Source organism: Labeo rohita, chromosome 9 (assembly GCF_022985175.1).
Source record: "Labeo rohita strain BAU-BD-2019 chromosome 9, IGBB_LRoh.1.0, whole genome shotgun sequence".
NCBI lineage: Eukaryota > Metazoa > Chordata > Actinopteri > Cypriniformes > Cyprinidae > Labeo > Labeo rohita.
The window spans coordinates 24994750-25066838 of NC_066877.1; the positions used below are offsets into that span (position 1 = coordinate 24994750).

General features: G+C 35.8%; 3 protein-coding genes and 1 long non-coding RNA gene across 5 annotated transcripts; 2 read left to right on the top strand and 2 right to left on the bottom strand.

Annotated features, from left to right (window-relative positions):
* Window positions 1-23311: 23311 nt before the first annotated feature.
* Window positions 23312-41885, bottom strand: ralba (v-ral simian leukemia viral oncogene homolog Ba (ras related)). Its single transcript, XM_051119348.1, has 5 exons — window positions 41722-41885; window positions 27184-27353; window positions 26860-27068; window positions 26548-26725; window positions 23312-24401 (listed from the first exon to the last, which is right to left on the bottom strand). Exons 2-5 carry the CDS (start codon window positions 27295-27297, stop codon window positions 24279-24281), a joined length of 624 nt encoding a protein of 207 aa, XP_050975305.1. The 5' UTR covers window positions 27298-27353; window positions 41722-41885; the 3' UTR covers window positions 23312-24278.
* A 1129-nt stretch (window positions 41886-43014) lies between these two features.
* LOC127171011 (uncharacterized) lies at window positions 43015-45204 on the bottom strand. Its single transcript, XR_007828442.1, has 3 exons — window positions 45072-45204; window positions 43772-43852; window positions 43015-43246 (listed from the first exon to the last, which is right to left on the bottom strand). It is a non-coding gene; the product is annotated as an uncharacterized LOC127171011 (long non-coding RNA).
* Window positions 44699-51934, top strand: si:dkey-3d4.3 (actin-fragmin kinase). Of its 2 annotated transcripts, none has more exons than XM_051119407.1 (8): window positions 44699-44983; window positions 48186-48380; window positions 48504-48586; window positions 48936-49014; window positions 49243-49289; window positions 49358-49478; window positions 49647-49827; window positions 51030-51934. In XM_051119407.1, exons 2-8 carry the CDS (start codon window positions 48218-48220, stop codon window positions 51619-51621), a joined length of 1266 nt encoding a protein of 421 aa, XP_050975364.1. In that variant the 5' UTR covers window positions 44699-44983; window positions 48186-48217; the 3' UTR covers window positions 51622-51934. The 2 variants fall into 2 exon arrangements, with proteins under 2 accessions (XP_050975364.1, XP_050975365.1); XM_051119408.1 differs by lacking the exon at window positions 44699-44983 and adding an exon at window positions 45093-45229.
* Window positions 51935-54042: 2108 nt separating this feature from the next.
* Window positions 54043-61774, top strand: inhbb (inhibin subunit beta B). Its single transcript, XM_051119409.1, has 3 exons — window positions 54043-55061; window positions 57753-57755; window positions 59581-61774. The coding sequence occupies exons 1-3, from the start codon at window positions 54665-54667 to the stop codon at window positions 60357-60359; spliced, it is 1179 nt and encodes a 392-aa protein (XP_050975366.1). The 5' UTR covers window positions 54043-54664; the 3' UTR covers window positions 60360-61774.
* Window positions 61775-72089: the final 10315 nt, after the last annotated feature.

Consider the following 72089-nt stretch of genomic DNA (forward strand, 5'->3'; position numbering starts at 1 on the left):
GAATTTTATTTTTGTGTGACCTAATCTTTAAACCAGTCAACCTATTTGTTGATAGCCTTGTTGACCCATTTTCCCTGAACCCATTCTCTTCTCTCTTCCCACTCTCATCTAAAGGCAAAAAGGCCAAAAATATAATCTGCATCTGAGTTTAGCACTGCGTTTATCAGTATGAAATCAAGTTAGGCTCTGTTTCATATCAGTGTTGCTTCATTAACACAACTGGCTGAATGTTTCACAAGGAGTGCACTTCCTAACTTTGAGGACATCTGCCATGCAGACTAGGACAAAAACTAAGAAAATTATTAAAGCTGGCCAGACAATGGTCTCTTACTGCTACTGTAGCAAGGAAAACACTACACCACAGCTTGAGGGCCAGCTTGGAGAGGCTCAGGAGGAATTACTAGCCTCAAGCCATCCGGATCTTAAATAATGATGCATACTGCTCACTGACCTCAGCAGAGCAACATAGGCTACTTTCTTTCTTTTGCTGTTTATTACTATTTCTACTATTCTTCGCAATAACCTTAAGGCACTTCAGTAAAGCTTCACTGCTATTGCAATTCTGCATGTGACACATTAAACCTTGAACTTGTCCTTTAGCATTTTATACATCCATAACTACACACTAGTGTGCAGCAAAATCACTCAAGTATGTGAGCCAATAATAAACACTCTACTATACATAAGAATATTAATAAAGCAATAATCCACTAGAGGCTGTGCATTACAATTACAATTCAATGATATATATTGTATAATTTGATTATGATATTGATTATTATATTATACTGAGATAAGTTTATTATATTTAGTTGAATTTATTCATTATAATTTAACAACTCTTTATCAAGTGATACAGTAGCCGGCTTGTAAGCTGTATATGGTTGCCAGGCAATGTAGTATCATTGGCATAGAATAACAAATTTGCATTTTTCTGCCATTTTACAATGATTCATCCTAATTTATCCAGTCAGAATACAGATTATATATATATTTCCACAAGTGCAATATTCTGCTGATTATAGAGCTCAGAACCATAGAACCATTTCACCATTTGTATCACTCGGGTTGCAGTATTTCTTACATCAAGTGTCATGGCAGACTGTAACTTTATACTAATGTTTTTGTGTCACAGAATGTAAGAGTTTTTTAGGCCAGAATGTACTTGACTTCAAATATGCGGTTTATCAATAAATGTAATGTCTATTTGAAAATTTGCTTCAACGTTTTCAGACATTTTAGCTTCAAGGTGAGCTCAATATTGGTTGAAGGAGAACTCCACTTCCAGAACAACAATTTACAAATAATTTACTCACCCCCTTGTCATTCAAGATGTTCATGTCTTTCTGTCTTCAGTCGTAAAGAAATTATGGTTTTTGAGGAAAGCATTTCAGGATTTTTCTGCATATTATGGACTTCACTGGTGCCCCAAATTTGCACTTCCAAAATGCAGTTTAAATGCAGCTTCAAAGGGCTCTAAATGATCCCAGCTGAGGAAGAAGGGTCTTACCTAAGCGAAACGATCCGTCATTGTTTTTCGAAAAATAAAAATTTGTATATTTTTCAAGCATAAAAGCTCGTGTAGCACATGCTCTGGGATGCACGTCCACTGGTTGTTCTTGAATGATTCATTCATTTTGAACAAATCTTTAATGTGACTCAGGAAGAACGAGTTGTCTCGGGGAGTGATTCGTTCAGCCGTGCATGCGCAACATCCTATTAGGTTCTGTACTGGAATTAGCTCATCTGCTTCGAGTCTTCGTGTTTTTCGAGTCATTCATTTATCTTATGGGGCTGTCACGTGACACTGATTTTGCTAAAATGAATGAAAAAAGATTCGTTCATTTTGCTGAACAAGACTCAAAGGTCTGAGTTGGTAAAATGATCCGAACTTACCATCACTACTACGAATCACGTCTTCGAATCACCACAAGTTCATCGTCTGTGTACTCCGGGTCAAAAAGGTAGAATATGTCAAAAAACTCCATGTTATTTTCTCCTACAACTTCAGAATCGTCCGACATTGTTCCACCTTTTTGTTTGTAAACAGCGTTTGACTTACTTGCACTTTCTTAGTCTTTGCGTGTTCACATTGTAAACACTGGCTCTGTGGTTCCGCCTACGTTCCACATGACCTTTCGACTTGATTCAATAGTATGTGAACACGCATCCCAGACCAATTGTTTTGCTAGGTAAGACACTTCTTCCTCAGCTGGGATCGTTTAGAGCCCTTTGAAGCTGCATTTAAACTACATTTTGGAAGTTCAAAATTGGGGCACTAATTTAGTCCATTATATGGAGAAAAATCCTGAAATGCTTTCCTCAAAAAACATAATTTCTTCATGAAAGAGGACAGAAAGACATGAACATCTTGGATGACAAGGGGGTGAGTAAATTATTTGTGAATTGTTGTTCTGGAAGTGGAGTTCTCCTTTAATCATGGTATAATTCATTTTGGGAAATTCTCATTTTTGACTCTCAACTTTTAAGATGGCTGTTGTTGTTTATTAAATATTATTTTTCATTAAATAATATTTTAAATAAATAATAGTAGTATTTAATAATAGTATTTAGTATCAGTGTGTTCATGATGGTAATTTTAATTACATTGTTCTGCCATTAGATGACGACAAGAGACTGTTTTTATGAGTGAGTCAGCAATAAAGAATTTTATATTGAAAGAGACTGAAACAGGGTTGTAAACAAGGAAGTTATTTTTACTTTTAACAACACCTTGTACCACACAGCTAACAAATGCACTAAGCAGCACTGTCATTGGAAATCACCGTTAACAGATGAAAGGATAGTACAACAAAGATATTGCTTTCCTCAGCGGACATTTAAATTAGTGTTTTATGCTGAATGTGAGATTGAGCTAAAGAATGAATGCTGTATCAGATGCAGATAATCACACTCGCTCAGTCCATCTCTCTCAGAATGCTTTACATAGCACAGTAAGCTTTTAATTCAGCAGTACATTAAGCTTTCAATGAAGCAACTCAGTGTTCCTTCGTTACTATTTCTAAAGTGAAGTTTTCAAATTAATACAGAGGCTTGGGCTCAGCTGTTAAACTCTCAAATTGAGATCTGAATCCAAGAAAGGAAGTAGTTTTGCACAAAAGAGGGTTTTTAAAGACACTCCATTGTTGTCATATGTATTTGCATACTTGTGCCGTCAAACTGTTGTATAAACGCAATATTACATTTGTAGATGTGCAATAAATATATGTATATCGCCATATACATGTATATCAGATATACAGTCATATCGCACTGCGATATGGCTCATATATATCTCATATATCACTTGTGTCAAAATAATTAATCCTAAAATTATCCTAGAAAAAAAAGTAATGTGATCTCCTTTTGGGCATAAGTTGACATAAGGAGATTGTCTTTACGAGATTTGGAGAAACTCACATGACTATTTTTTACTTATTTTTTCTAGGATAATTTTTTTAGGATTAATTAGTTCAACACAAGTGATATAAATAAAATCATTTATTTAAATGATTACTTTTTTATTTTACACACAAAAAGTAAACTACTACTAATATTACCAGAGCTATTTTATGATTTATGTATTAGGTCAAGTTGATTTATTGCAGTGGCTTTCTGGCATAGATTCAGATTGGTTGGTCAATGGCGGCATGCAGCAGCCAAATATTTCTGAATAATGACCACTGCCCAGGGCAACACTGTATAACTGACCACTCATATGTATAACTGAACAATTTCTATTTATTTTGCGATAATGATCACCGACTGTACATTATCCCACATATTTCATACTACAAAAATACAGTCTGTCTAGTTTTTCTACTGTGTTGACTGCACATCTTCAACTGAGCTGTATCTATTGTTGTTTGCAGTACACGGGCGCACCCTTTTGGACATCTCAGGAATAAAAAAAGAGAGAAAGAGAGAGAGATGCCATGTAGCAAGTGAGCAAATCAGGCAGTTATTCTTCATGCAAATACTTCCAGCACAAATTCAAAGTGCTCTGAATGTGTCAGTAAAGCCAGTTTGATGTCCCTAATTACATTTGAATGCATGTACAGATAGCTCCCAGGACACATTCATAAACCCACTTTCAGATATCAAGAAATCGTATTATTGGATTTAAAAAAAAAAAAAGAGGGGACAAGGGTGGATGTTGAGACACTTGATGTAGTGATACATTTTTAAAATTTCTACAGGGAAAAGATCATGTTGGAGAGAAATATTCCCACCAGGGTCAGATTTCACAACTGCTCACTTTGGTGTTAGTCATTGGTATGGAAATCACGATTTGCACATATGCAAATGACTCTGCCTTCTATGAAATTGTGAAGGGCATGGCGACACGGAGAGAAATGCCAGAGAACTGGGTCCCTCATGATTAAGATCTGCATCCTTCCCCAGGTGAGTTAGTCTCCAGAGACTTTTCATCTTACTGATGCTTTCCTGGACGCTCATCGCCGGCAAATGACAAAAAGCATCCTGAAGTGGCTCTATGAGCAGACCGCATTTATTTATTTCAGGGACGTGTTTATTACCACAGCCTTGGCTACTGCAGGTGTTCAGATTTCCTCTTTGTCCTCTAATGGATCTCCTCTCAATGATTTACTGACAAACAATTCCTACCGAGGGGCATCTATGATTTATTCTAAGATACTCCCTTGCACATCACAAACGCAGAAGAAGAACCGGCCATTCATTGTGTATTTTTCAAGACAGGAAAGCAACGAGAATGTCCGACGGATTACTGGTGAGTTTGCCAATTAGTTTGTTAATTCAGACCTAAAGCAGAAACCACTCATGCTATGTGCCGACATAATTAGTATCTCTCTCTTTCAGAGTATAATTGTTTCCTAGCACCCCAGAGGATTTCTTTATCCCAATACTGAGTGACCTTTACGCAAATGCAAGTCATGTGTGAGACAAGGCCCGGCTCAGAGCTGTGCATTAGAAGACTCACAAAGCCTTTGTGCGAATTCGCCCATGCAGCAAATAGAACAACGGCTGGTTTTTCCTTATAGCGCACTGTTAGAAGAACCGTGTCAGCGTCAACCACACGCATGGTGAGCTTTCTGTGATCACAAACACTAGGAATGTCTAATTAGCAGCAAAGAGAATAATTCAAGCAGAGCACATGACAGCTGATGAGTCCATTATGGATTCTTGGCTTTTATACTCAAATATGAAAAAATTCCTGGTGAGAGCTTGTAGAAATGTGTTGAGAGCTGTAGAATGCTTAGTAAATTCCAATTAAATGCCTGAATTTGAATTGAGGTAGCAAACAGCATACAAAATTGTAATTTGAATTTAAGAAAATAATTAAAATGGTGGGTTTTTACAAACAGATTTGTAAAATCCTAGAAATTATTTTGAATTGATGCACATATTTTTATACAATAATTAGATTTACAAAAAGCACATTAAATTCACATTTTACCTCATTTATTATCACATAATGCCATTATGCAATAGCTCTGCAACTTCATACAACTTAACTCCCATTAGAGTATTAGTAGACTGTTAGGTAAGGGTAAAATAATTTGACATGTACTTGCAAAGTTACTTATAATCAACAGAATATCTAAAGGGGACCACTTAAAAATAAAATGTTAACCTAATTAGGGCCTGAGCACCAATGGTGCGAGGACCCTATAGGAATTGTTCAGATTTGCATTTTTGAGGGCCTAACCATGCTTGAAAACTCATGAAACTCTGTGGTAAAACTTTACATCTGAAATGGGTTTTAGAAGTGGTTGTGGCAAAATGGCTCGATAGCACCACTAATAAAAATTTCAACGAAGCTATGTTTCACATACATGTACAAAATTAGGTAGACACATGTAACACACCAATACCTACAAAAAGTCCCGTGGTACAAAGTCCGATATTCAACAGGAAGTCTGTTATTTAGAATTTTCTTGGCAAGTTTTGTGCCATTTTCGCCATTTTCAGGCATTGTATTTAAACAAACTTCTAGAGATTTAAACAGATCAACACCAAATTTTCTCTATGTAATCTAAAGCCCTTTGTGATGTTAAATTGTGAAGATCTTGACTTTTCGTTGAAGGGCATGTCCGTGGCGACCTGACAAACTTTGATGTTTCGCCATGAAAAAGGAATTTGTTATAATTCAGGCCTACAATGTCTGATCTGCCCCAAACTTCAAACTTTCTATCCTGAACACATGCACATGACCATATTCAGTTACAGACATAGCGCCACCTGCTGGCAACAGGAAGTGACATGTTTTATGCTCTAACAAACCATCACCCAAATCATGGAGATTTAATGACATCAATATTAAATTTGGTCAGTCTACTCTATAGGTGTTTGCAGTGTTAAGTTGCGAAGGATACGTCATGTTTTACACTAACTCAAACATGCCATGTTCAATCTGCACCAAACTTCATATTTTTGATAAAAGTCCAACATGCCAATATTCAGTTATTCTCTGAAGTCTGATGTCACGGGTCACCGCTTCCGTGTCCAAACGCTCTATCAGATGCCATGAGAAAACAAGAAATGGTGCTAATATACACGCGCAATGTGATATAATGCTACCAAAAAATTATAATCCTCCCCTTTAACTCTATACTAAAATCCCAGATAGCCAGACAATGAAAATATACATATAAATAAATAAATATAAAAATGATTTGTGTTTGGGACGCTGTGAGCACAGAGACTGTAGTGTACACCTTAAGTTTGAAAACATTTAGCTTAAATGTTTAATATAAATAAACAGTGCTCATAAATGGGAAATGTGAAATTAGTTGAGGCTTAGACCCAGAAACAGCATTCTTTTTTTTTTTTTTTCATGGATGCATTACATCATCACTTAACAAGTGAGCAGTCACAGCTCTGCCAGCTGCCAGCAGAACGTTTGGCACATATAAATGACTTTGACATATTCCTCCTATTTTTACCACTGTAAATGCATATGGCTCACCGTTCGCTGTTTTCTTAAAGCCACCAGATGGCGGTGAGCCTGTGTGTGAGGGCCCTTTCAATGCTGATTGCAGCATTAATTTCAATTAAACTTTCACTGTAAATTCAAATGTTGTCTTTACTTAAACACTTAAGTAATCTTGACTAAACATTATGTAATATTTTGCATTTTGGGCCCATAAATCAAAAATCTATGTTTGCGTAACTTGTTTATCTACACTGAAAACACTAATAAGTTGACTCAACTCAATTGATTGAGTAAATTCATTCCTTCAATTGAATTGAGTAATGGGTGTCCTAAAACTTTTGTTTAAGTTTACTCAACTTAGTGCGCTTGTACACTCTACTTAATTTTTTAAGTTCACTTATTTTGTTGTTCATGTATTGTACTTAAATAATTAAGTTTACTTAACTAGTTTATTTCATGCTACATACACTGTAGCTGCATTTGTGCTTTAGAAAGACAAAGTTAAAGCAACACAGACTTTACTTTTCACTAAACATTAACACCTAAACTTCTGTTAAACCTTAATAAAAACCTTTGTATGAAATGAAGTCAAACTGAAAAGTAAAGATGATGACCTTTTGTAATTATCTACCAATTAAAGCATCAGTTCTCTTGCTGCCAGGCAGAACTGCTTGGACGGGCAATCAGTTAAATAGGACCAGAGTGATCTGTTTTAATAAATTAGGATTTTGAGTTCACAACACTTGAAATCTTAAGTTTACATATTAGGGCCAATTAAACAAATTACAACCCAGGAATTACACCTAAAAAAGCAGTTTTTTAATTTTGTCCAACCCTGACAGAAAATAAAAGCAGAATATGAGTATACACATTACATTAAATAGAAATACACCCGTTATATGACAAATATTGAAGGGCAAAGCAAAAACAGGCTGAGCAAACACCCAAACAGACCTCTTTATTTAAGTTAACTTACTGATTGACAGCTCTAGTGTATGAATTATTATCAGTATACAGCACATTACCTGGAGCTCTACCCTTTCCGATTAAGTCAAAGCTGGCGGTAAAATATCAATCACCTCCAAACAAACACTATTAGTAAGCAGCGTAATGGAAAGCTAACACAGCGATGTGTGATGTGTGAGTGTGTATCTGTCTGTCTGTGTATGTTATTACTGGTCATAATTTCTGTGTGTGATAACTCCCTCATCCCCGAGAACGTCGATTTGAGATTGCTTGCCGTTGTTTGCTCGCCTCTAGTGATCTGTTTTTAAATTGACTCAGTTTGCCACGTGACCTGGGCCGACCTTTTGTCTTTCCTAAGTAGGAAATTCCAGAAAAACATCAAATTATCTATAACATTCACTGCTGTTTCTTGAACCCGCGAGAAAATATACAAACCGCGTGACTTATCGACACAGGGGGCTGATTTGTTTGCGAAAACATCCCTGCGTTTCATCACGATTGATTGATGTTGCGGTTTATGCTGACGATTACGAAGCCAACACCCTTAGGACATTCAATTACATGTTTATGTGTGTAATATTGATTTTAATACTAAATCAATTACTCATTTTCCATGACTGACATCTAGTGTGCCTCTATGTGCAGCTGGCGCCGATGAAGTCATCCGTAATCTGAGAGTACAGACAAAATATAGCATGTTGCACCATGCTTTTTTTTCCATTTTATTTCATGCGACAGAGGTGTAGTCTAGGCTATCTTCCCTCGGCACAACCGTCGCCACCTCTATTACCCTGTGCTGTCAGGGTCAACAGTCAAAGGCACCTCTGTTCATTCCTCTGTACCACCGTAGCCCCCCATTATGTGTTGCTGGGACCCAGTTTCGGTCCAGGCCATTTGTCACGTCCAACGAATAACCCACAATCACTTAAAGTCAAAAGAGGCATTGTGCATGGTTGGTTAGCAGTGACCGTCAATGGAACTTTCTGGAATGGTGTTCTGAGGAACAGGGTCTTGAATCCATATCTGTTCGACTTCTTTCTCAAACTCCTTCTCGTTTTATGAAGAAATGAATGCTTCAAGCATGTGCTAATGCGCTTTGTCAGTGCACAGCCTGAGCTCTAAGTAATCATCGCGGTGTTGACCTTGGGTGTATTACTGAATTTTTCAGGTAAACTTGACATATAAGTGCAATCTGTCAACGTGACCTTTTTAAAAGATTTGTTTTTCTGTTTATTTTCAAAAGCATTAGTGTTATACAAAGAAAAACATCAGGAATAAAATCACTATTTTGTATCAGTAAGCCAATAAAATACCCACAGACCAACAAAAATTCATTTTAATTAAAGCACATGCTCCAGTGTTAACATCCAAACCAATGGTGACAGACCAATAATTATTTATTATTTGATTATCATTATATGGCCAATAACTGATAAATCATCAACACTACAATTGTATAAAAATAAATTAAAGCATTAACAAAAATATATAAACAAAAATCAGTCATTTTAAATGCTACAAATGATTTTGAGCATCACAACATTAAAATGTACACTACCAGTCAAAAGTTTTTGGACAGTAAGATTTTTAATGGGGTTTTTTGCTTGTTTGTTTGTTTTTTAAAGAAGTCTCTTCTGCTCACCAAGCCCTCATTTATTTGATCCAAAGTACAGCAAAAGCAGTAAAATTTTAAATAACTGTTTTCTATTTGAATACATTTTAAAATGTAATTTATCCTTGTGATTTAAAGCTGAATTTTTAGCATCATTACTCTAGTCACATGATCCTTCATAATTCTAATATGCTGATTTTTTTTATTAATGTATACAATGTTGCAATGTTACAAAAGCTTTTTATTTCAGATAAATGCTGATCTCTAGATCTTTCTAGTCATCAAAAAATCCTAAAAAATGTACTCAACTGTTTTAAATATTATAATAATAGTAATAATAATAATAAAAATAATCATAATAATAATCATAATAATAAATGTTTCCTGAACAGCAAATCAGCTTATTATAATGATTTCTGAAGGATGATGTGACTGGAGTAATGATGCAAAAAATTTAGCATTGATCACAGAGATTATAAAATATATTCAAATAGAAAACCGTTACTTTAAATAGTAAAAATATTTCACGATTTTACTGTTTTTGCTGTACTTTGGATCAAATTAAAGCTGGCATGGTGAGCAGAAGAGACTTGAAAATCTTACTGTTCAAAAACTTTTGACTGGTACTGTAGAGCTGGGTATCATCAGTATAACAGTGAAAGCTAACACCATGTTTCCTGATGATATCTCCCAAATGTAATATGTGAAGCGTGAAAAGAAACGGTCCTAGTACTGAGCCTTGTGGTACTCCATACTGTACTTAGGATTGATATGAGACCTCTTCATTCACTGCTATAAATGGATGACAGTCAGATAAGTAAGACTGTAGATAAGAAAAATGTAGTGCATGCAAACTTTATTCATTATATTGAAAAATATAACCACTAGTTTCCCATATATGGAAATGTTTTTTAAATATATGTTGCGTTAAATTTTCCTTTATATTCCCATACATTTTTTACTATGTAATGAATGACACCAGTATATATTACATCCCTAATTTTAATTAGAGCCTTTTAATTAAGTTATTTTCACTTAAAATCACAAAAATGAACAGAACCCAAATACTGACGTCTGAATCTGACCGATTGCTCTGAACGCACCAGCATAACAAATAAAATAAATATTTGAGATGCAAGCACACACACAAGGCGAAAGCCAGATTAAGATGCTGGAGACATCAAAGTCTGCATGAAAGGCTGCCTAATTCTTTATCATCACGTTACAACAAGGGGAAGACAGATGCACGCAGAGCTGTTCTATCAGTCAGGTGATTACCTCTCCCTGAGGAATACACCGCTGTCATACACAACCACTGTATGACTGCAAGATGCAATTAAGACCACCACAGGGTTCTCAGACTGTCATGCACTGAAAAGTACACCACATACACGTATATTTTTATACACACAATGAGACGTCTGAAGTCAGTTTGAATTTGATGAGTAATCAGAAACATATACCTGGCAAACCTATTCGACATCTTGCAGCTGGTAAAATATAAAATAGGACACAGGAAAAAGAGATGTAAATGGTAAAATCTATTTATATGTTTAACAACTGCAAATTGAGATGATAAGGACTGAAGCAACTGTGGAGGGATTTGTAGCTGTATGTTTTGTTTAAGGATACAGCAGAAATTGACAGGCTGTCAGTTTCCACACTGTTAAAGGGCTTCAGCAGTCAGTGAAGTGACAGCAAAGAACAGACTGCATTTGTATTCAACCAAAGTTTAAGCTACATAATTGGTTGGCTCTGTAGTGAACTTCTGTATCCCATGGGACATGATATCTCTCCCAGACTCACAAACTACCACTTTACCACAGTGGACATGGGAGAATAAAGACAAATTTGGATTCTTGTTTAGACACCGTATTACCTCTTTCTTTAAGGTCAATTTAAGGCCATATTTAGAGGCCGCTAAAAAGAGGAATATTAAAATGCAGTGTTTGAATTTAAAGAATTATTAGGTTGGCTTAAGAAAGCCAACTTACTTGCTTCTGAGACTAAATTTTAAAATGTATCTCCTCCTAGGGTTTTCAAGCTACAACCACCAAACTCGGGTCAGACCTTCAGACTCAAATCTTTTCTAACTGATCCAACTTAGGGTTTTCATAGACCAGACCATCAAAACCACGTAAAATCCCTTAGACTTTCACTAAGGGTGTCAAAAGTTTTGTACAATGGTTTATTTTAGCTTTTTAGGTAATTGGCTGCTTTGGTTGGTCTCTCAGGCTGGTTTTAAAGTGGTTTTGGTCACTATTTTGCTGGACAGGTTGGTTCTAGCTAAAAACATGCTAATCATGATAAAAAAAAAAAAAACATACTAGCAACATGCTAATTTTGCTAAGAACATGCTAGCAAGATGCTAACCATGCTAAAAGATGCCTGCAACATGCTAACAACATTAATCATGTTAAAAACATGTAAACAACATGCTAGCAACATGCTAATCCTACTAAAACATGGTAGCAACATGATATTCATGTTAGAAACATGTTAAAAACAAGTTGTTCATGCTAAAACCATGCTAGCAATGTGTTAATCATGCTAGAAACATGTTAGCAACATGATAATCATGTTAGTAAAATGCTTGCAACATGCTAGTAAAACATGTTAATCATGCTAACAACATGCTAATCATAGTAAAACATGCTAGTAACATGCTAACAACATGTTAATTGTACTAAAACAAGGTAGCAATATGCTATTCATGTTAAAAACATGTTAATAACATGTTAATCATGCTACAACCATGTTAACAACATGCTAATCATGCTACAACCATGTTAACAACATGCTAATCATGATAGAAACATGTGAGCAACATGCTAATCATGCTAGTAACATGCTAATCATGATCAAAACTTACATGCTAACAACATTGCCCTGCTGAAAAAAACCCCCAGCTAAAACCAGCCAACCAGCCTAGTCTTAGCTGGTCATAGCTGGTCAGCAGGCTGGTTTTAGAAGGGTTTTGGCCACTTCCTTAGCTGGCCAGGCTGGTCTTAGCTGGAACAACCAGCTAAAATCAGTCTGAGCAGCCTGGCCAGTCTGGGAGACCAGCTAAAAGCAGCCACTTCCAGCTTAAACCAGCTAAGACCAGCCAACCAGCCTAGGCTGGTTTTAGCCGTTTTTTCAGCAGGGTAGCAACATGCTATTCAGGTTAGAAACATGTTAATAACATGTTGATCATGCTAAGCATACTAGCATTCATAGAGAATTGGACTTTAAAATAAAGTATGACCAATCTATTTTTCTAAACTTTCAAACTCCAGGCTTTTACAACTGCTTAAATCTTTCTCAAGTCAACTTCAAAGTTTGTTCTCAAACTTTACTCATCTAGTTATTATTTTTAAAACTTTACTTTAAATAGACTGCTTTAGACTGGCTAATTGTGCAAGCCATGTATACTATAATCTTGTTTTACTAAAATAGTGATTATTTAAAACACTTTACTAAACTAAATACATTAAATTACATTAAATTAGGCATTTCAAGATGTAGAGCCTGTTTCTTTATCATAAAAGATTTGGAGAACTTCAGCATTAAATTACTTGCTCACCAATGGATCCTCTGCAGTGAATGGGTCCATCACGTGTTGTCCTCTCACATCATATTGCACTGATATTTGTTTAGAAATGTTGGACTTATGAAATGTGCTTGATCTATGCATATTTCTCCCCTGATTCAAACAAGATAAATCTTTCACTGGAAAAATCAATTGTGTGGATTTTGTATTTTAGCAAACACAGTTTTTCACTTTACAAGACATTACTTGTGGATTGTTGTGATGTTTTTATCAGCTGTTTAGACTCTCATTCTGACAGCACCTATTCAAATCAGAGGATCCATTGGTGATGACTGCCATATATGCCATACCCTTTGAAATACACAATAAATCGTTTCTCATAAGCTACACATAGGACACGTCTTCATCTTTAATAACAGTAAGTTCAACTATTAGCACTCCTGGAGTCTTAAGATGCGTCTCAGTGCGGGAAACAGTCATTTGAGATGTTCTGGGAAGCGATGTGCTTAGACTGGGAAAGAGGTGAATTATGCTGCAGGTGTTTCAAGTCCCACAATATTCCACTGTGGTCTGTCAAATTTCACCATTAGTTGCGGTCATATTCGAATGCCTTAAGGTCAGGACTACTCTGTCAGCTGGATTTATCACATTTCAAACCCATCTAGATATATCATCCGACATTCCTCCAGGAAATTTAGCATCATGGTAATCCATTATTTTTCGGCTCAATCTACATCACTCCAGTTTTTCGTCAGCCACTCGTCTGCTTTTAGAGGAGTGCTGTACACCAAACTTCCTCTACGCGGTAAGTCTAGCTCAGCCAGCGCGTAATGACCCCCTCTGGGAGCAGGGCATCTGTCCGTAATGCCTGGCTGTTTGCTCTAATAGGAGTTTGCCATTCTGTGTGTTAACACTAACAGCCCTGACACCCTATAATGCGCGGTCCACCTCTTCTTTAAACCTTATGATTGGTCTACGGGATCCAGATGAAGAGATGTCATTACATGCAATCTTGCTCCATCAGAGGCTCTCTTTCAACATGCGGATAAGAGAGCAGTGTTTCCAAATTGCAAGGTGGATGAAAAATTAGACAGTGGGGGGAGGGGGTAAAAAAAAAAGAATAAACACTTGAAAACACGGTTGCATTTTTGTTATTCGTGGAAAACATAAAAAGATGCAGTATTCATTTATCTGAACAGATCTCAAAACTAAAACATCACATCTATTGAAAGCTTTCATGGAAGGCTTCCAATTAGTTTAGTCCACTGTCTTATATATCACTCACTGCAAAGACTAATGACTAAAACTTTGACACAACGGTCAAGCACATCTCGGTTGATTAAAGACGAATCCAGCAAAGTAAAAAGCATCATTAGTCTCAAGGCTCTTTTGAAAGTTGCTGTCAGATATCCTTTAAAAGTCTGGAAATACTGAAATGAATGAAGATCCATTAAGATCAACTAATGAGTCTACATCGACCCTTGATAAAAAAAAAAAAAAAAAATTAGAAATCAAGAAAGCATCATGTTTATTATTTTTCTTTTTTCACCAAAATGTAAACTTTACTCTGTGTTAAGAGTTCGCGCTTTAATTATATCTTATCGCACAAGGTTTTCGGCTCGGACGACTTGTGCTTGACCTGATTCTGTGAGTAATTAGCAGTTTCTCTGAACGCTGTTTATGGGGTTGTTGAACAGGGATGTACTCCCAGTGCTATATGCTGTAGCTCATCTCTTAAGTCCTCACAACAATGGTGAACAGCATTATGAATATGCAAAGGAGCAGGTCCCCTCCAGGCCTAATAAACGGAAGCAGTGAGCTCCTATGATTAGATTTCCTCCTCCCTATTGTGGGGGGAGTCAACGGAGGCATGATCTGAGTCTTAAGAACAACAATTAAATGAATAGATGAAATAGTCAATTTGAACTGAAGGACAATATTTTTATCATTTTAATATTGAGATAATGCACAGAGGAAATTATCTAGAGACGCTCCAAAAAGCGCTGTGCATATTTGCTGATGCATCATCATTTAAGGCCATCTATTTAGTGTTTGTCCAATCTACAATTTAAAGTCAACTTCAATTACTGATTTGCAACCAAGTTTACATAGGATAAAAGTGAAACAGGATATTCAGAGTGGGAGTTGATCAAATCAGTTTGCTAAAACAATGACTGTTTGGCTATTGGGTAACCAATGACCGATACGACATCAGTAGAAAAGGGACATAAGGGTTATTATATTTCAATTAAGTTTATAAAAAACATTTTTTAATGATGAATCATTTATAATAAGACCATAAATGTGACTGATTTTAATAATAACTTACCCCCAAAAATTACAATTTATTCAAACTCATGTTGTTGCAAACTTGTATGACTTTCTAACTTCTGTGAAAAACAAAAGCATGTATTTTGGAAAAAATCTTTTGAGTGATACAATAAAAGACTGGTCCCCAGTGTCCTTTAAAAGATTTTATTTTTGTGTTCTACAAATGAAACAATGTCATACAGGTTTGGAATGACATAAAAAGAAAATGATAGCAGGCTAGTCAATCATGTAACGACAGATAGAGATACAAATACCAACATTTACAACAAGAACATCCGCTGGTTTCACAGACCAGGCTTAAGGCTAGTCCCAGTCTAAAATATGTGTTTGAGCTGTCTCTAATGAAAAACATCTTGCCCTATCATGTCTTAAAATATGTCAGTGCCATTGTTTTTAGAAAAGCTGCTTAAATATCTTAAAGTGTTAGTTCACTTCCAGAACAAAAATTTACAGATAATACTCACCCCTTTGTCATCCAACATGTCTTTCTTTCTTCAGTCGTAAAGAAATTATGTTTCTTGAGGAAAACATTTCCGGAATTATCTCTATATAGTGGACTGCAATGGTGCCCACAAGTTTGAATTTCCAAAATGCAGTTTAAATGCAGCTTCAAATCACTCTAAACAATCCCAGCCGAAGAAGAAGGGTCTTATCTAACAAAACGATTGGTCATTTTCCAAACAAATTGACAATTTATATACTTTTTAACCTTAAATGCTCGTCTTGTCTTGTCTTTGCAATGCAGATGCATAGTCTGCGTAATAAGGGTCAATACAGTTAGGGTATATCAAAAAACTCCTGTCTCATTTTCTTCTTCAACTTCAAAATCATCCTACATCGCTGTTTTAACTTTTTTGTAAAGGGCTTTTGATCTTCTTTGCATGTTCACTTTGTAAACACTGGGTCGGTACTTTTTTTTCGCCCTTAAAACAATCTTGTGAGTAGGATTCATTACGCATCTCATCCAACACCGTTGTTAATTCCAAAACTTAATTTTAGACTTAGCAAGGGAATCTTGAGCCCTTGATAGCAGAATTAATTTAGTTAATAAGTTATGAGAGAGAGAAAGAAAGAGATTAAGCGTGTGGTTTACCTGACTGTGTGTCTCTCAACAGAGTTCGGCAGCACCATTTCAGCTAGCGAAAACTCAAGTTTATCATCTTCAAGAGCAGCGCCATTATTGACATTGCATTTATGTTGATAAACAATTTTACTGATAAAATCGTCTGAGCAGTGCTGACAGCTGTGTGAGTATGTGTCTGAACTGTATACGTTTTGATACTTTTGCTGTTGTAATCTGTAAGGACCTTTGAAAATAACTGAATCATTTGGCAAAGTGATTTGGAACTGTAATGCGGTCAAGACCTGCCTGGAACTACTTTTGTCATGTGCTTCCCAGAAAATAATTGAGTTCAGATGCAAAAGCCTCTAAATCTATCTGATGTTTTTCTTTAAAATAAGTAATTTTTATCAGGCTCCTATGTATAGGTTTCTACCCAAGTACCGGTACTTCTGATTGGGCTGGGATTTAGCGAGTTTGAAGTAAAAGTATTTGATAGGCGTATGTGTCAAGAGTATTCACTTAGTATCATTATCTCATTTTTGATCGAGGTGGCTTTTAGAGGGTTTCGCATCTGAACTCTTTAATTGCACACTTTAGAACGTTTGTTAGCCAATCAGATTCAAGCATTCAACAGCCCTGCAGTGATTAATTGAAAGGATAATTTACAAAAAAAAAAAAAAAAAAAAAGACAATTCTGTGTACTCCGGTTTTGCATTGCCGTTGCTTTCTTTGAACTACAGATGTGTTAGAAAAAGAAACAATGAGCTCAAGAAGGTACTTTTACTAGACTAGTAATGAAAAACATGCAGTGCCTTGAGTTAGCTCTGCATCTGACCTAATACCAGAAATCTCATCTAGCAGAAACTCTGAGGTGTTTCATTGTACTTCTGTGAAACTTTTAAAGTGTCAAAGTCTTATCAGTTTTACGTCCCTCTTTGCCATTTCATCCTCCGGAAAGAAGAAGTGGTCAGTGGCAGTAACAACTTACACTATGTCCCAGCAAGACCATGCAGGCCTTCACATCTAACATCCGCAGGGCTCGAGGCTCTGTGTGACAGTCTCCAGGCTGAGCGCTGATTCACTTTTTCCCTGCTGATATTTCCATCTCAGCCGCTATCAGTTAATGAGGCTCAGACTGGTTCTGCACCTGCGGAGAACTGCAAAATCAATCTGAAGGACTGCTGGACTACAAAGAGATCTTCAGCACCATGGACAGAGATTCAATCATCAGCCTAGAGCCTCATCTGTCCTGACTGAGTCAAAGGAGCATATAGCTAAATAACTGACTAAACTCATTTAAATACTGAAATGCCATTTTATACAGGTAACAGATATACAACTGTGATAAAGGATAAAAGCATAGGCTAGGCAAATTATAGAATGAGTGCATAGAATGAGAAACGATATATAGGTAGATAGATAGACAGGACGATAGATAGACAGACAGACATAACGACAGACAGAATGATAGAACGACAGAACGATAGAACGACAGAACGATAGAACGACAGATAGATAGATAGATAGATAGATAGATAGATAGATAGATAGATAGATAGATAGATAGATAGAAGGGGTGTGACGATACATGTGTTTGTACCGAACCGTCATGGTACGGGCATCTCGGTTCGGTGCATAAGGCCTTACAACGAATACAGGCAGTTTACCCTCAAAAGCCGTGAGTTGTGCACTTGAAAACAAAATCACTAGACAGTGACCATGTGCTAATTCTGAACGCATCTCTCACTGACAAAGGAGTTTAACGTTATTTTAAAGGCTTGCGCACTCAACTGTTTGCGAAATGGAGCTTTGTGCTCTTGTATCCTACCTTTCTCATTCGGCACAAATTAAAATATTCCATAATATTTTCATATTGACGATGTATCCAAATGCTAACGCGTTCCTACGGTGACACAGTGAGGTGGGCACACTCATGTATATGTTTTGTGTTTGTGTGCGCTGGCGCGATTACTTCAGCTTTCCTCATACCAGCAAAATCAACTTTAAAAAAAAACAAATAGGATCTCGCTGCCATTTGAGTTTCCTTTCTGTCACAAAACTGAACTGAAACTCAGCAAATATTGGCTACGTTACATGTCGTTACATGTCGCTCTGTTTCCCATAGATAGATAGACAGATAGATAGATAGAACAACATAATAGACAGAACGATAGAAAGAACGATAGAAAGAAGGATGGATAGATAGATAGATAGATAGATAGATAGACAGACGGAACACTAGATAGAATGATGATAGACAGATAGAACGACAGAATTATAGAAAGATATATAGAAAGACAGATAGATAGAACACTAGATAGATAGATAGACAACGACAGAATTTTAGAATGACAGAACAATATATAGAACGATAGAATAATAGAACGATAGAACAGATGATAGAACGACAGAACGATACAAAGATAGACAGATAGAACACTAGATAGAACAATGATAGATAGACAACGATAGAATTTTAAAATAATAGAACGATAGATGGAACAATAGAACGATAGATAGAAACAATAGAATTTTAGAATGATAACAATAGATAGAACTATAGAACAATAGATAGAACTATAGAACAATAGATAGAACTATAGAACGATAGATAGAACGATAGAAAAATAGATAGATAGACAAAAATAGAATTTTAGAACGATAGACAGAACGATAGATAGATAGATGATAGACAGATAGACAGACAGACAGACAGACAGACAGATAGAATGAAAGAACCAGTGTTGGGGGTAACGCATTACAAGTAACGCGAGTTATGTAATATTATTACTTTTTCCAAGTAACTAATAAAGTAACGCATTACTTTTTAATTGACAAGAAAATATCTTGAGTTACTTTTTTCAAATAAGTAACACCAGTTATTTTTCCTCCTATTTATTGATTAAAAGCTCTCCTGTCCCCATGCTGAGAGAAATCGGGAGTAAGATGTTAGTTCTAGAATAAATGTGAACATTTATTAACTGATGTCTTTGCTGCCGACCATCGATGATCCAATTCAACCATACTAAGTATGGTTGCAAAAATTACTAATCAAAAATTACTCAAGATAATCTAACATTTGTTTTCCTTTTTTGTATTACTGAAGAGCTGACATTTTTTTCTTCTGCCATCTACTGTACAAACATGAATGTACTTTTCTCAAAGCCTGAGGCTTTTGTTGTGAAAAGGCTTTTACATTTGCCAAAGACAAAACTTTTTATATTAAAAACAAACAAGCAATCCCTGCCCAGATTTAAAAAGTAACGCAAAAGTAAAGTAACACATTACTTTCCATAAAAAGTAACTAAGTAACATAATTGGTTAGTTTATTAGGGAGTAACTCAATATTGTAATGCATTACTTTTAAAAGTAACTTTCCCCAACACTGGAAAGAATAGAACACCAGACAGATGGACAGATTATGGGTGTTTCGCCATTAACTGCTCAGCATAATTGCATCATTTGCATAATTTCTTTCAAACAATGTAGACATCATGTGCAAATAAACGACACAATCAGCGAGTGCAATTCATTCTTAGTGATTTTCCCCCTTAGACCTCAAAGTACGGCATTTATCAATTCTGTTCTAAGAAGAGCAATTTGCAGCTTGGGAAATAATGGCTTTAAGATTTATTTGAAGTATCATTCCCGAGAAGAAACCAGAGATGGAATATTCAGTCTAGAGATATTAGGATATTAGGGAAGGATATTGCCTTCTTTTATACAAAAATATGGCTGCAATAATGCTCAACACAAATGGCTCAAGTTTTTTAATAAGAGTCTAATACAAACACTCAACTGAGTGAATATTAAGAGCAGCGCTACAGATCCGCACAGTGACGTGTGTGATAGTATCACGGAAAATGTCATGTGCCTTATTAGTGTCTACCCGCAGATAGATGAGAATCGGCGGCTGACCTCTCTGCTTTCCTGCAACTCGAATTTAGTCAGAAATCATTACAGAAAAAAAAAACATGATCAATCACAGAAATGTACTTACAGAAGACAGAGGTAGCAGGATGCTTCTGTGCTGAATATGACGAGGAGGAGGAGGAGAAAAATATCCTCTATTATCTTTTTTTTAAAGGTTCGCTGGCTTTGGGAGTCATAATAATGATATGAGTGCACAAACTCACAGAAAACCATAAAAAAAAAATGCCCAGAGGAAGACTTCTTGAGACATTTGGTTAAAATGGGAGGAGAACTTAAGAAACAAACTCTTCTGCCTCTAAACTGTAACCACAAACACAAATGTTCCCCAAGATGCTCTTAAAATGAAACTAATATCAGTTCAGTTTTCATATCAAACTTTTGTTTTTACAGTTGCTTTAACAGTCATCCCCTGTTGATTAAGTTTGACAACCACAATCATGTACCAGTGCAAGGTTTATGAATACTTATTGCGTAAAGGATGAATGTAAAGAACATTTGAAAGAAGCCATCTTAACAAATCAATGTGAAATATTAAATATTAAATATTTTCAAACTCACCCACTACTTCTTCTATTATTCATAATTTTCTCACATATTTTGTTGTTCTGTATGGGTTTGTACTCATTAATAATTCCACAGCCCAAATAATAGGAAGCAGAGATCTTGTCTAAAGCATAATAAAAGATCTTTCATCAAACAGACAGATAGATAAGTGCAAAATGCTTGGTCTCAAAACTTAATGTTTCTTAATTACAGAAGAAAACTCAAACATACTGTATAATCATGCATAACGTTGTCTAATTGTAGTCACCATTAAAGTACTCATCGGCCAGTGCTACTAAATGTCTTGTATGTGTAACAAATGGCATGCATTAGAAACCACTGATCCTGATCAATATATATATTTAGAAAGAGCACTATGCTGCAGCAAGCAGCACAATTTTGGTCTGTGTATGTGGAAACATCATGACTGCCATCCAGTGGTACACTGAGGTTTATCAGCACTACTTGTTTAACAGAGGTGTCTTTGTTTATCTGAATACATTTGCAAGGAAGATCGATCCAATACCTACTGATGATTTTGAGATCCAACACTAATAGAAACAAAACTAGTCATTTACTTAACAAAATTAAACATTATAATAGTTTTTCCTAAATGTAAATCTGTGTGGTCCACTAGATGTACCATTAAAATAAATAAATAAATAAATAAATAAATAAATAAATAAAATATTATTATTATTTTTATTTGTATTTATTTAACAACAATGATATAAATAAATAAAAACAGACTAATAATAATAATAATAATAATAATAATAATGATGATGATGATGATGATGACAAAATATTAAACTGCGAAAGGTTTTAAATAATTTCTAATAAAAATAACATTTTGTTGATCATAATAAAAAATAAATAAAAATACTGTTATAATAATAATAATAATAATAGCAACAACAACAACAATAACAGAAATGACAATTATTTAATCATTTCTTATTATTATTATTATTACAACAAATAAGTAAAATGTTGTTCTTGTTAATAATTGTATGATAAAACAATAATAAACTTATTAATTTTGACGGTGATGTCAAATTAATACAAATATTAAATTGCAAAATGTTGATAACTACTAATAATAATAGTAATAAAACAACTGATAATTGTTGATAATTATTGATAATAATAATAATAATAATAATAATGATGAAAAAAAAAATTAAACAGCAAAATGTTTTAAATAATTTCTAAAAATAATAAAATAATATTTTGTTGATGATAAAACAAAATCTTGTTGGTATATTAATGACAACAGTGAAAACAGAAATTATTAAATGACAATTTTACAATTTTTGTTATTATTATTATTAATATCATCATCAGTACAATAAATAAATAAAATAGTGTTAGTTAATAGTATAAAACAAAATAAACTTGTAAATAATACTAACATAATAACAACGACAATACAATAATAACTATATACTATAACTATATACTAGTTATAACAATACAAATATTAAGTTACACAATGTTTTAAATACCTTCTATAAATAATAATAATAATAATAATAATAATCATCATCAAATAATAATAAAATTGATCAGTAAATTACTGAAGATTAAACTAACAATAAAAATGATATAAATGTTTAAATAAATTTGAAAATTATAATTAATAATAATAATAATAATAATAATAATACAATATTTTTGTAATAAAACAAACAACAAAAACAGCAACACAACAAATCACAATTATTTAAAAAATTGTTATTAATATAACAAATAAAACGTTGATTGTATAATAGAACAATAAACTGCTGTTTAAGATAGATAGATAGATAGATAGATAGATAGATAGATAATCTAATAATAATAATAATAATAATAATAATAATAATAACGATAATGAAAATAAATCAAATAACTTTCATAAACTTATATAAACAATAACTAGAGACTAATAATAATAATAATAATAATACTATTATTACGATAAAAACATTACATCGCAAAATGATTTAAATAATTTCTAATAACAATAAATTGACTGGATGAAAATGTTACATTAGCACCTTTAAGATGTATTTGTATATGTGAAAAAAAAAAAACAGGAAGTGCTTCTGGACCAGAGTTCATCTAGCGAAATGGTCTATAAACAACAACAATAATAAACGTAATAATAATAAAGACAAAACAAAAAAACTATTATTAAGATTACATAATTTACTAAATTATCTGCCATTAATAACATTTTTACAGTTAAATTTAAATAACTAACTGCTAACTGTAAAACAGTAAAGTTATAATATCTGTACCACAGCTATTACTTCATAAGGATTGTTTGACAAACACTTTATAAAAATTGCTTGGGATTTCCATGTCAGGTATCATGTTAGATTGTTCAAATTCATTCATTCCTAGAAGTGAAAACCAAGTGATACAAAGGAGAAAAAAAAAATGTTTATTTGGCAACATACTTTGAAGTTTTTCTTCTAAAAGCCAGTGGAAAACTACAATACAAATTGCAGTCTAGGTTAGGTGACATTTGTATAAAAGAGCAGTTTTAAATTACTGGTGAAACCGCAGCTCCGAGTTCAGAGTGCTAAACAAACACTGAATAAAACGTGTCTTACGTTCAGTCTGAAAATGCAGCGAAGCGCTTTTAGTTACAGTGCTCGTTGGCACATTTTCACACAGAATACATTCTTCTCATAAGACAGTGGTGGAAATGTAACAAGTCCTACAAAAATATTTTAATAAAACACAAAAGCATAAAGGCAGATAAGTTCACAGAGGTTAGCAACGTGCAGTTAGGCATGAGGACTTCCTGTAAAGATATTTATGAACCACCAGGTGGCACTATTAGTCCATGTTTCAGCACACCGTCCTCAATACCAATGTGCTTTTCAGTTTTCAACCACAGTACATCTCCAAAAACATTTCTTGCTCTCTATGCATTGATGGTCTCAACAGGTGTTGAAATAAAATGGTTAGATTTTAAAAAAACCTAACACAAGAATACTTAAAAGGCGTGCAATACAAAATATGAAGAGAGAACTTTGCCTACTAAAGAGGATTTCTACTTAAAACTGTCAGGGAGAGATAAATTACAGAGCAATAAAGTTAGTGTTGGGCGCATGTTGGCCAACTACATTTTACGAAGTCCTAAAGTGCCACAGCCGTCAACCAGTAGCCATATAGTGGTCGTCTTTCGTTAAAAAGTATGCATACCATTCAATCTTAGTCTAGCTATTTGAAATGAACTAAGGGAATGAAAGATTGTGATGAAGGCTTACCTTGACCAGTACAAAACCTTACTAATCAAGTTTTGATTTGAATAAAGAATAAGGGCTCTGATGGAGTTTCCCACAGAGTTGCAAGTAGATTTGGTGGGGGAAAGTCCAAACGTAGTTCAAAGTAAACAGCATCGCTCTTTGAAGCTCTTCTTATTCTTCTTATTTTTTCCCTTCCCGTTTTTGTCCTTATTTTCTGACATCTTTTTAGCACGGACTTCCCTCATTAGATCAAAAAACACCTTTGGAAACAAAAGGTTCATTATTACTCAGTAAGATTATTCAAATGAATGAATACAGACAAAAATGAGCAGTGCAAAAAATTAAAATGAAAATCATTCAAAATTACTAATCAGAATTAAAGATAAACAGACTATTCTTTTTTTGTTGTTGTTGTTGTTGTTGTTTTCAGTCATTGCAATGCCTTCTTTCTGATCCCAACATTAGTAAAGAGTGGATCAGCTTTATCTTTAATGAAGTTTCAGACCACGTCAGTAAGAACTTGGTCCTTTGTTTACTTCATTTTACCACGGATTCGTTAAACAAGGCATGTTTTGACAGGTTTTTTAGAAAGATCGAAAATAAAAGACGATGCTGTGCCGACTATATTGGATCCGACAGTAATGTCGCAACACAAGTGCGAGTAACTGTTTTTGTTGATTTTATTTGATTTCATCATTTGATATGCATTTATGCATTTTTAACTTAAAACACATCAGCGTGCATCTGTCAAACATGCACAGCTGTTAACTAATAATAGCAGTGGGTATTTACTTTTGAGTCTACAATCTGTCATGCATAATCAAACAGAGCGTTCTAATGAGGAGGGTCGAAACGAGACAGAAAATAGCCTATTACTTCTGAATTATGATTTTTTTTATGTTAAAATCTTGATAACATTGTAAGTGGACCTCAGAGAACAGTACAAAATAATAATAATAAAAAAAAAAAAAAAAAAGAGAGTTCATGACCCCTTTAATGCACATTTTGCTCTATGTTTGCTGAAAAGCCACTATTCCTGTAATTTTATGGTACTAGAATACAAATACTTCCATCAGAAACTGCATTACACAGAAAATATTTCTAAATTGGATTCCGCTACATGTAATAATCCAGACTGATTCTACAGTTGAGGCCAAAAGTTTACATACACCTTGCAGAATCTGCAAAATGTTAATTATTTTACCAAAACAAGAGGCATCATACAAAATGCATGTTATTTCATATTTAGTACTGACCTGAATAAGATATTTCACATAAAAGATGTTTACATATAGTCCACAAGAGAAAATAGTTGAATTTATAAAAATGACCCCGTTCAAAAGTTTACACACACTTTCTTAATACTGTGTTACCTGAACACTCAGATGTTTTTTTTGTTTGTTTTTTTAGTGATACTTGTTCATGAGTCCCTTGTTTGTTCTTCAGAAAATCCTTCAGGTCCTACAAATTCTTTGTTTGTTTTTTTTTCTTTAGCATTTCTGTGTATTTGAAGTCTTTCCAACAATGACTGTATGATTATAAGATCTTTTCACACTGAGGACAACTGAGGGACTCATATGCAACTATTACAGGAAGTGCAAAAGCTCACTGATGCTTCAGAAGGAAAAACAATGCATTCAGAGCTGGAAAACTTTTTAAATTTGAAGATCAGGATAAATTTAACTTATTTTGTTTTCCGGGAAACATCTAAGTATGTTCTGTAGCTTCTGAAGGACTAAATGAAAAAATATGATTTAGGCAAAATAAGAAAAATGTACACATCTTTATTCTGTTCAATAGTTTTCACCCCGGCCCTTAATGCATAGTTTTTCCTTTTGGAGCATCAGTGAGCATTTGAATCTTCTGTAATAGTTGCATATGAGTCCTTCAGTTGTCCTCAGTGTGAAAAAAAATGGACGTCAAAATCATACATTCATTGTTGGAAAGGGTTCAAATACACAAAAATGCTGAAAAACCAAATTTGTGGGACCTAAAAGACTTTTCTGAAGAACAGCAGGTAGTTTAACTGTTCAGGACAAACAAGGGACTCATAAGCAACTATCATTAAAGAAAAAAAAAAGGGATGTGGATAATTCAGGTAAGAATCAAGCATATGTAAACTTCAGAACTGGGTCATTTTTTTTTTTTTTTATAAACTCAGCTATTTTTTTCTCTTGTGGACTATATGTAAACGTCTTTAATTTGCAATATCTTATTCAGGTCAGTACTAAAAAAAATATATATATATATATATATATATATATATAGCGTGCATTTTGTATGATCCTTCTTATTTTGGTAAAATAATTAGCATTTTGCACATTCTGCAATGTGTATGTAAACTTTTGGTCTAAACTGTATCTATCTAGAAACTAAATAAAAAAAAAAACACAGGCACAAAATTACCTTGTCCACATTGGCCCTTGTCTTGGCAGAAGTCTCTACATACTGCACACCCCACTCTTCTGCTTTTCCCCTGGCCTCGTCCACAGAAACCTGTCTCCGATCCTCAAGGTCTGACTTGTTTCCAACCAAAAGCAATGGAATCTTATCCTCCTCAGCTTTAACCCGCAGGATCTGCTCCCTGTAAACACACGCAGACACATTTAATGTTGAGTGATCCAATTTTCCGCCTATACTAGGTCACAACGGGAGATCCAATTTTCCGATTGCACTAGCTTATGCTTAAAGTAGCTAGAATGGTGCAAGTCCACTGACCTGAATTCTGCTGTGGCTGTGAAAGACTCGTGCTCTGTTATGGAGAACACCAACAGGAAACCCTCTCCGCTACGGAAATAGTTGTCTCGGATGGCCGCGTAGTCTTCCTGCCCAGCTGTGTCCAAAATGTCAATCTGCACCTCTTCTCCATCCAACACCACTTTCTTCCTGTAGCTGTCGGCCTTTGTGGGTTCATAATCTTCAACAAACTGAGGGAGAGAAAATAGCAATAATAAGTGTTAAATAAACCAAGGCAATGCATCTTGAAGACTGGCTTATTTTTGACGCTTATGGAGTAAGTAAATCCTCCACCTGTTGACTTACCTCATCATACATAAACTGAAGGGTAAGAGCAGACTTTCCTACGCCTCCACTGCCCACCATAATGACCTTGTGCAGGGCGAGGGAGCTCTGACCCTTACTCTTATTGGCTGCCATATCTAATTGCCTTCTTCAGGTACACCACAAGACGCCCACAGACCAGCTGGCACCACCTGTGGAGAAAAAAAAACTATTATGGAGAGGCTGAACTATCAACACAAGCACATGTGTGCAGTTGAACTTTCATTTGGATCAAGGTTCTTAAAGGACTAGCTCACCAAAAATGAAAATTCTGTCATTATTACAGAATTGCCCTCATGTTGTTCCAAATTGTGCACATTCTTGCAGCTTCATAAAATTACAGCTGAACCACTGATGTCACCTGGACTATTTTAACGATGTCCTTGCTACCTTTATGACCTTTGAACGTGGCAATTACATTGCTGTCTATGCAGGGTCAGAAAGTTCTTGATTTTATACAAAAATCATACAGTAAAATAAATTGCATCCTGCTGGATCCAAACATTTTACTTTTTTTATCCAAGGCATTCATGAATTAACATATACATTTTAGCAGAGACATTCAATTGTAATGGTAGTCCATTTGGCATACGTCTTAATAAATTTACCCTATGTCACCATAAATAGACACAAATTATGCAAATTAAGACATTTATTGTTGTTACCCCCCCCCCAAAAAAAAAACACTGTTAGATAAAAATGGTTTATTGCTCAGCATTATTAAGGGGAAACTAATTATTTTGGAGGCTTCCTCTTGCCACTGACATATTACAAAAAAAACATATTACAAACCCCCCCCCCCACCACCACCACCACCATCATTTACTAGGGTGATCCATACCACAATAACCATAAAAGGAAGACAATTGCCAAGCATTCTTTAAATACAATACCATGATGTACTTGGGAAGCACATCGCAGAACAATATTTATCATGTCATATATAATGATATACTTCATTGTATCAGTATCACATGGAACTGTACATTCGTGTGGGTATTTTTATTTACATTATTTGCATACTCTTTTGGGAAAACACTCATCTGTGAAAGTAAAATCTTGTGGTAAAAATAAAAAATAAAAATCACTACCATACAATGATACCACACATACGACATCTCAAAAAAAGTACTAAACACATCAACAGCTTGCTTGTGAACATTGCATAGTGAAGCTTGCTAATTATGTTGAATTTATGAGTTTCAAATAAAAATTATTGTATATAATGCATAATGTGCACTAATTAGTGGAACTTCCAAATTATTTATTGAGGTGTTATTTGAGTACCATTTTATGTGGTGCATTTTCTTTGGCGAACCATAACTGATTAATGAGGATAATACTTCATTAGGCTTAATTAAGTCTGAAATCCAAACAGCTGGACTAATTCTGCATCTTGTTATGATTCATCCATATGAGAATAACGAGAAGACCACAAAACAACGTTCTAGCCTTCTTAAGCAGAGGAAAGGAGAACATGACCCACTGCTTCCAGCTATTGTTCCTGTTGGTCCCAAAAATGCCTCAATAGGAAACTGGGGCAGTGTGCAGGAAGACAAGAATCCGCTAACAAAGACTTGTTTAAAGATGTCAATTTAAGATGCTTTGTGGCCCTTAATTATACAGTTAGGACCCTATGATTTCCGCGAGGCGGAAAACACAAACTGAATTGTGGAATCCAATCATAAAATTTGGAATGTAATTACGGAATATCTTGGAATGTCAATGTTTGGATGAATTAATCAAAAGTAGGTCAGTACACTTAAATCACACAATCGATAAATTAAATGTTTTATGCCAAAAAAAAAAAAAATCTAATACACAAGACAACTTCTGCCATATAAAAGGTTTTTTAATAAAAAAAAAAAAAAAAAAAAAAAAACTTTTATATGGCTATTGTAAAATAAACTGTAATAGATTAAGTTTTTTTTACAGTCATGTTGGGTGTAGACAGTATGAAGAAAAAAAAAAAAAAAAAAAAAAAAAAAAAAACAAGGGATAATAAGGTAGTTGGTAAAACAATTTTTACCACGCTAAAACCCAGGGTATCATAATAGCAAGATCATTTTTGAAAGACATTGCTTAAATTCCTCACTGTTGCTGCATTTATTTATTCACAAATATAGTACAAACTAATAATGTGAAATATTATTACAAAAACTTATTTTAATTTGATTTTAATATATTTTAAAATGCTATTTATTCCTCATGGCAAAGCTGAATTTTCAGCAGCCACTACGTTTTTTTAGTGCCTTTTTGTTCAAGTAACATTTCTAATTATTATCAATGGTAAAAACAGTTCTGCTGATTAATATTTGAACATTATTTTTCCAGAAAGAACAAAGGAACAACATTTATTTAAATATATAAATGTTTTGTAACAATATAAATCTGCCACTTTTGATCACCTGAATGCAACCTTGCTAAAGTGTTCATTTCTTTCTTCAAAATTTTTTTTTTAATTAAATAAATAAATAACTGACCCCAAAATTTTGAATATAAGTACTTAATTAAAAAATAATAATAAAATAAATAAATAAATAAATAAGGTCAGTGGCTTTCTTTTTTTTTTTTTTTTTTTTTTTTTTTTTTTTGAAGATAGCGGCACCAAGAATATATGGCCCAAGTGGCAAAAGATTTCACTGGTAAAATCCAAATGTGTAACACAGTGAACAGCATCATCGCCATTACAGAAAATGCCAGTTAAACAGGGTTAAACAGGGGCTGAGCATACTACAATGATGGCAGATATGACCTACATATCCACGCTTCTTAAGTACGGAGGGATAGGGACCTGAAATATTAATGACGGCCCTCCTCCTCCCCTGGCTGGTGGAATTCATTAGGATTCCCTCAGTACTGTCCACATTCTGCTACACTCGTTCATCACCAAACCCCTGTGAGGAGGGCCTGTGGAGCTGCCGTGCCACTAAAAGCGATGAGCGCTCTTCAGTTGCCGGCGTGCCTCTCTACAGCTGAGGGAGAAGTGCAGAGATCAGCGATGACTCTATTCCCATGCAGCACAGATTCTCTCATTTTTAGATGTTTAAATGGATGCCAGTTTAGAAGAGTCACTGATTTCATGCACAAGAAAGGGTGATGCCCTCTGCTTGAGTGGAGTGGCAAGCTGACCTATTCAGCTTCACCCTCTCTGATTGCAGGCCTGCTGGGAACAATCATGGCACACGTCAGGAGCTCAGACAAAGATAAAGAAGAGGCCAGAGCAAAGCAGAGCAGGTGACAGTGCCAGCATTAGGTCATATGGCACACTTCATTCACTGATAAAGCATTTGGAGGATAACCAAGAAAACAGAATGTGCAAGCTACAGTTGAAGTCAAAAGTTCACATATACCTTGCAGAATCTGCTAAATGTTAATTTAACCAAAATAAAAAGGATCATACAAAAATGGTTTTTTTTTTTTTTTTTTTTTTTTTATTTAGTACTGACCTGAATAAGATATTTCACAAAAAAAGATGTTTACATAGTCCATAGGAGAAAATAATAGTTGAATTTATAAAAATGACCAGGTTCAAAAGTTTACATATGCTTGATTGTTTGTCCGGAACAGTTAAACTGCCCACTGTTTTTCAGAATAATCCTGTAAATCCCACAAATTCTTTGATTTGTCAGCATTTTTGTATATTTGAACCCTTTCCAACTGTATGATTTTGAGATCCATCTTTTCACACTGAGGACAACTGAGGGACTCATATGCAACTATTACAGAAGGTGCAAACGCTCACTGATGCTCCAGAAGGAAACACTATGCCTTAAGAGCTGGGGGTGTAAACTTTTGAACAAAATGAAGAGGTGTACATTTTTCTTATTTTGCCTAAATGTCTTTTTTTTTTCCCCCTTCTCATTTAGTACTGCCCTTCAGAAGCTACAGAAGACACTCACATGTTTCCCAGAAGACAAAATAAGTTACATTTATGCTGATCTTCAAATTCAAAAGGTTTTCACCACCCGGCCTTAATGCATCGTGTTTTGAGTGAGCGTTTGAACCTTCTGTAATAGTTGCATACGTGAACAGTATTAAGAATCAAGTGTATGCAAACTTTTGAATGGGGTTATTTTTTTTTTAATTCAACTATTATTTTCTCTTGTGGACTATATGTAAACGTCTTTTATGTGAAATATCTTATTCAGGTCAGTACTAAATAAAAAATAACATGCATTTTGTATGATCCCTTATATTTTGGTAAAATAACATTTTGCAGACTCTGCAAGGTGTATGTAAACTTTTGACTTTAACTGTACACCATCACCATTAGGCTTTAACTATTAAGAATGATTGGGATGTGACACACAAGAATAAAAACAAAGTTGTATGTAATACCTAGTACACTAGTAGTTTACACTTGAGTGAATAACATAATAGGCATACAGAAAGCTTTTATCTCATATTTTTTTTCCCCTTCTGTGTAGTTCCTTTTTTAAAGTTGTACAATCCCTTCTAAAAGGAAGTGACTGTTTCACTTAATTGTGTTTGCCACTTTAACGGTTGTTCCTGTAACTCAACTTTTGTTAGTGCTATCAACACTAAATCTTTGGTTAATTTCTCAGGTAACATACTTAATGATAAAATACAGTTTTGCTGCATTAAATATTAAACCCATATGAACTTAACTTAGATTTAACACTCCTGGTGGTATTCTCGTAAACACGTTAAAGACACAGAAGAGAAGAAATTGTTGAATAAAGTCGTTATTAGGGTTGTCAAACGGTACCTGGTTCGCTACTTTCGGTACAGAAATTTTAAAAACGTCCATTTCCTGCTCACATTTGAGAGCTGTTGAGCCGATTTTTAAACATCGCTGATCGGCCATAGTGTTCACATGCTCAACAGGCATGACTGTGATTGGCTACAATGATAAGCGCATCACGCTCCTCACCGAGCACTCACACATAAGCACAATGGGAGCGTTTGAAAGCCGCATCTGTCAGCAGATCCGTCTTTACGCAGATGAATTAGGGATTCGCTGACACACATGGCTTTCAAACGCTCAAACACTATGGCCAATCAGCGATGTTTAAAAATCGGCTCAACAGTGCTCAAATATGAGCGGGAAATGGATGTTTTTAAAATTTCAGTACCGAACCCGGTACCGTTTGACAACCCTAGTCGTTATTTTTGTTAACTTTTATTGCGCATAAAATTCTCGAAGATTTATAAAATTAAGGTGGAACATGGACTGTTTTAACAATGTCCGTACTACCTTTCTGGGCCTTGAACATGGTAGTTGTGTTGCTGTCTATGGCGGATCAGAAAGCTAAAAAAAAAATACCTTAATTTGTGTTCCGAAGATAAATGAAGGTCTTACAGGTTTGGAATGACATGAGGGTGAGTAATTAATGACAGAATTTTAATTTTTGGCTGAATTAAGCCTTTAGGTGTAAGTGTTATAGTACTAAAGGCAAACTGCATAAAGAATATTGCAAAATAAATATTTCAACAACTACAAATGAGTTTAAGTTATCAATCTGAAATGGATTCTATAAACACACACACACAAAGATCCAAATAGACACTCTGACACGCTGTGCGAGAGGAAATATCTGACCCACAGGAAACCAGATGACTTTTTTTTTTTTTTTTTTTGCTAAGATAGGCTTGTTTGGAACTTCCTGCCAGATTGATGGGAAAAACAGCAGGAAAAACTGGGCCAAAGCCTGACAGAACTCCAAACATCCCCTCTCTCCCCTTCCACGTCGTACACTTACTTCCCTGCATACTTTCCCTGTGCGCTCTCATACCCTCGAGACCAGTGCCAGCTGGGAACAGAGAGCAGAGATAAGCTCTCATCTGCAACAGAGACCTAAGCCTGGAGTACTGCAAAAGGAATGTAAAGCGAGGGAACAAATACAGTACAAATAAATACCATGAGCCAGTACAGGCAGGTTATAAGCATTGATTCTGCAACAGTGGGTAAACTAGAGGTCGACCGATTATCGGCCCTACCGATTATTGGCGCTGATATTAAGCATTTTCACGATTATCGGAATCGGTTATTTTCAAAACCGATTTGCCGATAAAAATAATTTATTTTTGAAATGCGCTCTTTGGCTCCGACGCAGCCTGTCAGAGCTCACCACTCTGTGCCCTAGAGCAGTCTCCGCCCACCGCGCATCAGATTTGTTGGAAGTCGCGAGTCCGACCAATCAACTCCAAGGCTGAAGGAAGTGAAGACACAGACAGAACGCGCTTGCTGGAGCTGCGTGCAGCGTGCGGCAGTAATCACTTGTCTCTCAAAGGTAAGTCAGCAGCAGAAGTTGATTGTGTTTTAGTAATTCACAATCCTTTACGGTGAAGTTGCAAAAACACCTCAATGTTATCTTGATTTCCCGGATGCGGAAAACACGGACGGAATCGCGGAATCCAGTCATATAAATGGAATGTACTGTATACTGTTAACACTAAATGCCACGGAATTTTTCAAAGTTTGGATGAGTCATCAAAGTTTGGATGAATTAATCAAAAGTAGGACCGTATACTAGAGGTCTGCATTCCCGCGGGACTCGACCAGATTTTTTGCGACGCGGGAATAAATTTACAAACAAAACGCGGTAGCGGTCGGTAACTCTGGTGTAATTTGGACGGGAGCAGGCGGTGTAATAATCTCCTTTTCCCGACGTCCTTTCTGAACAGCATGTCTGTCCTTTAGTCTTTGGCTTTACTCATTCTTATAGAGCACCTGTACGGCCTGCGCTCATGACTGTTATGCACGCATGGACTGCGGCGCATTTTATTGGCAAGGTCTGTGCACGCAGGATTTGCATAACGGTCATCAGAGCGGGCTGTACAGACAGAGGATGGCACATGGCCGAGCAAAGTGTGGATGCGCTGTCCTTGAAGGACGTTCAGCTTGGACTAGAAAATGGTCAGTTTACTGTTAAGAAACCGACATCTATCATTTAGTCTATTACTACTTGTTGTTGTATTTATATATATTTTCCTTTGTGGGAGAGACGCTGAAATCGACGTCGGGACATTTTTTCGTTAAAAGTTATTTAATTTCGTCATGGCTATAAGCCAACGGATTTGTTCTTTTGCTTATAATTTTAAATGGCAAATGTAATTTTTGTTTTCAGCTTTTCCTAAGCTACTGTGTTGACAAAAAATGTGACATTTGTATTTTGACACATATCGGTTCAAAATATCGTTTATCGGTGCATGTGATCTGTAATAATCGGTATCGGCATCGGCCCTGAAAAACACATATCGGTCGACCCCTAGGGTAAACAAAATATATGTTTTATTTATTCTATACACATGTGAGAGGCAGAAAGCGTTCTCTTCAGATCTTTCCTGAAGCACAGCTCAAAATAAAACAGCTACACCAAAGGTATGATACATTTCAGTAAGTGCAATAGCAGTAAACTGCTATTAACTGCTATTTGAAATGTAAAACTATAATACACTAGCAAAAAAGACAATGACAGACCACTCTGACATAACTATTTACCTCTCATATATTCACGGGACTTTCTTGCCAAACTGCATCATAGGCCTATTTTTTTTAAACTTCATGTAACGCACATGCCCTTACAAAAGGGTGTGATTATGCTACTAGACCAACTCAAGGAAAATGTGATTCTTTTTCTGGTCCTAAAATATATGATGATTAATATATGAAATTAAAAAACTATTTTGATTAGGAAACACCTATAGAAATGTATGACCACCTTTTAAGCAAACACGCCTGAATTTTAGGAAATGCGTATTTATTTTATCTTTGCTTGTTTTTTTTAAACCATCAGCTTTCAGGTTTAGGATAGAATATAGTGTACAGTAGAAGGCACATTATTTTCAAATGTGATAGACCATTAAACTTTTAGCACCACTGACTGGACATTTCATTTCAGTCTAGGGCTGTCAAACGATTAATCGCAAATAATCACATCCAAAAGAAAAGTTTATGTTTACATGTGACCCTGGACCACAAAACCAGTCATAAGGGTCAATTTTTTAAAATTGAGATTTATACATCATCTGATAGCTGAATAAATATGGTTTCCATTGATGTATGGTTTGCTAGGACAATATTTTGCAGAATCTGAGGAATCATTTATTTAATCTTTACTTAACATCCTAATGATCTTCGGCAAAAAAAAACAAAAACATAATTTTGACACATATAATGTATTCTTTGCTACTGCTACAAATATACCCGTGCTACTTGTGACTGGTTTTGTGGTCCAGGGTCACATGTGTGTGCTGTGTATATTTATTATGTACATTAGTCAACATTTGAAGCAGATCAAAACCGTTCATCAAATTTGTTGTTCTTGTCTTAGGACAACTTTGATGAACTGTTGTGATCCACTTCAAATGTTGACTACTGTATTTGTAAATACACAAGGGTCAAAGATATTAAGATGTCCACGTCAAAAGAAATTTACAAAAATGATTTTATGTCCATAGAAAGCACATTAAACGCAAGTAGTGTCTATTTTTAAGGTTTCAAATAAGTTTTTGGAGAATAAAATGTCAAAATTTGGTTGAAATAAGATTACATTCTCATTCAGTGTAACAATATTTATGTAAAAATTCAAAAACATGCTTATTCTGACTTGTACATTAAAATATATTAAAGAATAAGGGAGCTTATTAAATTTTATTGTGTTTTAAATGAGTAAAAAATTCTTACTGACAAATGGGCAAAAAAAAAAAAAAAAAAAAAAAAAAAAAAGAATTACAACTAATTAGTATTTGGGGTGAAAATAATTCATCTTTTAATGTCATAAATTGACTTTTGTTGTAAATATGCCTGACAAGATTGTTACACTAAATGACATTTTAGTGGGTGTCTTCTGTAAATTAGGGGAAAATGTATTATATTTATTTTTTGTTTAGAAAAAACAAAAACAAAAATGCTATTAAATTAAATAAAAAAAAGTTAGTATTTTTTGGAAAAACAACAACATTTTAAAGCAGTGTTGTTTTTCCAAAAAACACTTTGTTTTTATGCTCAAACCCTTTTTTGTCTTTGACCCACACACATACATGCATATATTTTTAAAAATCGTTGTGTGCATGTATATGTATATATGTTTGCTGTCAGCTTCATGTCCATCTTTTTTTTTTTCAGATAAAACTGAATGTGCTTTTAAACCCACTCAGTGGACATTTCACATAGAAAGTGTCTAAATGTCGCCACAGCTTCACCAATGATCCTGGGTTGGTATACGGATACATATGTGTGGTATGTTTAAAGAAAGATTAAGTTTTAAATTTATTACATATTGCACAACTCATTTTCCTCTAAACAAGCCTGCCAAACCTAGATCTATACCTATTTATTACAGAAATAAAAAAAACCTTAGGATGAGCATCTTATTTTTGTTTTGAATGCAACCTACATCTCCCAAATGAGAAGCAGATGTCAACATATTTAGGGAAAAGCGTAATCTCTCTCTTTTAAAAAAATAAAAATAAAAAAAAATAATTAGTAACAGATAAAGCATGACAGAAAAGAGAACAGTTTTACAAGTCATGGCTTCCATCAATACCTGGACCTTTGGGTCTTCTTTTATAGTCTCTTTTTTGATTCTACAAACAAAATTACAGAACAACATTGCCAAATTTCTTGGCATTTAAGAGTATGAATAAAAGAGCACTTCAGGCTCCAAAAGCTTGTGTGGACAGTTATACTCTCCTGCAAGCATTCATCATGTTTAAAATAATGTTTCTTTTCAGAGGTACAGACTTTCCTCAAACAAGATTGCTGATACAAAATGCCAGATTTGATAAGTTACGAATTAACTACAAAAACATGCTTAGTGTGTGCAAAAAGCAAAGGATCTGTTGTCTGAGGAGCTTGTTTCTCCCTCACACTTAAGGTGAGCATCTCTGCTGAATACTAACCATCCAGAGCTGGGACACAGAGGCTTCATTCAGATATATAAAGGCCATGGTGATGAACTGGGACCGTACTGCCATGTTGTTATCCAAACCAGGCATGGAGAGATGTTAAGCTCTTCCAGTGGACAATCTCTTTACGCATAGCTGCTTAAAGAGTATTTATTATAACATGAATAAACAAGCAAAAGTAGCCAAGACATTCTCCATCTAATAAGCAGACAGAATGTTTTAAAAATGTGAACATTTTCCATCTTGCCCTATTTTCCCCCATATCAAATCATTGCCAACATACTGCTACTCCCTGCTCTGTGGGAAAGGAGGAATTGATTTCAACAGCGCTGCGAAAACATTCTCCAGAGCAAGTGAAATAAACCATCTCAAGTATCTCTCCATTTCACTTACAGGGAGGGAAAATAATCTGTTTAAGTGTTAGGCAGACACAAAGAATTTTTCATCCAAATAATTTACAGATAAAACCTTATGCAACCCATCTGCGAACAGGAATTTTAGAAATCTGTGACAATTGATTAATGAATGTTATACTTAGGGTATTGTTCATGAGCGAACACTGAAAGGCATCTGGTAGTAACTGAGATTATTAAGCTCTTTTCTAATTACGGGCAAAATGCATTACTGGTTGAACTCTAATTATAAGCAATAATATATAAAGTTGGCAAAAACTTCAATGCAGCTAATGAACGGAATAATCTACCCCACCAAACATCCCATAAAAGATGGACTTAACCTCACAGCGGTCTCCTCTGTGTTTATCTCAAAGCCTTTTAATCACATACCCACAGACACAGACTCTCAAGGGGTACGCAGGCCAAGAGAAACATCCCATGTGGGAGCATTTAGGAGCACAAAGTCAAAACCAAGAGACAAATTACTGAACTAACTTCTGGCTCCACATTCCCCATCGGTATGACTAGTTGGCTCTCTGCAAATTCAGATTACATAAGAATCATAAATTATAAAGTGAGCAATGACAGTAACATTAACAATGTCAGAACAATATGCCAGAATAATAAGAGTTTCTATAAGAAAGAGTGCTGTAGCAAATTAAAGGTCACCCAAAAAGTACATTTTGCCAAACAGAATTTGCTATCGTGTTGGGGCATGCAGCAAATCAGCACCTCTCACCTATGAGGAAGTGCACAGAACATACTAATGATGGTATGAGATGGTCTATAATAAAAAGCAGAACTTGCCCTTTATACATTTTTTTTCCACAAGGCCTGGCAAAAGAGAAACTAAGGGAAACTGTTGACATTCAACAAGTTGGCTAGGTTGATGTGCGTTTCTTCAAAAAGTTCCCTGATTGACCTCAGAGTGCTATGACTAGTGGAAAGCAGATTTTCAGAAAAAGCACAGTTCTAAAACATTAAAGTGTGAGTTTTACACGCGAATAAGAAATGTATAGTGCTACTGACAAAAATACATTGAAATGCACCGATGAATCACTGTTCAAAAGTTTGAGGTCAAGTTGTTTTTAAAATAGATGCTGTTCTTTTGAATCAATCACAGCTCCAAAAAATAATATACATTAAGCAGCATAACTGTTTTCAAATTTAATAATAAGAAGAAACGTTTCTTGAGTATCAAACCCACATATAATCATGCACATAACCAGCATAATATTTCACAATATTACTGTATTTTTAATCAAATAAATCCAGCCTTGATAAGCATAACTTATTTCATAAACATTAAACAAATCCCAGCCCTATGTGAGTGCAAACAGGGTATTTCAAGGCAATATTGTAATGAAACATAACCTACAGTTCAATATAATAAAATAAAAAGACAGACACAAAATCAATGATTCAACATTTCTGTCCATATTTTTCCAGTAATCAGACGAAATTCTACACCAACAGGGTCAACAGTTACACATCAACATGACATCTGCAAAATTTTATGACTGAGATATTGGGAATGTTTGCTCAGTCTTCTAGAATTAGGTTTAATCCTATTGAGTCGAAAACTTAATCCTATAATAAACTGAGCAGAGACACAGGACTTCACTGTTATAGCTGGATGTTTTGTTGAAAAACAATGAAAAAGCATCTGACCAGGTGATTACTAACAAAACAGTGAATATTCAGCATGAATGCTTATTATATAGCCATTCTCAAATTCTAAACTAGTCTTTGCCAACCTCTTTTGTCTTATGTCTCCAACAACCTCATCAGTGAGCCTCAAGCACTCCTTCATCCATACCAAAGCAGATACATATCTATATGAAATATCTATATTACAAGTGCCATTTTCACAACACCACCCTCTTTTTTTTTTTTTTTTAACTGTGACACTTGAGATTGTTTGAGACTCTTTTTGCAGTTTAGGGAGCAATCAGAAAAGTCCAAAACTACAAGCAAACATACAGTCATGCGTGTAGATTTTAATAAGATATGAGTACAGGAAACAAAAAGTCAAAATATCTGCAAATACTAATAAAACCTGCTCAAGTACCCAACAGCGTACACACAACCCTGGTTGGGAATCACTTAAAGAGCTTGCTAAAGTCAAACTAATAGACAGATTATGTCTGGAACGGAGTACGGTAAACTAATTAACCAGTACAAGCTTCAGACAGGTGAGTAGTATGTTGAACCCAGAGGCTTCCTTGTTTCCACGATAAACTAGCCAACTCAATTTCTAGCCACCTAAAAGATAAACAGAAACCTGTTGTGCAGGCCCCATCATCCACATTATTTCACTGCATTGTAATGCACAAAGACTTATACATAATCTTTTGATAATATGGTACTGTATATGTGACCCTGGACCACAAAACCAGTCATAAGGGTCAATTTTGGAATCAAAATATTGAGAAAAATCATCCAAATGAAGTTCTTAGCAATGCAAATTACTAATCAAAAATGAAGTTTTTATATATTTACAGTAGGAAATCTACTAAATATCTACATGGAACATGATTTTTACTTAACATCCTAAGGATTTTACGCATAAAAGAAAAATCTATAATTTTGACCCTTACAATGTGTTTTTGGCTATTGCTACAAATATACCAATGCTACTTATGACTGGTTTTGTGGTCCAGGGTCACATATATGTACATCACAGCTTTCCAGCTAAAAATCAAACTACAATCAATAATGGTATTAAAATGTAAAAGTTCAAAAACATGAACAGATACAACAGGGAGTTGATAGGGGTATTTCTACAATATTATATAAAACAATAATAATAATAATAATAATAATAATAATAATAATAAACTAACTGGGCCATGACTTTACAACTCCCATACTGAAAGTGATAAGGGCACAGTCACCACAGGCAATGAGGTTACACCCAAACACCCTAGAGGAAAAGAGGGTGAAAAAATGTGACAGCTCAGAATATGAAATAAAAACAAACCTATCCAAAGTACTGACATAACAGATTCTGCTCAAGATATGCCTACATGCAGGCCTGCTTTCAAGGTTATGCTGGATACAAGGACATCTAAATCCATATTTCAAAGTACTAAGGAGATACATAGTACATATTTACAACCATTTATCATGGTCAAACAAGCAAGTTGATTTGCTAAAGATGGATTGTAAAAGTCAAAAGATTTAATTTTCAACAGTTGAGATGCATGCATGCATAAAAAAGTGAGAGTGAGAAAGAGAAACGTACATAATGGCTTCATGTGCTCCATTTGTACCAGTATGTAATTTACTATTACACAATATTAGGTGAATATAGAAAGCAAGGCACAACAGTTCCTGAAGAATGAGTATAAAGTAAAATGGACACAACTCTTCCCAAACAAATGAAAGAAAAGTGACACATTTTACAAATACAGTACACTTTGGTGTCCCAAAAAATACCATTTATTATGCAAAACAAAGAACAAAAAAAAAACAAAAAAAAAAGGAAGTACAACCCCACAAACCATGCAATCATGCTACCTATTGTTTTCTTTATTTTATAGGAAATACAAGTTTATCACTAGCTACAAACTAATATTTGGTCCCAAACATCAAGCTCTGACTGATGACAGCTTCCTTTGGCATATTTTTAGAATAAATTAAGTTTTTGACAAAAACAGTTTTAGTGTGTTTAATGTATACGTGTATTTAGTGTTTAAAGTGCTCTTAGGCATATCCCAATTCTTGTACCAGGGTCTCTACAGAAACTGAACTGAAAATAAGGTCATATAGGCTAATATTTAATTAACCCAGTGAGGTTAATAAGCAATATTTCCAAGTATTAGCACCTAATTTCACTTAAAAAAAAAAAAAAAAGAAAAGAAAGAAAGAAAACAATTCAAGGTAAAGATGCTGTACGCTATTTAATAAAAAGGTCTAATATCTTTGATTCACACACGCTGTAAGCAGCACACCCACGTTGGGTCTATGAAAATAAACCTTCACAGCAATCCAACACGCGCAACATCCGCAAAAACGCCCGTCTCTCGTGATCAGCCATCAGCTGGGTCGAACTAACCCATACAGGGAAATAATTATAACGGTTGCACGTCTTATTCAGCTGACACTTCAGAGTAAAATATGCCCACAGAGACTTGTAATAACTGCCTGTCGACCAGTAACAAAAGCTCGAGCTGGAGTGTTTTTTTTTTTCTAAAATTAAAAAACAAAGCATGAATAAATAGATACACAAATAAAGACGCATTACCTCTCGGTGACTTTGTCCTCCACAGTCTCTTATGCTATCTTGCGGAACGCATTAATCGCCTGTTTCTAGTCATACACCCTGTAGTTTCTCTTAAGCTGTCGTTGCTGCCATATACCCCACCCTCAGGACATGCAAATGAACAGGATATGACCTCAGTACCCATAAAATCCGCCTTCTGGGTGGGGGATGAACAGGATATGATGTCATGAACTGATCGTACGGTATGCTGCTGGAGATGCCGGCCATAAATATTTTATGATGTAATATGTTTAAAGTGCACAGTATATGTTATGACTTTAAAGGAAAAATACTGCATTCAATTTTAATCATATTTACACAAGTTTGTAAACTTCAAGAATGATTTACCTTTGTGTTAACATTAAAACTACGACGTAACAAATAACAAAAACTGTTATACTGTATGTACTGTATGATGAGATTTTAAGTGCCACTTATTATTATTATTAATTATTAAAATTAATCTGAAAAATATTATTGTGTATTAAGTTGGCATTGTTAATTTACCCAATGTTAATGACAGAGATGGCTGAGATGGTAAATATTCCATAAGCTGAATGTAATTTAGTAAATGTGTATAAAGTACACAACCAGTCAAAAGTTTTTGAACAGTGAGATTTTAAATGTTTTTAAAGAAGTTTCTTCTGCTCACCCAGCCTGCATTTATTTGATCCAAAATATAGCAAAAGCAGTAATATTGTGAAATATTTTTACTATTTTAAATAACTGCTTTTTGTTTGAATATATTTTTAAATATAAAAACATTTATAATGTTACAAAATACTTCTATTGTTATACTGAACTTTCTATTCATCAAAGAAATCTAAAAAAAATACTCAGCTGAAAAATAATAATAATAATAAATGTTTTAACAGCAAATCATAATATTAGGATGATTTCTGAAGGATCATGTGACTGGCGTAATGATGCTAAAAATTCAACTTTGAAATCGCATGAATAAATTACATTTTTAAAACAAAATAGAAAACAGTTCTTTAAATACTAAAAATATTTCAAAATTTTACTGTTTTTGCTGTACTTTGGATCAAATAAATGCAGTCTTTGTAGGTAGAAGAGACTTATTTAAAAAAACATTAAAAGTTACTGTTCAAAAACTAATTTTTACACCGCTTCAGATAAAAACTTCATATTTAGACCCTTTATATCAAGTAAGCTTAACAGATAAGTAAAAATGTATTGATACAGCACTTTAAAAGCTACTTTTAACGCACAAAGTGCTTTACACAATATAAAAACACAATCTATAGACCTATACACAATATATGAAAAAAATAAATAAATCAAACCCAAAATACACAAAAGACATCACAAACTACTAAAAGCATGTCTATACAAATATATTTTCCATCGACATTTAAAAACAAACACACATTCAGATAACATAACAGATAAGCAGCACATGCCAGTCTTCGTGAGCCTCCACAGAAAGTGAAGTTCTTTTTGAGCTTGTCTTCTAAGGAGATGTTCTGGCTACAGGAGAAGTCTTCTGAGGAAACAGAAGCCAAGGGAGTGGGTTACAGATGACTTCCTAAAGTCAGCAATTAATTCTTTTGTTTAACAGCACGGCCTAAGATTTTTCACCACCTCGCACATGTTGTCACATGTAATTATGGCCTAAAAACACAGTTTTGATGTGCTGTAGTGTTATGAGAGCATTAAGTTTGCTCATGGAGACTAACCACTTGAAATCTGGTAGTCAGGGAGTCAAGAATCCAGTTACAGACTGTGATATTAAGTCAAAGTATGGAGCATTTTCTGATGAGCGTCTGAAGTATGGTGGTGCTGAATGAAGATCTTAAGTCAGTGAACAGCATTATGAAATACAGTAACTGTTTTTATTATGTGAGAGTGAGAGGGACTCTTAATCATTCACAGTGGAGTGGCTCTGTCTGTAGCCATCATGCATAAGCGAGTAAACATTTGCATTTAGCCAAGGCCTCTTAGTTGTAGAGTAATTGTGTGGCTATACACCACCTTCTTACTAAAATATCATGTAATAGATGGCACATACTCATCTGTGTCCCCACGCATGGCAGGTTTCAACATGTTTTGTATAAGCTCTGGGCATGTTCTTTCATTTTTGAAATGGCTGCTATGCAAAAAAAACAAAAGATTAGTCAAAACTCCACATTCTGCTGTGATGAGTAGACTTATTTAAAGGGGCCATGACATGAGAAACCAAATTTCCCTTGATCTTTTGACATCTCTGTTGAAAAACAGCATATGCTGGTAGGTAGGTTTTGATGCTAGGATGCTGGTTAGGTAGGTCTTGATGTTGGTTTAAGCTGGTCCTTTCCTGGTTTATGCTGGTCCTTTGCTGGTTTATGCTGGTCCTTGAACCAGCATCAAAACCTACCTAACCAGCATCCCAGCATCAAAACCTACCTACCAGCACATGCTGGTATTTTCAACAGGGATAAATGAGGTCTTTGTATGCTTAATACATCCTGCAAGTTTTATAGCTTAAAATATCAGAAAAAGGGTTGAAAATAATAATTTTTCCTTTTTATTGATAGGAGAGTGGAGATATGACAGAAAGTGAGCGAGAGGGATGGGATCGGGAAAGGTGGGATTCGAACTCAGGACGCCTGAATTTGGCGCGCTGCCCACAAGGCTACCGGTGTCGACTTTTCCACATATTTATTTGTTGCTGTTTGTGTGTGTGTGCAAAAAACTTTATTAACATTATATGTAAACCTCAAGGAACATATTAAAATAAAAAAATCCATGTCACGACCCCTTTAACCTACAACATACATCTAACACTGACATATCCTAAAATATTGTTTCCTCTTGTAGGGGCTAAAACGTGGTATAGGTTTAGTGCTCTCATCAGGTTGGTGATTAAAAAAACCTGCTTTAAAATGGCATAAAATGATCCTCTCTTAATCATTTTACCTTTTTTCGTCCCATTAGCGTTGATGACGTAACGGTACCATCTTTCAGCAATTTTACAAGTTCTAATTTTTACGCAGAAACTAAAAAAACAACAGACCCATAATGTAAACGTTAGTGTTCTGTGCTCACGAGTTTTGTTTTAAAAGTGTGAATGCGTTGTGATCAGTTACAGTCGGAGAACCTCTTTAGAGAGAAGCAAAACCACAGAAGATCCTTCTACGCCCCTCCTCCTCTTATACTGGCACTGGCAGCTATACTTCACATTATCGTTTATCTTTTCAATGAAGATCAAGGGAGGACATACATTCAACGACGATTTTGTGCGGTAAGGGATTTGAATACTACATTCACTAACAAGGCAGTCTGAACGGTTACATTATAGTCATCAAAAAGGGGAAAACACAAACGCTTACGCTTCTGTTTTGAGGACCTCCATCCACCACTCGTTGCAATCACGTTTTGAACAGTTCTTCCTCGCGGTCATGTGACAGTTTCGGGACTTTCTTGAACATGAAAAGTCACAAAAAACTTATTATGATGCAAGTAACTACTCAGCGACTACAGCGATTAGGTAACAATGTTTCTTAGTTACATTAACATGCCCATTACAAATGTAAATAATAGTAGATGTAGTATAACGGGTTACGCTCAGCTCTGGGCGTTTACGTTACAAATCATACGGTGGTGAGCAACATAAAACTAAAAGTAAAACAATAATGATGTCGGTATTCTATTCTTCCATTACTGTATATGTGAAATAGTGTTTACTAAATTACTAAATGTTGACTAAATGCGATGGGTCCCTCATTAAACGTCACCTAACATGTCACATTTTGGTTGTGTACTGTAAGTGTGACGTGTTGGAAGGGATTTATTTTTAGAAATTAATTTGTCTAAATTTGTTTAAAATACATGTAAACATGTCAAACATAAAAACGTTGTTTTTAAGCATATGATTGGTTCATATTCTTTTTGTGTCTGTGAGTGTGTAGTACATATCAAAGCCGTTACACACACGCACATACACAATACCAGTGGAGTAACTAGTTACATGTAACGGAATTACGTAATTTAATTACAAAATAAATGTTATTGTACACTTACAGATTCAATTGACTAATTTCATAAATTGCATTGACTGCTCTAAAATGAGACATAAATGTTTCAGGAGTTTAGGACACAGAATAGGACACATGCTTATTTGATAACTTTTATTTCCTATTTGGGTTTATGCATAAACTTTATTTTTTACGATTGTTTTTTCCAAGGCATTGTTAGATGCTAGTGTTTTCTGTCATAACTATGCAAACATTTGATTTCATACCCAGTATCATAGCTATTAAACTATTTCTTGTTATGATTTCAAATCTGTATTTAACCTCACAATGATCTCAAAGTAAATAAGAGCTGTTAAGGCTGAATTTGGGGCGTTGGTGCCAATAGCCTCGTGGTTAGTGTGCCGACATATAGCGCAACTGCGCTCATGGTGACCTGAGTTCGATTCCCATCTTGAGGCCCTTTGCCGATCCCGCTCCCCTCTCTCTTCCCAGCTCTTTCCTGTCATCTCTTTACAATCCTATCACAATAAAAGGCATAAAAAGCCCCAAAAAATAAGTAAAAAAAAAAAAGTCTGAATTTGTGGTGGCTGTGCTTTAAATTAAATGATTACATGGCTCCGTGGAATGCTTGATTCTGATTGGTCAGTCATGACATTCCAAGGTATGTTATTCCCCGATAACAACTGGTAAAAACGAATAACTCAGACTCATTCGGGGCAACTTAAATCAGTGCTATATGCTTGATAGTTTTTCTTGGTGGAAGCTTTGTGTTTGGTTAGCTAATGAAATATTAAAGCTTAATTCAATATTATGTAGACAATGTCCTAATTCTGTCATCCTGGTATCGTGGACTCGCTCTTTTGTTTCATACAAACGCAGCTGCTGCCTTTTTTTTTTGTACACTGTAATGGATTATAAGATAACTAACTGTAACGGTGTGAGTGAGACAAGAGGCGAGCGGATCCAAGTGCAAGCTTTTATTAACAGGACGGACAAAAACATGGTCGAACAGGCAGGGTCAAAACAGTAGCAAACAGGCATGACAAAGGCAAGATGTAGGGAGAGTCCGAGTAGCAGGCGTGGGTCAATCAACGGCGAACATAATCCATAACTGGAGCGAGACGAGGGAATAATCCATGAAACAAGCGAGAGTCCAGTAGGCAGGCGGCCAGATAGACGAGACGAGATGGCCAGGCGAGAAAGCTATACACGGGGAACTCGGAAACTAGGGAACAAGGGAACTAGGAACTAGGAACTAGCTAACAATGATAATCACAATGATAACAACAACAACAATACTCCGTGACTTGCATGGGGAAGGTCCGGGGCTTTTATAGCGCGCCTGATTGGTCACAGGTGCTGACCCAGTCAGCGCGCTGGATGACGGGGAATGTAGTCCGGGGTGTAGTGCAACAGTCTGAGCGTTATGACAGGGTGAGAGCGACATCTGGTGGTGAGCGGACCACAGGTCACCGACCAGATTCATGACACTAACAAACTAGTACTACTACTTAATTATTTATGTGGTGAAATGTTGTGTAAGAAAAGTGGTATGACTGCACTGTATCCTAAAATGTCTAGTTTGAACTTGCCGTTTGCTAGCAACTGATTTCTTCATGGAAGCTTCAGATATTTCAACTCAGATCAGTGTTTCGTGTCTAATTATTTTGACACGAAACATCTAAATAATCTCTCAAGCAGCTGTGTAATAAGTAGGATAATGTACATCCAGCCAGTTGTTATCGCAAAATAAAGATGTATGTTATCCCTTACTTATAATCTTAATTCAAGTGATGAAGGATTTTTGAAAGTCTGACAGTAATCAGTGTTAAGTGCTACTGTAAGGTTAACTCTGCCTGGTTTAAATGTTTCAAAATGATTAACAGTTGAAAATATTAGAAATTTAGAAAAGTAATCAAAAAGTAATTAAAAGTAATAAGTTACATTACTTTAATAAAGTAATTGAAAAGTTACCCTACTTATTACATTTTAAATCAAGTAACTTGTAATCTGTAACCTATTACATTTCCAAAGTAACCTTCCCAACACTGTACAATACACGGTAGATGGCGACAAGTAACTTAATGCTCAATGCTTAAAGTCAAATCATTCAGCTGAGTTATTCAAACTATTCTATTGCTTTATTTTTGTTGGGAAAATACACAGAATTACAATATAGTGTCTAAAATGTAAGTTTCTCAATAATATATTGTGTATTGAACTGCATAAAACCAATTTTAATTATATTACAGAGTCCAGAATCTGCAGTGTTGCTTACAAGAAATACTTCTGTTTTCTGGTCAAATATTTACTTAACACTTACCTAATGTGTTACTTAACTCCATAATAAAAATTCCTTTCATTGCAATATTCTTGTTCTGCTGTTTCTGTACTATTCTAGGAAGTATTGTTAACCTGACTTCATTAGTAGTCCCTGCCTGTGTATTTAATGCTTGCTTTTCTTCACAGAGATTAACCCATGAGACTCTCAAAGCCCGAGCATGAACCAGGGGAGCGGTGCTTGTTTGTGGACCTCTGTGCCTCAGCACTGCCCTGCACCATGTGATCGTTACAAGCATGCATCTTGTGCCCACAGAGGCCATGTTTACGTATTAGGTGGGAGAGAAAAATGCTCACTGAGAGATTTCTGGAAATATAATGTGGGTAAGTCATTGTTATTTATCTGCAGCTACATGCTGCTTTGGATACTCGTGCTTGTGATTGCATAGTAAATGGTTCCTGCTGCATTATTCTATAATAATTTAGCGGAACTGTATACATTTTTAGTCTGTGACAAGTGGGCTGAGCTTCCTTGTGATAGTGAAGAAGCACCTGAAGAACTGGAGGAGCACACAATGGTAGCATATCAGGTAATTGCAACAAACTCACAGTTGAGCACTACAGGTTTGCCAGTTATGAGAAACAATATAACATTCTTAAATTTTCACTTTTTATTAAAAGCAGTCCACATTCCAAGTCCTCCACATATGGCACATATATATATATATATATATATAAAATAAATATACTTAGAAATATTCCTTATATAAATGTAGTAATTTTAAAACATTTAGTAACTAATATTGCAATTTTATATTTATTTATTTATTAGTATGGCTTTTACAAAAGGTGATTTCATATATACTTTTTATAATCATAATTATTTCCAAATATAACTTTAGTAAAAATAGTAAATTAATTTACCATTTTTTTTCTTAGGGATTTCTGTATGTCTTCGGAGGAATGCAAGATTCATCATATACTAACTCAAAAACACCTCTTTGGGTGTTTGATACAGGTATTTTTTTCAGTGCATGTTATATTTATGTATTTATTCATTTTATTGCATTGCATTGTGTTTTTTTTGTACAATTCGTTATTTTTTTTACTGTTAATTATATGCATGTAATTTATTCATTTGAATGGAAAACAATAATATAACTGTCTGAATTTTTTTATGCAGATTGTGTTTTACTACAGAGTAATCACATCTTAACTCACATCTTCATTTTTATATTTTTTACAGTTAAAGAGTGCTGGATTAACTGGAATACAGGAAGTGAAGCTTTACAGGTAAGCATTTTTTTACAAGATCTACAGCTGAAACACATATCTTTTATTATAATGAATTGTTTTTGTAGGGAGTGACACCAGCAAACAGAAAAGGGCACAGTGCTGTTATCTTTGGGTCATCTATGTATGTCTACGGTGGATACATTGATATAAAAGGATCAACAAAGGAATTCTGGAAATTTAATTTTGGTGAGTGTTATCACACTTGGGATTTATGCTTTTTATAAAGCAAACATCTTCTAAGACAATAAAATATTTATTTGAAAAGTGTGACAGTTATCCACCTCAGGTGTGATTTCCGTAATTTACAAATTGCTGAATGACCTTACCAAATAATGATATTTTCTACATGTTCAGATTCCAGGATGTGGTCGCTGCTAAGCAGTGTAAAAGGTGGGCCTGGTCCCAGACATGGTCACTCAGCTATGACATACCAGGACTCCATGTACCTTTTCGGTGGCCTGCAGGGCTTGAAGGAACAGAAGGACCTGTGGAGCTGGAGTTCTGCCAGCCAAACCTGGAGCTGCATCAAATTCCAGTAAGTTTCTTTATAAACATCTATCCATCCATCCCATAAACCCTGATTGTCATACAAACAATAAATAGATTTGGCCCAAGCGAAGTTTATAGCTTCAAACCTTGAAAAGATATTCAGAGTATCGGTGCTGACATTAAGCATTTTTATGCTTATCGGTATCGGTTATTTTCAAAACCGATTTGCCGATAAAATAATTCAAAAGCAATTAAAGAAGGTTTTTATCAGAGCCCTTGTTATTCTTAATTCTGACAATAATTTGAATTTTTACACCAGACATATACATCAGTTCAAAATATCGGTTATCGGTCTACTTGATCTGTAAGATTTGGTTTGGCATCTACCCTGAAAACATACACATATTAGTCAACCCCTACACTTACCCCTTTGTGTGTGAAAACCCCTAAACGGCACATAAAAACAAAAACTATAGTTGGTCGCTCGAGCATTATGCATGGTCTTTTGATTTAATGGAATAGTTTATCCAAAAATTAAAATTTCCTAGATGTAGATAAATTTGTTTCTTCATCACAACAGATTTTAGGAAATTTAGCATTACTTTACTTGTTTACCAGTGGATCCTCTGCAGTGACTGGGTGCCGTCAGAATGAGAGTCCTAACAGCTGATTAAAGCATCACAATAATCCACAACTAATCCACACCACTCAACTCCATCATTTAAAGTTTTGTGAAGCAAAAAGCTATGTGTTGTAAGAACCAAATCTATCAAGGTGCTTCTGGCCAAAATACCAGCTCATAATCTATAATGACACTTACCCCAATGAAAGTCCACCCCTGTTGTTCTCTCACATCAGAATCCACCAGTATTGTAAACAGTGGATTGTAAACGTGCTTGATATGTGCATATTTCTCTCCTGTAAGTTTGTTTCACAGAAGAAAGTAATATTATGGATAGAGGACTTGTATTTTAGTCAGAAGCAGCAGTTTGAGGTTAAAATTTGTTTCTTACAAATACACAATTTGTGGATTACTTACAATACTTGTGGATTATTGTGTTTGAATGTTCAGTCTGACAGCACCCATTTATTGGTGAACAAGTGATGCTAAATTTCTCCCAATCTGTTCTGATGAAGAAACAACCTCATCTACATCTTGGATGGCCTGAGAATGAGCAAATTTTCAGCAAATTGTCAATTTTGACATGCACTTAAACACTAACCCTTCTGTGATCCCTTACTCTGCAGTTCAGGTCCTTCCAGGCTGGTTGGTCACACGGCTGTATTTTTTAAGGACAGCATGCTCATCTTTGGTGGTGGGGAAACCCAGAGCTCTCCTCAGAGCAGCTTGTGGAAGTTCAACCTGGAAACACAAACCTGGAAGAAGCTAGCATTGTTACCTGGATCCCCCTCTCTGTGCCGGATCCATCACTGCAGCATTGGCCTAGGCCAGAGTTTCCAGCCAACAGCCCCAAACAGTATCTATTTAGAAATACCCAACTCTCACAAGATCAATAACAAGCTAAGACCATTTAAGAACAAGTGCCAACCATCCTGTCCCACTTTGCAGGAACCCTGTATTGAGCTTCAGACTTTCCACAATGACAATAAAAAGTATTTAACAGATTTTAGTATTGCACTGAAAGACACTAAGCTGAAAGGAAGCTGTCTCACCTTTGAGAACCAGGAGGCTATTAGCGGGAAGCGGAATAGTGGTGATCTGGGAGAGGAAACAGAGGATGACATGTTTCTCCATATGCCTGATTTGCTGTTGGTCTTGGGTGGTAAACCTCTGCAAGGACAGCATATGATTTCAGTGTGGCATATGACAATGGCATAATCTGTTGTTTTTAGTGCATTCTACTTTCTCTGTGAGAAATTAATGGGCCTTCATAATACATAGCTATATCCTGTGGGAGAACAATTAAATTCAGTCATGTACAAACTTTTTACCTTGTCTGTAATTATTACCTCGACTGAAACCCCATTTACTCTGAAAAGGGCTTTTATCTTCTACAGAATATGTCATTTGTTTCTGTAAATGTGGTACTTAATACTGTATATGCTGGTTAACATTATTTTACTATGTATCACAATTTTATATTAAAAAGTCTTCACTAAGTGTGAAATACGGGTCAAAACTGTTCATGTGAATTTTATTACATGCTAGGAATGAATTGAAGCATTGTCACATTTTGTAATTTGCCCCATGTATATTGCTGGCAGAACACATTAATTTTCCTGTGTTTATGGTGTTTCAGGATAGTTGCACTCAAATGTTTTAATAAGTAATGCATTACACAAGTAATGTGCAATCCATTCAGAACAATCAAAAATTCACTGCAGTGCTTATGTTAAAACCAGCACTAGTTGGTGTTTATTTTTAATCTGTTTAAAAGCAGATAGAAAACTATATTTGTAGCATATTTGTATTAAACAAATACTGTACTAAATACAACTAGCTTGGCATAAACATGTTAAAAAATACCACAGATTAAAAAAGGAGTAAACTGTGCTTGTAGAGCACTAATTGTTATTCACTGAACTGTATTTACATTTCATCATGCTTGTAGTTTTTGTTACCACTTGAGGGCGACAGACTTCGCTAGTTAGACCACAAAAATTCAACAAATGCACAAATCATAGATGTATAGCTTGATCCAACAATCTCCCTAACACATTTGGGTTATTCTACACAGTATTTTTGTATATTGAAATAAAATACAGAACGACACAGCTCACATCTGTAGGCTAAACAGATACATACCATAATTAGTATCCTTTATCCTCAATATGAACGCAAAATATAACAATTAAAGTATTGTATTATGAAAAATGTGACATAAGTCCAAGAGATTTTCCATGGAAAGTGACATCCATGTCAAAGAAGTGACAAAAACTTATGCCTGCCATAAATAGTATTGAACTGCATTCTGTAGATAATTAATTTTTATATATTAGGACAAAACGCATATATGTCACCCTGGACCACAAAACCAGTCATAAGGGTCAATTTTTTAAAACTGAGATTTAAACATAGGTTGAAGCTGTATAAATAAGCTTTCCATTGATGTATGGTTTGTTAGGATAGGACAATATTTGGGCGAGATACAACTATTTGAAAATCTGAAATCTGAGGGTACAAAAATATCAAAATATTGAGGAAACTGCCTTTAAAGTTGTCCAAATCTTCTTAGCAATGCATATTACTAATCAAAAATTATGTTTTGATACATTTATGGTAGGAAATTTACAAAATATCTTAGTGGAACATGATCATTACTTAATACCCTAATGATTTTTGGCATAAAAGAAAAATGGATAATTTTGACCCATACTACATGGCTATTGTTACAAATATACCTGTGCTAGTTACGACTGGTTTTGTTGTCCATATAGCTAAAAACTACTGATAGCCTGTATGAAAGGCATGGTTTGTTCACTTCAGACTGCAAAGCTGGTACAGAGGTTGTATCTTCCTAAGTGGCACATATTCTCCACAAAAAGGTGCTCTGATTAATGTTGGTAAGAGGTGTCATAAATACACAAGAATTACAATCGCAAAAATAATATTATTAAATTAACATTTTAATTTTTTTATGAATACAGAAACCAAAACAATTGAAATATTAAGTTATATTTTATATAATATTCCTGATGATATCTATGAACACTGCTTGAGATAGGAAGACTTAAAATGAAAGGTAAAGTAAAATCCAATCAAAATAGACGTGTCCATAAAAGAAAGACGCCTAGAGAATGCAACGTGCATTTATTTTGTTAAAGCGATAGAGGGCGCCATATCACTTAAGAAAAAGTTGGCAATGCAACCCTCTTATCTACAGTACAGAAAGTCGATTAATACTGAAATAAACTAACAAACGAAACAGCATTTGAGTGAATTTCTTAAAACGTGTCTTAAGCCTTGCAAAGTCGCCGTCATTAATGAAATATTACAGAATTTGATCTGAAACGAGTGACTATTTTCATGAAAAGGTTTTGCTTCGTTAAAATAATACTAATAATGATGATAATAATAATAATAGCTCGATGTGTAATTTGACGTGAAAACAACAAGTAACGTTACTGGCAATTTACATTATGCTTAAATGTTTTGTTTTTTGAAAGAAACCTATTTCTGTTGCGGTTTGAAAGCCCTGCAGTCTTGTATTTTTTTTTTTTTACAATGAAAAGTTGATGTGAAATAGCTGTTACGTGTCACGTACGGATCCAGCGGTCTTCCCTGCTCTATTTGAACTGATGCGGCTCTGTGAGCGTAACCTGTTTTAGCGCATAATCTCTCGCCTGCAGTTGGTCGAGCGTCCCACGTGGTTTGAAGTATAAAAAAAGTTTCAGCGCGAGGTGCTTTAGTGTCGTGATTACACGAGAGAAAAGACCAAAGGACAACATCCCTCCTGAGGCTGAAGAAATACGCAAGAACATCCACAATTCACAACAACACTATTAGTGAGAGAAGAGGAGCACGAGCAATTTATACTCGGTGGAAAGACAAAGAGTGAATTTTTGTCTTCAAACAAGAACGATTTTTGACTACACTGACTCTTAAAGGAATACAAGATTAGTAACCGGTTTGTTTTGATTCCTTACACACGTCAATTTCTCAGTTACCTTGGAGATGTGGAGGTTTTCCATGGGGAGGTTTTCGCGCTTTTAACTGGCGTCAATTAAGATTGACATTTTAGCGAGTAAATGTGTTTACCGGGCGATACTACACACACTTTCTGTGACCGTCTCACAAAAATGACCGCGAGCATGATGATGAATGGACATCTGTCAAAGGAGGTTGTTGGAAGTACAACTCTGTCTGGTTTATAGGTCAAATTGTTCTACGGTAGGAATTCATGAACTGATTTGTCTGTTGAATGGACACGTTATTTAAGAAAATGAGCATTTACATCCTCTCTGTAACCTGTTTAATGGCTTGCATACTCTCAGTTCAGTGTAGTCTGGGAGCTGAGACTATGTCTCAGGAGTCTCAGTGTGCCTCTTGTGGACTCGGGCATCCGGATGATTCGGGGCGAATGGACACAGACTTTCTGGAGGCGGTTAAAAGGCACATATTGAACCGACTGCAGATGAGAGAGAGACCAAATATCACTCATCCCATTCCCAAAGCTGCCATGGTAACGGCGCTGCGCAAACTTCACGCGGGTAAAGTTAGGGAGGACGGGAGGGTTGAAATTCCCAACTTGGATGGACATGCTGCCTACAACGAGGTGCAAGAAGAAACGTCGGAAATCATCAGTTTCGCCGAGTCAGGTGTGTACAAGATCTAGAATGTTCCATTGCTACTTTTACCTTTTAGATTTTTGACATATGTATTTTAGTAGTTCAAAAATAATGATATTTAGCCATATTTTATGTTTTGGAACAACTAAAGCCTGTATAATGTCACTACAGTTGAGCATAATTAAATATACAAGTAGCTACAAGTTCATTATGTCTTGGCTTTAACTTAGAAGTATGGTGTATAATTATTTTGGGGGTGTGTATTCATTTATCAAAAAAACATGTTTGGAATTTACAGAATGTACAAATATTACTAGCCAAATATTTAATTTACAGGTTCCCAACGTATTAGCAATGTTGTCAGTAACGGTGTGTGACTTTAGTAAGCTGTGACATTCAATGTGTCTGTTCCAAAACCTGGTGAGATGCTTCACTGCGTACTGCCTTCACAGGCAGCATCCTAACAGAGATCCCAAAAGAGACTTCTGAACTATATATATAGTTCTGATCTTAAAAAATATATATTTAGTAATACAAGATCTGCACAATAAGCACTGATCCTTTATGTTACGTATTTACGATGCCTTAAAATTTAATATATTACTGCAATTGCTTTAAACAAGTGTTGCAATTTTGCCTCAGTATTTTTTTTAGGGTTAATGAGATGGGCATCCTTGATCTAATATGTTTCTGATGTAACTGGAGCAATTAGAACACATGACCCTTCTCTTAACATATAATTAGATATGCTGACAGAAAATAATACGTAGTTTGTCAAATTATGATCTTTTGCTAGGTGGGTGTCGAGGCAATTAAAATCCTAGAACATCCCCGGGAACGCCAAGAGAGCATCAAAAACATGGCAATCAAAGTATTACAGATAATTTGTTAATAAGAGGGCAAGAACATTTTCACGCCTTTTAACAGACAATACAGCCATAAAATCTTTTGTTAAAACTAATAAAAACTAATGTCTTTTATTGAAGTATACATTGCTTTGAAGTGACTACAGGGTTCCCATGGTCATGGAAAACAAATAGAAGTCGGCACACACCATAGGCTCCAGAAATACAAAGCAAATTTAATAATCAACATCACACAAGGTAATGGGGTTAAAGTTAGGTTTTGTATTTTTGGAGCCTATAGTGTGACAATGTTTGTTTGTTTTGCAATATTTAAATCTTTTTTTTTTTTTTTTTTTTTTTGTCGAGCACCCAATTTTGAACATGTCTTGCGGTTGATGTGCACGCTTTGGATTTGTCTTTGTTCCCATGGTCATGGACAACCAGGAAATATGAGGTCTGAAAAAGTAGTAGAAATATAATGAATGTAAATTCAATTATTTTTCCAGTACTTAAGCAGCAACCCTGAATGCTGAAGTTAAGTTATAAAAAATTCATTGGTCAAAAAGGGTGGGAAGTGATAAAGCTCTGGACTTCATTTTATTAACCAGTTCATCAGTTAGAGATGCAGAATAAGATATTAATATGTGCTTTGTAAACAAGTCCTATGCTAGTAATATGCTTGTTAATAAGCAACTAGTTAGTGAATAGTGTACCCTAATCCAAAGTGTCACCCAGATTTTTATATACCTTGATAATCTATCATCATTATCAGGAAAGAATAATTGATACACAGATATGTAAATATCTTAATTGCTTTTTTATAGAGTTTTCCAATATCTCAGTTCAACACACTTAAGCTTGTAAAACTGGCTTCTTTATCTTCTAGTCTCGCACACTGTGCGGCACAATTAGCTTGGACATTATCCGAACTTCTAGCTCCAATAAGAATGATCTGAACACACTCATGACAGCGCAACAAAAGAAGGCAATTATTGAGAGAGTACTGTGCGTTCTTGCTAAACCCAATATGTCAACATTGGGAACAAAAACAACAAAAGAAAACAAAAGAAATCACTCAGAATAATGCATGAGACATTTGAGTCGTTGTGGGTGACAGAGAGGCTGGGGTGGGGGGGTGGGGGGATGGCCTTCTTATATCCGACTCGGAAAATGCATTTCAAATATCAAAGCTCGATCAGGCCTCTTCGCCGTGTCCCCTATTATTCACGACACCTTTGAACCAGTGAGCAGCAATGCATCATGAAACTGGCTCTCCGAACCCCCATCTGCCTGAAGGCCAGCTGGCGCTAACCCCTCAAGTGAAGGCTGCCAGCCAGGGCATAGCATTAGGACAACCCTAGATCCATTCTGCTCAGAGGTACAAAACGAGGAATTTGTGAGGTATGCAATGTGCAAATCACTGCAGCTGCAGGCAATTGGGTTGCCTCACGTGTTGCATGCTCTCCCCTGCTGTTATGTGGTACGACCGCAAGCCAGAAGGTGGCTCCTATCTCGCTCCGTGCTTTAGGAGAGCAATAAGAAGAGGGCTGCCAAGGTACAGGAGAGGACGGCTGCCAATTTCAAGTCTCTATTGACACTGTCCTATGGGCCATTTCAGAAGTATTTGGTGTCCCGTAGCCACAGGAGCGGAGCGGTAGATGTTCGCTTCTCATTTGTCAGCGCAACCATTCGGACTCGCTGAACTCTTCAGCACCAGTTCAGCACGGGGTATTAAGACTTCATTATTAGACATTATTCAGCGTGGCACAGTGTCCATAAGGTCAAAGAGCCAAATTGATCTCTTTAGAAAATCTTTGTTTTTTGACATTTGATCTAAGCAAGGAAATTAGAGCCTCTAGTGCTAACTGATTGGCAGACGGTCAAAATCTAATCAGGCAGCATGCCATGGTCTTGATCTTATTGATCTTCGACAAGCAGTTCCCATTAAGCATTTAAAGCATGCGAGCAATCTTCAGTGAAACACAGAAACAAAGCTAACGCCCATTTTCTCAAAAGTTCATATGCCCATGCTCTGTTTGACAGAAGAACAAAATAAAAAATTCAACAAATTAAAAATACCTAGACTGGATGCTACATTTCTTTTTGTGTGAAGTTTACATATAGATATATTCTACATCTCTCACCATTCATGCTCAACAGTGATGGGAAATAACTTTGTGTAAGAATTAGGCGTTAAAGGCACACACCAAAACAAAAATTTGAAATGCATTGCTGAAATGAATATTTGTCAGGATGCATACTTTCCTCAGAGGACAAGACACAATTTAAACAGCTATTAAAATGTTTTAGATTTTTTAGGTTTTACAGCTCATTTATTATTTATTATTACGCAACTGATAGGGCAAACTGATGTAGGTAAGTGTTGATATTTATGAGGATAAATTATGCCACAACACTAACAACATCTCATCTCCCTGCTCCCTTGGAAAGTGCAGAGTGGACAAAGCCTTGTTTTACTAGATTCACTTTAGGTAGGAACTGTTGAGACAGGTTCTGAAACACTTGAGCACATGGCCATACAAGTATATTTGTATCCAGGGGGCATATAAAGGCAGGTAACGAGGTGAAATGGTGGAGTAATCAGTTTAGTGAATGTGTTCCCTATCATCATAGGACATACTTGTTCACACCTGACACCTCTCGAGGGCTTAATTCTCTGTCACTGATGAACTTTGACTGTGTGTCTACACTGTGGGATATAAAGGGCTGGGTTCCCAGCAAAACGAGTCTTGACAGTCTAGTTAAAAAAAACAAAACAGCGCTCCTTGTCACCAGCATGTGTTTGAATACTGGTCTCAACTAGGCGTCTTAACTAGCATAACCAGATTTTTTTGGTCAAACACCTTCACCAGAAAAGCCATGTAGGTTGATGGATGGCATACTGTATGATGCAGATTTTTACTGATTGGTTTGTATTTGTGAACATGCTTTCAAGTCTATGATTTCTGAAATTCACTGCTACTCCATCTGAGGTCAGGCTGTCATCTGAAGAAGCCACCCTTTGTTGCAAGTTGTTGACATTAAACCAAACTAATCTGTTGGCAAACATTACTCTTTCAAAACCTGCCAATATTAAACAGTTCTGGCATTCAGATCAGGATTACGGTGAATATGATTCATGTGCAACTTTTAGCATCAAGTGAATTTCTCTCATTTTCCGGGTGGTCAAAAGAATCTTTGCAATCAAATTACAACAGCAAAAAAGCTTTGCATCTTAGACTTTCTAAATACAATTCGCCACACAGTTGTATTTAGAAAGTCGCCAGTGTGATGTAAATGCCTCATCATGCTTCTCATTTGAAGGGCACACGCTCAATGCTAGGCTGTGCCACAGAAGTCTCCTAATACCTCTCGCAGTGCATTGTGTTGTCAGTCTTTCGGCTCCAGAAGCTCTGGGTTTTCACAGTACTCCCTGTGAACTCAATGAACCCCCTGGGGCAAGGCCCACGTCCGACCCCCCCTACCCTTCCCAGCATCTTCAGCCCAAACCACGAGTCCAACTGGACTTGGGCCCAGAACTGTGGCATCTAGAAAAGTTAAGTGGTTTATGTCAACAAATGTGGCCAAGGAGAGGTAGTCGTCAGCAGAATCACGACCTGTGCTATTTCAAAGCTGAGAAAAGACCTTTTTTGTAAGAAAGAGTTGCCACTTGAGAATAAACAAACTTCTATATTCTCTTACAGATGTGACTCCATCAAAGTCAAGCCTCTACTTCTTGATTTCCAATGAGGGGAATCAGAACCTCTACGTGTTGCAAGCAAACCTGTGGCTGTACTTCAAACTGTTACCAGGTACTCAGGAGAAAGGACTGCGGCGAAAGGTGACGGTGAGAGTGCACTACTATGAACCTGGAGGGAAGAACGTGCACTGGCCCATGATGGAAAAACGCATAGAGTTGAAACGCAGCGGCTGGCACACCTTCCCTGTGTCCGAGGCCGTACGAGAAATGCTCGCGAAAGGGGGCCGCCGGCAAGACCTCGACATTCACTGCGATGGCTGTGAGGCCGCCAATGTTCTGCCCATCATGGTGGACCCAAGCGATCCCTCGCACCGTCCCTTCCTGGTGGTCCGCGCCCAGCAGGCGGACGGGAAGCACCGAATCCGAAAGCGAGGCTTAGAGTGTGACGGCACCAATGGCGGCTTGTGCTGCCGACAGCAGTTTTACATTGACTTCCGGCTCATTGGCTGGAACGACTGGATCATCGCGCCAGCGGGGTACTATGGGAACTACTGCGAAGGCAGCTGCCCGGCTTACATGGCAGGCGTTCCGGGCTCTGCCTCGTCATTTCACACTGCAGTAGTTAACCAGTACCGCATGAGAGGCATGAGTCCTGGTTCGGTCAACTCCTGCTGCATACCCACCAAACTCAGCACCATGTCCATGCTGTACTTCGACGACGAGTACAACATCGTCAAGCGCGACGTGCCTAACATGATTGTGGAGGAGTGTGGCTGTGCCTGAAAAGGACATGTTACAAAAGCAGTGACAGTCATATTTATGGTCTTTCTGAACCACATGCATATAGATTGCGTTCTTAATTGTGCACTCACAAAGTACAATCACACACACGTTTGTGTGTGTGTGTGCATCAAGCAGTAGATCAGATGTATGACAGGTGGGTCCTTCTAATGAACAACAAAAAGGCTTTGGGATGATAAGGGAACACCAAATGGTTTATCTCTAGTTTGCCATTTCTAGACTTAAAAAAAATGGCTGAATACTAGCAGCAAAAAGGAGACAAACTGGTGTCACCCTTTGACATAAGTACTTAGAGACTGTTATACAAGCACTGACATATCTCCTACTTCAGAACACCAGCACTTCAGCAGCTCGTTTCAGACAAATCATTCCAGCTGATGTGGGGATTTCTGAATCGGTGTGTCATCCTCCCAGTCATTCCCAGAGGCATTCCCACAGCAATGACTCTAGTTGTCTGCGGCAATCCGTTGTGAGGCTTCTACTCAAACTGTAAGCACCTCTGGACAAGATCGTCTTGAAACTAAAACCACTTCTGCCGTTCTACTAATACGTGCACGTCTTGACTGCATAACTAGGTCTAACCGGTACTTCACCGCTTCCTTCATCTGCACACTTCAGTGGCTGACAAACGCTCGCAGCGGTGTGTGCGTCCCGCGGAGCCGCTTCCATTCTGTCCAGCTGGTTTACAGGGAGTACAGCACTTGCGAAAACTCTCGAAATGCACAATTTAAAGCACTTGCATATTGCAAAGCCTTCAAAAGGGTACATAGAGGTGGACCTACCCTTGCCCATAGTCCTTTTAATATAAAGTGCCGCACGAACTATGCAATGTATAGTAATCCTGAACTATGTCAAACGAACTGAATTCTTCTTTCTGCTTGTCTTTAACTCTTTATCAATACTTGAAATGTGATCTTTCGCTTGCTTTCCAAAGCGGATGATTGTTATGACGTTTGCACTGAAAAGTTGCGGGATTAGTTAAAAGACAACTGCCATTGAAAATGTTATTTTTGTAGTAAAACTGAATTTTGTGAAAAATTTATTGTACCTAATAAATTGTACCAAAGAGGCCAATATTTTAGCTATTATAATAAGATGGCAAGGCCATTCCAATATTTGTAAAATAATTATTGATACTTCTCAAGAGGCCTAATAATCAGGGTACAACATTATGGATTCCATTTGTAGCTCTGTCTAATTTTTTATACTGTGTACAGCAAACCGATGAAACACAATCTCTTCCTTGTCTTTCATTTTCCAGTCTTCTATTTAATAAGAGTTATTTCGTAGCTGTTGTTACAAAGTCATTTAGTTAAACAGATGTCATCTCTGTACAGATTATGTAAAATAAAATATTCTTTCTTAAATATTTTGTAACTTTAAAATAAATTCTTACTTTGCATCCTTGTGAACAAGTTGGTTTAAATCTGTGACACAGATTGCATGCGTTTAAAGGAATGTGCTATTTCATGATGACCAGACAGAGGAAGCAGTCTTGCAATCACTGCACTTCTATGCAGTTTCTGCAAAGCCTGCAAATGCGCTTGCTTAAGACAATAAGATGAACGCAATGCCTGCGACCTCATACAGAGATATCGATCAACAAACTTAAGATAGCATCTATATATATTTACATATACACACACACCTAGGTAACACGTCGCACATAAACATAATGACTGTGCTCCATGGTTTCAATATCTGTCATTCTTAGTACATTCTTGGCTTGGAGGCAAGAGGTCTCTCACTGCACAACATGTAGGCGCAGAGACTGATTACATCAGAGTGGGTCCCCTAGAAGCACTATCAACATGTACTGCCTTTTCTGAGGCCTAAAGGTATAGATGCAAAACACTTGGCACTGAAGCCCCAGGATACCTACCAACGGTTGCGGTGTTTCAGCTGAACGCTGCAAAACAAGCGCTTTCCAAAACATACCACATAACACAGGTAATTACCTGAAGTGTTCCTGTCTTGCATCTGTCAAGAACGGCAGATAAAGTGGTGTGAAAAACTACATGTTTGTAGAAGTCCTTTTAGAATGACAGCACAAGAATGATATGAATCAGAAGTGACACCCACGTGTAACAAAAATACATAATCCGGTTTTAGTTTCTTAGTTAGCTTGGTATGTGTATATGTGTATTTGTTTGTGTAGGTGGGTGTTCAGGTGTGAGAAAAGTACCAGAGACTTTCGGAAAGAAAGTGCAGCAGGTAGAGAGGCACAGGCAGAGCTGTCTCGTCATGTAGCGGAGTGTTAACGGTGCCGCCATGACTGCTGGAATGTTAATGACACCGTAGCTGCGCTGCAGGCAAACTCGTGAAGCCACACACACAAGTTAAGAAAACACCTCAAACCATCTCACATGACAAAACACATACAAGACAATCTGTAAACACCATCTGAGGTTAACAGGTGTCAAAAGATTTATGGTGACTAAATCGAACGTAGAACGACATATGAAGAGTTCAGATGCAAAACCAGCTAAAGTCCATCTCGGTCAAAAATGAGATAATGATACTGAGTGAATGCTCTCGACACATATTATACGTCCATCAAATACTTTTTCTTCAAACTCGCTAAAATACCAGCCTCAGCCCAATCAGAAGTACTGGTACTTACATAGAAACGGTATACATGGTTTTGCATCTGAACTCTTCATATAGACACATACTTGGCATTATTATGAGTTAAAATGCTTAGAATTTCATAAGCCCACATATGCTTCTACTTGGTTCACATGCACTTGAAATCTACATGCTCATTCCTCAGCATTTGCAACAGAACACTTTTCTGTGATAATAAAATGCATGATTTTTTTTAAACAGAAAATTGTATATATAACATGGTCCCATTTTATAACAGGTGACCTTTATGTACTTACATCAAAAAATAAGTACAGTGTACTTATTGTGTTGATACTGTGTTGCAAAACACTTCTGCTTCTATTGACGTGGGATACAGGTAAGGTTAGGGACAAGTTTGTTGCTATGGGTAGGCTTAAGGGTGGGTTTAAGGTGTAAGGGATGGGTCAACAGTGCAATTACAAATATAATTACAGAAATTACAAGCAGTTTAAAAAAAAATACAAGTACTATGTAAAAACAATAAGTGCACTGTATAAAATAATTAATTTTAATGTAAGTACATAGTAGTTAAGGCCATTTAATATAAAGTAGGACCTACAACAACATATTTCTTTAAAGAAATTACTACTTTTATTAAGCAATGATACATTAAAGTGATCAAATTACAGTAAAAGCTTTTACATTGTTACAAACATTTATTTCAAGCAAAATAGAACTTAGTAGAAAAAAATGCATCACGGTTTCCACAATTGTGTTCAACATTGATAGCAATAAAAATGTTTCTTGAGCATCAGATCAGCATACAGTATTAGGATGATTTCTGATGCTGAAGGATCATGTGATACTGAAAACTGGAGTAAAGGCTGCTGAAAATTCAGCTTTGCCATCACAGGAATAAATTACATTTTGAAATATATTAAAACAGAAAACAGTTATTTTAAATTGTAATAATATTTCACAATATTGCTATTTAAAATTGTAAAAATATTTCACAATATTGTTGCCTTTATTGTATTTTTGATCAAATAATAATGGTAAGCATAAGAGTAAGCATTTTTTCTATCACAAAAAATTGTGATAGAAAAAAAAAAATATTTTAAATTGTAATAATATTTCATAATATTGCTATTTTCAATTATAAAACTATTTTGATTTAAATATAATCATTAATCAAATCATAATGGTATGTATTAGCAACTTTTATCAAAAACAATAAAAAACAACAACAACAGAGAAGAGTTATTTTAAATTTTAATAATATTTCATAATATCCTTAATATAATCCATTTAATTTAATTTGAAATATAATCAGTAATCAAATAATAATGGTAAGACTTCTATCAAAAACAAAACAACAACAACAACAACAAAAAAAAAACAGAAAACAATTATTTTAAATAATAACAACATATATTTCACAATATTGCCATTTTAAATTGTAATAATATTTCACCATATTGTTGCCTTTATGGTAGTTTTGATCAAATAATAATAGTAAGCATAAGAGACTTCTCTCAAAAACAATTAAAAAAAAAAAACAGAAAACAGTTTTTTTTATTTTGTAGTAATATTTCATAACATTGCCATTTTTAAATTGTAATATTTCACAATATTGCCATTTTAAATTGTATTAATATTTCACCATATTGTTGCCTTTATGGTGGTTTTGCTCAAATAATAATGGTAAGCATAAGAGACTTCTCTCAAAAACAATAAAAAAAAACAACAGAAAACAGTTTTTTTTAAATTGTAGTAATATGTCACAATATTGCCTTTACGGTGGTTTTGATCAAATAAAGGTGACCATAAAAGACTTATATCAAAAATAATAAAACATTGTACCAAATGCTAGTGCATATATATTTTTTAAATACTTTTTTATTATCCTGAAGATGTGAAAAACATACATTTATTTTCACAGACACTACTGTTTTCATAGTGTTTTATTAATTGCACTTACTGAGGAGCAGCATTTAGACTTTGAGTGCTTGTGAGACAAAAAGTATGCAGGCTTGAGAGAATCTAAACAAAACTAAAACGAATTATTCTTTCCCCTTTTTATGTCACGTTTAAATGCTGGTTGAAATTTTGACCCTGGAATTGACCTGCACAAGGCCTGTGAACTCTCAGAGGGGGATTACAGGCCCGGGTAAAAAAGCTTGGGAACATGAAAGCATGCTTGAGTGGCCCAATGAGCAGAAAGTTCATTAATCCGCCAACGTCTGCACATTTATGCTATTACAGACATTTAAAAAACTAAACAGATTTTGATTTGAGCTTTAAAGCTTAAACCTGAATCTAAAACAAAAAGCTCATTCCCAACCGTCATGTTCGAAGGAAACACCTTTTACTCCGCAGGGAAACAACCCAAGGTTTGTCACTCTCCACCTCCCTCCTCCCCTCCACATTGACCCCTTGACTCCTTGAGCACTAGCGTACATTCAAGCCCACAAAGCTTCCATTTGTGCCGTGGTTCTACCTAGTACCGGCTGGGGGATCAGGGATCAACGAGGGTCACCTCTATAGGGAACCCAGGAGAGAGTCGCCACTGTGAAAGAGCTGATATTACAGTGAAAAGGGCAACTGAACAACACCGAAAGCCCACGGTCAATCAGCCCTTACCCTCCGTCTGGCATCCAAAACTCATTTCATATCCATCACGGCCAAGCACGATGTTGATGTTGGCTTAGCTCTGGCCATTGGCTGAGCTAAATGAGGCTGCTTTGTGGCAGCATTCTGAAGGATGGGATTATTTTAACCTTTGGAGAACGGAAGAAAGACAGAAAGAAGACTTGTAGTTGGGAGTAATTCCCCACGCGTACGGCGTAGTTAAAAGCGGAGCCAAGAGCAAACAGCTGGCCTTTTGTTCAGCCAGGCAGAGTTTCTCCTCGCATTCATGTGACGTGGTGCATGCAAGGACTGAAACCGCTGACGGTGATAGTGACAATGATGAGTACAAGTGAAACTGCAGCACGGCTCGGCCTTCAAGTTCACAGACAAAGGCCTGCATTTCTCTGATCTCACAACACAAGGAAAATATGGGGAAAAATAAGGGCATATTTGGATCGCTGAGCACACTGTGTGTTTGTGAGAGGGGGAATTCCATTGGAGGGGATTTCAGGTGTGGTTGCACATTCATCGCAGGCCACTTTAAAGCGAGTCATCGTGCCTGCGTGGCTCATCACGCCTGACTGATGGCTCATTATTTAGCAGGTGCCTCATTGTTTTCCATTGTTCGGGCTTGGGGGAATTTTATGATTTGGCCAAAACGGTGATGCTGAGCGTGGGCGTCTCAAGATGCTGCCGTCTCCATCGTGCATGGAAGAAAGAAGACCTTTGTGAGGAGAAACTGATGTCGGAAGAGACGTGTAAGAGAGAAGGGCAGTGGAAAGAGTAGCGGAATGTCGCTCTTGGGTGACACGCCTATTGGTTAAAAGGAAGCTAGAAACAAAGACACAAAGAGAGAAGGCAACCTGATCATATGAAAAGATACACACAGGCTTGACATGCTCTTCTATGCTAATGGATGCGGACCAAGTCAACATACAAGATACATACTGAGGAAATATTCCACGTGGAACGGAATATGAGGCGTTGTATCATCAAATGTGTCCGGAGACTATATATATATATATATATATATGAGTAAACGACACACTGTTTCTTTCCCATGGATGAAGCCTCATTAATAAAGGCCTGAGCTGTGAATTATAAATGAAGCGTTGACTGACCTAAACTGAATGAATCCCTGAATCTTTGGCTGAACCTCTCAAATAGGACAGGTCACAGTGCTGCTGATATATATCAGGAGTGTTTCCTTTAAAGTGGTCATTGGATGCAAAGTTCACTTTTACATGTTGTTTGAACATTAATGTGTGTTGGCAGTGTATGTACAAATCTACCCTATAATGATAAAAATCCATGCAGTGGTTTTTAATTAATCTATAAAAATAATATCCCCTTTTTCAAACCGGCAGAGGCCGCTCCCACAACAGTTGATTGGCATGAGCGTCTTACCTCAGACCTGCCCTAAATCAGCTGTAACAGTCCGACCTCCATTGTTTCGATGCCAGAGCAGGGATGTAAGTTAGACAAGAATATCAATATCGATTGAGGTGTTGTGTTGCTGGATGTAATAATGAATATAGTGGTCATCATTTACTCCCGACATCTGAGCCACTGAAGATGCAGTGGATTACGTTTGTTTGTGAAGGGAATGTGCCTCCCGATCTACATAAATGCGTCTATGTTCGTGCAAATCATTCGTGATCCAGCTTCACCTACAGCAGAACTGAGTATAAGTTTTTTTTTATGAATCTCTGCAATCACCTTTCCTAATAACGTGCTAGTTAGCAAGTTTTACAGCTAAATGCGGCTATAGTAAACAGGCTCGTCACTCCACAGAGAGGAGAGAGGGGCGGGGCAAGCAGAGCTCATTTGCATTTAAAGGAACAATCCATCAGAATGGGTTGTTTTTTGCAGAGCTCATTTTGACAAGGTAAAAAGGGTGTTGTTTTACACTACCATTGAGAATTTTTTTTACCAAAGTATATTATAGACTTTTCATTAAGACCCTAAAGAATCATATCAACTTGTCCGATGACCCCTTTAACGCAGCAAGGGAGGCACTGCCTCAAAACATTGGGTGAGAAAAATAAATAAAAATGAATAAAATAAATAAACCAATGCCAATATTACAAGCTATAGCATTAAAAACTGTAGAAATCACTCATAATTGAGAATGGAGGAAAGTCATGTGATATGATTGGATTAGTGGTGTCAAAATTAGTGCGTTAACTCAACTTAATTTTTGAAAATATTTAAAGCAATTAGTGCAGGGGCTGGGCTAGGTTTGGCCACCTCACTCACAACTGCTAAAGAATTGCATTTATTTAGACACAGAACATCTTTACAAGCACATCAAACAGGAGACTTTTCAGATGTGTGCTCCAACGTCACCTCAGTGACAGGCGTGAGTCAAATGAGCGTGGAAACCGGTGACGAGGAGCTTCAGTAGAACATTAGTGAACTGCGGTCAGATGAGATGCTCTCAGGCCATATGTCAGTAAAAACGAATCTTCCTGTCCTGTCAGCCATTGTACTGTGCTTGTAGCGCATGCTCTTCAAGTGCACACGCAAATGTGCCGGTGCACGCTGTATTAGGCTATATTAAAGCACTGTATCATATTCAAATCCGAATGAAACTACGTGTATGCAGTGTCATAGTTATGTCATCAGTTAAGTCAAGAAGTTACAAAAAGGCGATTAAAGCTGCCTTAAAACTGTGCATGTAAGTGTTTATTATTTAAGAGTCACATTTAAAGCAGTGTCAAATCTGCTTGAAGTTCATCAGCGGCAGCTTTTAAAGTAACAGCAGCCAAAAAATTCTAATAAGCAGTTGTTGTGATGTCTGTTAATCAAAAAACAAAATTGAAAATAGGAAATCAATAACTTCTGTAGCTTTAAGCTTTATCTTTATTTAATTTAGAATTTAGTAGTCTGATAACTTTATTGAATTAGATTATATTTTCTTGCTGAAGAGCACTGTAGCTATATGACATTTAATATAATGGGTTTACGTGAAGATTGTTTTAAGTTAACTTAAATTAGAAGTTATTTTTTAAAGTCTAATAAATGTTAAATTGATAGCTCTCAATTATACTGTAATGTTGAATGGCTGTAGTCAATGGTTAAATATTAAGTAAAAAATCATAAAGATCCATCAGCTGGAATCAGTGATACTTGCCTTCAGTCATAAAAAAGATGGCATTAAACAGATATTAAAAAAATACATTCTTTATGTTGTTTCTACATTAATTTGAAGATTGAATATGAAATTATTGCAATATAATAGTATAATTAAAAAGTTTAATCGCGTTAATTAAATTAATCACAAAAAAATGTGTGATTAATTAGTTAATTGTTTTAATCGATTGACGCCACTAGATTGGATATGAATTTTTATGTTCTGCTGTTATTGGTTAATGCGATAAATTTCATCTTTTGTGTTTGTGCGTGTTTAACATTCACAGATCAGTCTGAATTAACAATATAATGACGTTAATGGGAAGACTTAAAATTTTTTTTGCTTTTTAAAAAGTAAGCAAACAACTCACACACTTAGATAAAACAACTTCGTCAATCAAAACAAGACTTAAAATAGCATGAAAACATGATCTGTTGGAGTTTTTAGTGAGTAATCACCTTATGTGTGTTAATAAATTTAAAGCAAATCTCCATGTTCGTGACAAATATTTACTGATGACTAAATCTTTAAAAAATACTTAAAAGATAACTATTAAAAAGAATAGCTGAACATACGTTCACAAATAAAATATAATGTTTAAATTATTACCGCCTTGAATTATTATTTTGGAATAAATGTAAAATGCTTAAAACCACTAATTTGGTGATATTCATACTTGGCTTTAATAAACGGAATATTGATTTCATTGTTAATGTAAACATTTGATTTAAAGAAGAAAGAGAGAGAAAGAGAGTTCAAATTAAGAGCTTCAACCCATGTTCTTAACTAGGAAAACTTAAGTCACAAAAAAAAAGTGAATTGACTGTATCTGAACTTTAAAGGGGACTCAAACCTCTTTTTATATGTGGTATACTGTCTCAGTCTAAATTACATTCACACTGGTGTTTTAGAAAGCCAAACAAATTAGAATGTAATAATAATAATAACAACAACAACAATTTACAACTCTAAAATAAATGAAAATAAATATTTCATAGGTATATTATTTTTGCTTTACGCAACAGTAGGGCAATTACAATACTTCTTTCATAATTTCTACACTTGAAAGAGACATTTTGAATTTGGATTGCAATAACGTCACCCATTTAAACTGCTAACTGTCAGCCAATCATATGCACTTTTAAGCTTTTATTTTGACAGAAATGGCTGTAGAGCTTTTATTTTGACAGAAAACTCCAGCTTCAGTGAAAACAGGCTTACAAAAACACGACTCACTAGAAATCTAGTGAAATGCTGTAATCATCAGCCGTGAAAATAAAGCAAAACTGGTAGTACAGACTTGATGAAGTGATTAAGCCATATTGTGCTTTCAGTTTTAGTTCGTTTGACAGATACTGTGCCAAAACATAATGACCCAAAAACAACTTTAAAGTTATACTTTGACTTCAACTTTAAATATATTTTAAAAACTACACTTTTTGCCCGGACTGCCTTAAAATTTTAAGTTCATTCAACTAAAATAATTTTATTCAACTTGAAATGTTAGATGAAGATATTTGTGTTTGCTAAACTTAACAGATGGGTAAGTAACCCAGCTGCCTTAAAATTTTAAGTTGATTCAACTCAAATATCTAAGTTGTCACTTAGTATAATTTGACATTTCAAGTTAAATAAACTTTTTTTGAGTTGACCGAACTTAAAATTTTAAGGCAGCCAGGTTACAAATTATTTTAAGTTGACTCAACAAATTGTTTTTTACAGTGTAGATGATGCATTGCAAATTTTATCTATGAACAAAACAGCAGAAAAGTGCAAGTCTCAAGTAGCGCAAAACATGAAAATGCTTTGTAGTAAGCACTTTAAACAAACTTGCAGTTAAACGCAACTTGACCTGCACTTTAACAGATGTGGTGCTGTTTTAATGTGTTTAAAACATGTTTTCCATAGCACACAACTTACATTTTATGGCTAAATCCTCATCTGTAAATGTTCAAAATCCACGTGTATTTGCTTCTTGCATCTGTCATCCTGGCAATAACTGACAAACCAAAGAAACAACCATTTTCAATGATTTCCCCTTATGGTGAGTATGCATGCATGAAAAAGGAGCACAACTCAGGATATGAAGTAACAGGCTTTTTCTTTGTCGCTGCTATAAACAATCAACAGATTAATTAATTGTCAAAATAATCATTAGCTGCATCCTAATTGCAAGACTTCAGCAAAGCCATATCATGACTGTTAACACGTAGGAAGCACGAGGAACATTTACTGCCAGTTGGAGATATGAACAATGTTAGAAGAACGTTTATTTTCAGCCATTATCTGATGCAACACACAAAACGATAAAACCAAAAAGGATGTTTATTGGACAGGAGTGAACGACCCAAGGACAGCACAACATCAAAGAATGGAGAGCTGTACTAGATATCTGTCAGACTTTGGGCTTTCCCTCGGGGTCCAACATAAGTCAAAGGCTACGGTTATCACCCGATTCAAATAAATTTCACAGAGTGCTGAGTCAAAGAAGGAATGAGAGCCACACACAGCGTGCGGTTCTCCGATGCCTCTGATGATGATGCCTTGGCTCGTGATACCATCTTAAGTTTTTCCACTCTCAAAGGCTGCTCTATGTGAGATTGGAAGCTTGCCCGTAATCTACCACTAGGCAAGCGAACGCAACAAAAGCCTCTGTTTTAATATGGATCCCATTGTGTGATTTAATGTAAATACTTTGATTGATGACATTTTCAGGTGCATACTGAACATTCCAGAGGCCCGTGCCAGAACCACACCACAGGTAACTATTTAATGGGGGGAAAACAGAAACAGGAATGTTGTTAAGAGGGCCAACGTGCACAAAACAAGAGAACAGTTTCTGTTTAGGAAATGTTTACCTTTAGATGTTACACTGTGCGGCCTGTCCTAGCTTATTCATTAATAAGGTGAGGCATAACAACACAGTGATTCAGATTGTTTTCTTCCCACTCTACAGCAACCAAAGCTCAAAACCACCTTACAAAGCACATGTCAGTGTTTAATGCTGTTTTTTCCAATTCCACAGTGATGACATGATCCATTTGCCCAAAAAAGGTGGCACTGGGCGTGGATTGCTCAAGTGCGCCTGACTGAGGTAATGACCATGGATTCCACACATCTTACCTAATGCACTTAAGCACTGAATAATCCCACAGTTATCTCAGCCACTTCCTCATGTTGACCACAGTTATCAGCTGATGCGAGGGCCAGCGGTCAGGCGGCCGAGTACCAGGCCAGAGTCAAGATTAGATTGGGAAGTTGGACAGCTGTTTGCATCCTGAGAGGCAATGAGAAAAATATGCAGTGTGTGCTTCAAGAGCAGCAGGCTTTCGCCGTGTTATCGGTGCTGACACACAGACACTCACAGAAAGAGAGGA

Coding starts and splice junctions, on each gene's coding strand:
- si:dkey-3d4.3 (XM_051119407.1), top strand. CDS start 48,218: ATGAACCAGGGGAGCGGTGCTTGTTTGTGGACCTCTGTGCCTCAGCAC. Junction 48,587..48,935: donor ACACAATGGTAGCATATCAG/GTAATTGCAACA, acceptor TTTTTTTCTTAG/GGATTTCTGTATGTCTTCGG. Junction 49,828..51,029: donor TGGAGCTGCATCAAATTCCA/GTAAGTTTCTTT, acceptor CTTACTCTGCAG/TTCAGGTCCTTCCAGGCTGG.
- inhbb (XM_051119409.1), top strand. CDS start 54,665: ATGGACACGTTATTTAAGAAAATGAGCATTTACATCCTCTCTGTAACC.
- ralba (XM_051119348.1), bottom strand. CDS start 27,297: ATGGCAGCCAATAAGAGTAAGGGTCAGAGCTCCCTCGCCCTGCACAAG. Junction 27,069..27,183: donor TTCAGTTTATGTATGATGAG/GTAAGTCAACAG, acceptor TCTCTCCCTCAG/TTTGTTGAAGATTATGAACC. Junction 26,726..26,859: donor ACAGCCACAGCAGAATTCAG/GTCAGTGGACTT, acceptor GTGTGTTTACAG/GGAGCAGATCCTGCGGGTTA.